The sequence below is a fragment of the Kryptolebias marmoratus genome, linkage group LG15, assembly GCF_001649575.2.
Source record: "Kryptolebias marmoratus isolate JLee-2015 linkage group LG15, ASM164957v2, whole genome shotgun sequence".
NCBI classification, from domain to species: domain Eukaryota; kingdom Metazoa; phylum Chordata; class Actinopteri; order Cyprinodontiformes; family Rivulidae; genus Kryptolebias; species Kryptolebias marmoratus.
In genome coordinates, this window is record NC_051444.1 from 6709099 (window position 1) to 6770046 (window position 60948).

Sequence of the window (60948 nt, forward strand, 5' to 3'; positions counted from 1 at the left end):
TTTAGTGTACAGCCACAGTCAGATAAGCAGGCAAATGTTAACTCAGACAGAGACAGAATGAATGGAGTAACCCTCAAAGTTTGAGGCTGTATGAGTTGCTGTAGTTTTCATATAACTTAGATAGACTTCTCTTCTTGCCGGGGGTCCCCGCTCCTACATCTGTGCGGTGATGGGTTTGTAGTTTGTGAAAATCTTGGGAGAGTTTGCCCAATACACACGTGCTTAAGCCAGTGCAGCGCTTAGACACAGGTCTATTCGAGCTGTTAGAGATGGAGAGAAACATGCAAAAAAGAAAAAAAAGCTTACATGCAGATATATACTAATAATTTCATGCATGTTTTTTGTTTGTTTCTTTCTTTCTTTCTGAATTGTCATGCATTTGTAGGAAAGCCGGGTTTGATATTTCAAAGGCATGCTTGTAAATCCAAGAGGAACATGAAGGTACCATGTTAACCAGTTCAGCTGCACTTCCATGCTGTTCTGTGCCTTCAGTCTGTCATGCATGTTCATTTTTGTCTGGCATGCTCTCGTTGTTACTCTAAACAGAAGCTTTACTGCAAGCAATCGTTTAGGTGATGAAATAGTGAATGAATTGATGGTTAAATCAATGCATGAATGAATAACTAGAAACCATGCATCCAGAGGTTCTAACAAAGGGAAAACAAATGTCACTGTGTACTTTTACATTTAATTAACACCAAACTGGAGCTGTTGGGCTTGTCCATGGACAAGTTTTATATTTTAATCGAGCAATAGAGAGGATTAAAATGACATAACTATTAGAGCCATACCTCTCCACTTCTGCTGCTTGTTGGGCTGCTTCATCAGAGGTTGTCTGCATGAACTCCTTGATAGCTCTGAATAACGTTTCAGCATCCTTGTTCAGTAGTGTGACCCCATCTGACATGGACTCCTTACTAAACATGAAAATAAACATTCATGTTGAATGTCAATCACGCTGCTTCATCCACAACATCGATAATAAAAAAAGCATACAGTTTATCAACATAACAACATAAAAAAGGCTCAAAAACCAACTTCCTTTGTTATAAAAACTGTAGCCAATATATTTAGCTATTTTAATAAATTAATAATTCCATCTGTTGGAAAGGTTTTGAGAGAGAACAAAATATATAAAAGTTCATAACTCAAATGTGACAAATATACTTTTTTACCACTTTTGTTCTTGTAGGATACATGCTCAATCTCTCACCTGGATAAGGCAGCTTCTGAGATTTTTATCTGACAAAAAATCAGAGCAAAAGCGAGAAGGAGTGTCCTGAGTTTCAGCAACATGGTCACGGTTCTCTGTGGAAAGCAGAAAATACCAAACAAATTAACGACAGACGGTTTTAAAACATGTTACATCAACTTTATACTGTAGGTCTGTGTCTTTCTTTCTTTCTTTCTTTTACTTTGTCATGTTGTTTAAGTCACTCTGGTTGTTCAGCCTTGGGGAAGAGTTAAAACAAGTGAACTGATGCTGGGTGTTTTACCAGCAGCTTGGATTAATAACAGCCATTTAAAGATAGAAAATGTGCTTTAAAAACAGCAAAACCACCTTTTTTCATACACTCTACAATGAAACTTGCTTCTTCTTCTTTGTATTTAAGATCTTATACCAAGACAACCTAAATTATGAAGAAGTAAAACAATAGAATAAAGCAGTTGTTAAAATTTACTGACCTTAGAATAAAAGAGCTGCTAACGAAGATGATGAGCTGACTCGTGAAGTTGCTGAGCTCTCTCACAGCACATGGTTTTATATATGTTCCCCAAGGATTTCTGAACTAGCTCAGTAAACACTTGATTACACTCTATTGGTCAGTCCAAAGCTTCAGCTCAAGCTGCAAACCAATCAAACCCCTTGTGTAATTTACAGGAAGCCAATGGCAAAGCTTAGATGCAGATTTCGTAGCTGCATGGCAATAAATGTACTTTATTCACAAGAAACTGTGTTGTATTTGAATCAAGTCGTGGTGTAAATTGTAGTCTGGTCAAATCTTTGGCAATGTAAATGTAAATTTAAAAAACATACACAGCAATAGAAATCACAACAGTAAGACTAAACTGAGGGAACTAAATTCCCCTGACCACTACTTTTCTCTACACTTGTAATTTCTAGCACAACATGGTGATTTTAACCACCGTATTGAAATCACAGCTTTGAGTTCACACGTGTGCCTCATTAGAGTCCACTGAACAATTAAGAGTTGATTAATCACTGAATCTGGAGGCAAATTCTGAGTTGCAATAATTTGTCAGTGTTTTTATGTGGGATTAGCATCACAGGGAGATGCTCATTTATTGGTGTCCATTCAGTTTCTCCAAGAAAATCACTGGACCGTTGGTTTGCCTTCTAACTCCCCTTATGTAACAATATTAGTTGATGTATTGCAAAAGTTTCTGACTCTCAATTAGTTGTTGCTTCACAAGGAAACTCATTAAAGTATATGAGTCTTTTAGTGCTATTGAGCAGACCAGCAGGTCGTATACAAGAGGCTTCAAATTAGCCTCCAATAGCTCCAGGGAGAAACCAATCATAAAAGACTTCAGAGAAAGAGATTTCTCAGGTAATGATTAATAATTGTTATGTTACTAACTGAGTACCCAGCAAAGACGTTAAACTTCCAATTGTCTTTGAGGTAATCACTCATTCCTATTTTCAAATGTAGTGAAGCTTTTCTTCCTTTCCAAAGACAGAAATAATTGACACAACTTATTAAGATAAATCTTGAGTTCAGCTCTCAAACAATCTTTAAAGTTTTATGAGGTGGTGATCACCATAAGACAATAGAAAAATCAGCATTTATATCAAATTAGCATCAATTTAGTTCCATTTACCGTTTACCATTTACATAAGCCAAACCCTAATTATATTGATTGTTGCTGGTCAACTGTTTAGGTTCTCCAGTTAGTGTTGGAAAAACTTTCAAAGCTTCTAGCCAGTTTTGAGCACAAATACAATCTGTTCATTTAAAGTTGCCAAAGGAAAAAAAATAATAAAAGATTACAAAAGTACACTTATTCATCAAATAAACTCTGAAATAATTAAACACATATCTCTAAAAAATCTAAAAAAAAAAAAATTTTTTGAAAGGAATATAATTTATAAAGTTAAAATATTTTTCATATACTGAACTTAGAAATATCTTTACCACATGAGCTTAATATAGACTTTAACTTGAATATTTTTTAGATATTTTACATAAAGTTACTTATCCTGCAGCTGCTTCATAAGTAAACAGATGTATGATACACACATCTAACGCCTCTCCAAAGTTCTGTTTCATTACTGCCTGCACTGATCCAGGACGCCGGATGACGCAGAGAAATTCAATTCTGAAGGGAAAAGTGTATTGACAAGACTGCAATTAGCTGTTCACATTTCTAAAAGCTGGGCATGAATTGGCCTGGAAAATTAATGACAACACAGGAGAGCAGTTTTGACACCATCGGGCTCACTGCTGCGCCCATCAGCAGCCGTCTCAGTTAAGTTGTTAACAAAGGGATAAAACAACACCAAACTTTTGAGACTGAGCAAAAAAAAAAAAAAACTCTCAAAATTTAATTTTAAAGATATCTTATTTAGACAAGTTTTCTATATTTGAATGGGAAGCTTCAAACTGACAGATGGGTGACCTGTTCAGGGTGGATCCTGCCTGTCGCCTGTCGACTGCTGTAGAAGGTCCCTAGTGATCCAAAACAGGATCAAGAAGGCACAGATAATAGATTAAAAGACTTCAAGAAAAAAAATATTTTTCTTTGTTTTAATCTAAAATGTGAACAGAGGAAAATAAAATTAACTGAAAGTTGAAAATGAAACCTCAAAAGAGAAATGCAATGAAAAACTTTCTGCTGTTAAACTATTAATTTGTGACAGAAGAAAAAAAAACATCACTTCAGTTTTGTTTTACGCTCAGTGTTAAAAGAGCAGGAATTAATGGCACATTCAATTTGTGCTTGAAAGCTTTTAAGCTCCAAGTTTGAAAACTCACACCCCTTGATGTCAGAATTTGGAAAGTCAGACCTTATCACCCTTTGAATTCAACACTGATGCCTTGCTCATTAAAAGTGGTGACAGCAGAAGTATTAAACTGTTTATTTGCACTTCTGTTGGTTTACATCTCATTAAATCAGTCACACACAAAGTTCTGCTCAACCTTCATTAGGAAACATGTTGCTACAGCGTTTCATAACAAAAAAATGCAGAAAAATACAATGTTATTGCCTCGAATTGCTAAAAGAAGCTTGGTCACTGAGCACAACAGTTTGATTTTCTACATTGAAACTGGAACATGGTTAGGTTGGTTGTGACATCTTTCCCAGTCCTAAAGTCTTCTGTCCAAGGTAAATGGAAAGTGTCGATATCAACCATTGTCACCTTGAAAGAATATTTACTTAGCGGTGAATGAAATGGAGTAGAAGGTGTCTCTAGGGTACTGACCTCTCTCTTTTGTCATTTTTGACCAGATTATCACATGTGAAACAAGTGTTTACCAAACTTTAAAACATGATAAAAATCAGACCTCTCACCCCCACACTTTGATAAATCAACAAATAGGAAAGTCTTTTAACAACCTTTTAACTGCGGCAGAATAATTATAACAGATCAACAATGGCAACCGCAGAAGGATGTTTGAGGAACAAAATGTGATATTTACACTGATCAACTTAAAGTGATGTATATACCACAGCTGCTCTCTGTGACACTTGCTTACTAAACTTAACATTTAAACACCTGCCCAGTGGTTGCAGAGGGATTAAAAGACCTCTTGCTGTTCCTGCCACAGGACATCATGTTCCTAGAAAAAGAGAGGCTCTGGCCTGCATTTGTATTTACAGAGCAGGTCTGTAATGACATTGTCTCCATTTTCATGACAGTGCCGGTCATCTGGATGGAAACAAATCCACTGTGGAAACACTGTAGTCAAGGGATCCACCCAATTAGACACACTTTCTAGATGGACTCATGATGCAGCAGTCGGAGCGATTTCAGGCTTTTGTGATGGAGGCACCAAGCTCACCACTGTTCAGATCACAACCACCACCAGATGAGTGAATTGTTGTTCTTTGTGGCAATACAAATGGCAATTTAAACCCTTGATATGTGAGTTGGTTTTGAAAGCAAAACATGCAGATCACAAATCTTCTCTGCTGCCCCAAACTGAAGGGGGCAGATTTATTTTATGTCTGCTTCCTGGACGGAATGTCCAATTCTGCAAATACAGTTTAAAACTGTGTTGATTTACACAACCAGATCATTTTAATGTAGAGTACATTTCAGTCCTTACATTGTGTTAAAGAATACACTGAACTGAACTAAAAATTGTTAAATAATTAAAGAATTATTAATTTAAAAACAAAATACACTATACATTTTTACAACTATGGTGATGTTTGAGTAATAAGGAGCTTGTATTTTACCAACAACACACACAGCTTCCTTCTTACACCTACAGGATAGGCAATAACTATGACTCTGATAATCCGTTTTTCAAAAGAAAGCCCAAATTCAAAAATACCTTTTTCAATATACTTTGATAAATTCCTGGTGAGCAATGTTTATAACTATTCTTGCCAATGTGGGCTATATGTCGATGCCAGATTTAGTATGAATTTAGTCTAGATGTCTATGGACAAATTAGATGTTGCTTAGACTTCTTTTCAACCCAGAAATGCACAAGTATTGATATTGTTCTGGCAGAAATTAAACAAAACATAGTTTCATAGCTTTATATGTCATGATCCCTTTTGAAAAAACATTTCTGTGAAACTGCCACAAAGACAAGTTATTTTTTAAGCAACAATTTAAACTTTCATCACATATACATCAAAATCTCTTCTTCTAAATTCCACAGCTGGCTGGTCTCATAGGACCATTTGTCATCGCTACACCACACCATCAAACCACAAATCTGGCCTACCCTTTAATAAATCAACCATTACAGCTCTGTCACTGTTCAGAGGCGTAACAGCAGCAAGTTGACTTTAATCGCTCAGTGATGCTTTGGTCCTTGGATGGTTAGCGTAGTGTATCTGTAACTAGTAGGAGACCTTTTTCTCATGGAGGTGTCATGATATTTTTTTATTGTTGCTAATTTTAGCTAGTTGTTGTTCTTTTTGTAGGATTTCTGATGTTGTTACAAATTCTAGACATCATTTTTGATCCAAGATCAAATGTACAAATTTAACAATCCTCTTTAAAATCTTCTGGCAGATGCATTTGTAATTCTATCAGCTATCTTTTAAGTCTGATCAGAAACAGATGTTTCTGTTGCAAATGATACAGTCACCTGAACCTTTCTGTTACAAGTATTTTGATTAAACTGACTTCTAAGATGTTGCAGGGAAAGCTTGTTTTTTTTTTAATAAAATTTGTTTTTAATACTTTCAGAATATCTTTTGAGTCAGGGCATGTGGCAAAGAAGCACAGAAGAAAATTACAAGAATATTCTCATTAAGAAACAAATCTGAGTGATTGGGAAAGGCTTGGAGGGGCCATTGAGGCATCTTAAAAAGAAGAGGAAGAAAAAAAGCTCAGCAGCTGCCTCAGCAGGAAGCAGCTGGAGAAACATTTTCATGTCTAATGAGAAACTAGTCATAATGAACAGATGTCAGGCAGGATTTTACAAACATATAAGTTGAAACGTTTTCAGTTTAAATCTAAATGAAAATTATTACTATATATGTATTTATGTATGTTAACTTCTGCAAGCTTTTTCCATAAAAAAACAACTTTGAAAGCAATACATAATTGCATAGAGCCAACTAAATATGAAAAAAACAAAAACTGTTACAAATATTTTGACTAGTTTGCAGGGCTTTTTATTTATCGTGTTTATTTATCTAAAAATTGAGCTTTGCAGCTTCATCCTGTCCTGGAGAGTCTCCCCACTGTTCTGCATAAATTCGGCCTTAAATCGCTCTAAACTGTGCAAGTCTGGAATGTGTCACATGCCTGTACCTTTAACCTCTACGTATAAGAAATGACCTAACCTGTAATGTGTTGAGGTGAAAGGACCTGCAGCAGATTACTTACTGGGTCAAAGTTTACAAGCTTTAAAACATGGCAGGCTGAGAATCGACACCAGCATAAAAACAACACAACGCCCAAAACAGTTTGATCTGGACTACTCTGAGGTCCCTGTCAAACATGGGTTTGTAGGAGAAGCTCTGTGTTTATTTTACTTTAGCGACTGTTTTTTAAAGAGTTGGGACTGCTCCTGAAAGGTTATGGTGTGTGGCGTGGTTGTGTATTTGCAGCAGATGTAGTAGTTTGTCTTTTACATTACATAATTTTTATTATTGCCTGCCAATAAAGGCAAAAGAGTAACAATGTTTTTGCCCATCTCAGTGTGTGTGGGTGTGTGTGTGGGCTGGGGGGGGGAGTTGTTTGTCTGTAACATTAGCAAAATATCTCATGAATATCTCATTTGGAGGTTATTTGACTCGATGTTAGCAAACAGAAATGGTTATAACTCAGTCAGTTTCACAGATACTGAGCTGAACTTTGGGGTGGGAATAGCTGAGAGTCATTTCCAACACAGACTCTGAGCGCTAACTGATAGCATGAAATCTGTTTTTAAAGCTTTGTCTTTAACTATTGAAGTCAGCTTTGTCTGTGTGTTAGCAAAATATCTCACAAACCATTGGATGTATTCTAATGAAACTCTCAGAAATTGATCATTCCTTGGACATCTACAGTTGATTGACTTTTGCAGTCAATCAAGTTTAAGATGGTCGCCACAGCTAATCGACCTTTGCCAACACAAAAATGGCTATAACTTACTCAAATTTACAGATAATGAGTGAAAGTTGTGTGGTGGGAGCTGAAACTCATCCTCAACTCATTGTCTCAGTGCAAACACATGGTGTGAGGTCTTGTAATATCATATGAGAATGTGCCAAATGTCTTTTAAAAAGGTTTGACCAAAACTGCTTTAACGACATTGTTTCTCATCAAAAGATGATCTTAGGTCAAACCCTGACATGAAGAGCTGCGAGCGATATGCATTCCTTCAAGAACTCCTAGGCTTTTAATTTACATGATGCTTTTATTTTTTAAAAAAAGGCAAATGAGGGAAAAAATTGAGGAGCATTTTAGGGTTCAGTTTTTCATCCAAGGACATTTTAGATAAGAGACATTCAGAATAAAGCAAAAATGTTTTTAATTAAAGGATTTCTAATCAAGTTCTTCAGCTTTAATTTATCCAAACACCAATGTTAGTTTTACATCTTCTCAATTGTTGATGTATTTTGAAAGAGGTTATGAGAAAATGTGTATTTTGAATCACTAAATATACATAATTAAACTTTTTTACAGACTGATTGATATTTATTCCTGACATTTTGTTAAGAGAACTGACATCCCCGTGTCTGCTTGTAAACAACTTACAACATGTGCAAAAAATAAATACTGAGGGGGAAAAAATCTGAACTGTTGTCCTGTTTGGTTTGTGTTTCTTGGTGCTATCAAAACCTTTGATTAGGAGCTGTACACTTTTCACGTACCCTACTTGTGAAACCAAATGATTTTTGATTCCTTGAACCCAAATTAGATATAAATTCTGAGGGGACGCTCGTTTATTCATGATTTTAGGTGTGCAATTGTGCTGTTCCAAAGAACTGTTGCTAAATCCTTTTCCTGCAAAGCTGTGCTGGCTTGTGTCAACAAAGATTCAATTTAGCCAGTAGCACTCTGCTTCCTAGAACTGCTGGTTTAACTCGAAATTTGGTTAAAGCAGTACTGTCATTTAGAGCCATGCTTCAGTTGTATTGGCATTAATGGAAAATATAAACTGTTTAATTTCACTGTAAAAGAGCAGAAACTTGCATTTCTTAAATATATTTTTTAGCAAACTGAATTTCTGGCCTCAGATTCAGTGTTTTGCTCAAGCACACAAAAATGCAAAGTTAATTGTCCAACTTGTTTCTTTTTAACAACCTTAACTTTTAGAGATTACTATTTTGCTCAAAATCAATTTATTAATGTAAAAAAAATGTCTAAATTGCTTACATCAGAGAGCAGTATTTCTGAAAGTTGCTTTGTAGCAACGTCACATGCAAGTCAGCAACATTATTACCTATCAGAGCTCAAAATCATTGTGTTATTGTTGATTTTTATTGTTAATCTTTAGGATGCAGAAAGGAAATATTTAGCTTTTATTGTCATATCTCATGTCATGCTCAACTAACCAAACAGAAAGCAGCATCCAGACTGATTGGAGATTCTTCTTTTATGTTAAAGGAGATGTGACTCACATGCACATCATGCTTTTTCTAATAGATTTTAAGTTAAAGTTATATAATTGTCTGATGTAAATAGCTCTTGTGCAAGTGGTCATCCTCAGGTCTGTGCCTGTCTTACTTATGTAATTGGTGCATTTTATGACTTTAAATGCATAACATTTCCACAATCAATAAAAGGCCACATGAAAAAGGACTTTTAATGTTTGCTAACCCTGTTGCCGGATAATTAAGTACCCAAAAAGCTAACTTAATTATTACTAAAATGAGCCGGATTATTGACCCAGAGCAGAACAAAGTTCACCAACAGTTGACTCTGACTTTCTGGCCAATCTTGGGCTTAGAGGCGGGGGGACAGAATATATGCAAGATGATACATATGTGCTTCAGTTCCTCAGAGGAGAACCCGAAGTCGGCCGGCACTTTGTCTGCAGGGAACAGAGGGTTTTGTAGAGATGGTTTCACTGAAATCCCGCTCTCTGATGCCGGTGTCCGGCGCAGAGGCTGTGCTCGCCGTGGCCTGCCTGGCTGCGGCTCTCCTCGCCTTCCTGCTGGTCCGCCAGCTCGTCAAGCAGAGAAGACCCCCAGGCTTCCCTCCTGGTCCCTCTCCCATCCCTGTCATAGGAAACATTTTCTCTCTCGCCACCGAGCCGCACGTCTTCCTCAAGAAGCAAAGCGAAGTTCACGGACGGGTAAGAGCGTGGGACAGCCTGGAGCGCAGTTTACCGCAGCTGAGCTGACATGTTCGTGCGACGGGGGGGCGGACGGAGCGCGCGCTGCTGCGCACTTACAACCAGAAAAGGGACAAAAGACGCTCGCTCTTTTGTTGGGGAGATGCAGGTTTTGATTGGAGGAGAAAAGCTGACAAATCAGGAACTCCCAGAAATAAAAACCTCCTCCCGAGAAGACATATTCTTCATCTGCGCAGATTTTTTTTTTTTTACAAAGTGTAGATATTTTTTTCAATCAGAAAAAAGATGCATAATGCAATGCGTATAGTACCGTTCACAAGTCTGAAAACAACCCTAAATTTTATTTATTCATTATTATTATTTGCAGTTTGCTTCCAAGAACTCAGCCGTTGTTATAGGTCCATCTTCTTTAGTCCTCTGCTCTTTTGAATGTCTTTTAATTTATTTATTTTTGTTTGTTACTCTTTTTCTGTCCAGTATTTATACCTGACTATGACAACATGTTGTGCAGTTTGTCCTAAAAGAAAAAAAAAAAGTTAAGTAAAGAGGTGGAGGACTTCAAAAAAACTCCAGCAGATAAACAATGAGGGAAAAATCAAAACCCTGTCACATAACCTGAGAGATGCAGATTACCAACTGCATCTGCGAGTTTTCAGCTAATAGTTCTTTGGGATTCACCTTGTTGATGCTAAAACAATATTTAATTTAGTTAAACTGATTATCTTTGGGGGGTTTCAGATTCAACTAAAAAAATTGAGATCAAATTGTGTCTTTGGACAAGTAACAAAGTATCTAAAGATGTGATTTAAATTTAAAATGTCTGTTGTGTCAACTCAACACTGGTTCATCTCCTCGGCTGTTTTATGACTGAATGAGTCACTGGTCAGAATTAAGTGCGTTAACAAATTCCTTCAGGTTTGTTTGTTTGTTCCTCTGACTCATCAGAAGCAAAATATGAAGACACAAGGGATGACTCAAGGCATGTGTAGATAAACTGATACTTTAGATGGTAAATTCTGACCTTCTTATTGTACATATCAGACAAGTTTAAATGTTTAGGTTAAAAACGGCAACAATTAAACTCCTGTATAACTGGCAAATTGAAATATGTCTCTATTCTTTAGCTAATTGGAAAAAAACATGTGTGTGGCTACCTAATAATGATGATTCAATGTTGTCCCTTTCAGATTTTCAGTCTTGACCTTGGAGGCATCATGACTGTGGTACTGAATGGATATGACTGCATCAAGGAATGCCTCTACCATCAGAGTGAGATGTTTGCTGATCGACCATCACTGCCTTTATTCAAGAAAATGACCAAAATGGGCGGTAAGATGCTGTTAAATGGTTAGTGTATAATAAAAAAGAGATACCTAAAATATGGGACAGTGATTGATTGAATTTGAAATAATTAGATTTTCTTTTCTCCTTTTTTTTTTCCTGAACAAAGGGCTTCTCAATTGTAAATATGGGAAAGGTTGGATTGAACACCGCAAACTGGCTTGCAACTCTTTCCGTTACTACGGCAGTAGTCAGAGACTGTTCGAGAGAAGGATCACTGAGGAGTGTATGTTCTTTGTTGACGCCATTGACAAATACAAGGGCAAACCATTCAACCCCAAACACCTCGTCACCAATGCAGTGTCCAACATCACCAATCTGATCATATTTGGGCAGCGTTTCACCTACGACGACCGCAATTTCCAGCACATGATTGAGCTATTCAGTGAGAATGTGGAGTTAGCGGTCAGTGGCTGGGCTCTCCTGTACAATGCCTTCCCTTGGATTGAATATCTGCCATTTGGGAAACACCAGAAGTTGTTCCGCAATGCTGCAGAGGTGTATAACTTTCTACAGGAGGTGATAAACACATATTCCCAGGGCAGGGTAAAACATGAACCACGCCATTATATTGATGCTTATTTGGATGAGTTGGAGCAAAGTACAGGAAATCCCAATTCCTCCTTTTCTTATGAGAACCTCATCTATTCAGTGGGTGAGCTTATTATTGCTGGCACAGAAACCACGACCAACACCCTGCGCTGGGCTGCGCTGTACATGGCCATGTACCCTAATATACAAGGTAACAAGAAGATGAAGCATCATCTTAACATGAGAACTTTTATTCGATGATAAAAACAAATATTGTGCATTATTGTTTTTAGAATCTGTTTGCTCAAAATGTGAATGTCTCTGTTTTTCTTTTCAAAGAGAGAGTACACAGAGAGATCGACAGTGTCCTGTCCAATGGAAGACCACCTTCAATGGAGGACAAGCACAGGATGCCCTATGTGGAAGCAGTTCTACATGAGGTTCTTCGCTTTTGCAACATTGTGCCTCTTGGTATTTTCCGTGCCACCTCCCAGGATGCAACAGTCAATGGGTACACGATTCCCAAAGGCACCATGGTGATCACAAACCTTTACTCGGTGCACTTTGATGAGAAGTACTGGAACGATCCGAGTGTCTTTTCACCAGAGAGATTTCTTGACAGCAGCGGCAACTTTGTGAGGCGCGAGGCCTTCCTTCCATTTTCCCTAGGTTAGTGTTTCTGTTTTCCTACAATTGTAAAACCCCAAATTTTACTCATGAGACAGTAACCTGTCAGTAGCTTCTTTATTTGCTCTAAAATAGCTGTTAGAAATCACATTTAAAGGTCTAAAAAGGTGGTTTTCAAAGTAAAAGGATCCCACTGTGGACACTTTGTTTAGTCTTTGCCATTTTCTTGATTATTTTTCTTAGGTTCTATCTACAACCTTATTTGAAGAAAAGATTAAAAAGAAATTTAATTGAAATTTAAAATTTAATATATCAATGTTCAGATAATTAAAACCTATATAAACTGAAAATAGTACAAGCAAATTTACCAGTGTGCCGTAACATGAACTTTTCATGCGAGTACCAATTTGTCTTGGGCTTTTGAGGTGACCAGTGGCTATCATTTTGAAGTGTTTGTAGTGTTCATTTTTGCCAATTTTTTTCTTATATTAGGTTAGCTAAGTGCTATGCCTGTGTGTAACCGAGAAAATAAAAGAAAACTTTTTTTTCTGCTTTCAGGGAGACGACACTGTGTGGGTGAACAGCTGGCCCGAATGGAGATGTTCCTCTTTTTCACCACCTTGTTGCAGAGATTTCACCTTCAATTCCCCCCAGGAACCGTGCCGACAGTCACTCCCAAACTAGGAATGACCTTACAGCCCAAACCTTACTCCATTTGTGCTGTCCGCAGACAGCAGAAACTGTCCTGTGCAGGAGACACTCCTTATCACAAGTAAGAACGCTGGCTGTTAGAATGGCTTGTGCAATAGTCTTTTCATAGAATCTTTAGTGACAGATGCCCCTCTACAAACAGTTTATTCAACCACTATTGATTTTTTTTTTTTTGGTGAGCAATATGCATGTTTGCACAGTACTTTTAAACAGAGGCAGCAAATGGTGAAAGGATATCCTGGGAACTCGAGTGGGCTATTGATTTAATTCCCTGAGCTCCTGCACCCAGAAAATGAAATATTTGTGAACCTTGGTGCAATGGTGATGGCTTAGGTCAATGATTTATACTGTGTACACTTATGATGGTTCACAGCCCTGCTGTAGTCAGACAGCTTTGGGGAGATAAATGACACCGGTTCTTCGTGCAGTATGTGTTGGGCCAACTGGGACTAACGGACTTTCCAAGAAAGTTCTGAACAATGTGTGTCGAAGCTGGAGATGGGCCAAGATTGACATCATCTGGACTGACTCTGACCCCTTCTCTAGGGATGCCGCTGTTTGGAAAATCTTTCTCTTAGAAAGCAAATCCAACCCAGATGGCTTTCTTGAAACAGACTGTGCAACACTGGTTACTGCTGAATGGTGCTTATCAGTACTAAGAATGTACATTTATGTGTAACAGTAATGTTTGTTTGTCCTTTTTTTTCCAACCCTGGTTCTGTAAAATGTTTATCTGTGTATTCATTAAGTGTTAAGACATTGGTAAAATGTCTACGTCTTAAATGTGTATAGAACTAGAATTTATTATCATATTGTTTGTAATTATTATTTGAACAATATGACTTCAGATGTTCTGATGCAGCACTAGCAGAAACATTTTACAGAAACTCTTCTGCTGATCTCTCAGGGTCAGTATATGTAAAAAGAAAAGTCATTACTTGTCCTAATTTTAACTTAAATTAAGTTCCATGAGGGTGAAAAGCAACTTTGTGTTTTTGCACCTTTTGTTTACAGTTGTTAAAGAAGTTGTGCAGATTTAAATGTGTTGACATGTAAAGTACATAATTTGACTGTTTTATGATGAAACACATGTTGGTGTAACTTGTAAGTATAAAAAAACACATTAAAAGAAATGCAAAAGAAAATGTCATGTCATAAATAAAGAAAAAAAGATCTTGCAATGCAAAGGTTTGCCTGGAGACACAACACTTCTATATGCTTCTTGTTACTGAAACCATTCCCTCTTAGACTGTCCCATCTGCTTTTGCTCTCGTGCTGCCTTGGCACCAAAAGCTCAGGGTCTGAGTGCTACGGGACAATTCAAGATATTCAAACTGATGAGTGCTGAAACCTCCATGGTTCTCCATCATATTAATGTGCCATTCAAGGAATTTAGAAAATCCTTCACCTTAAAAGTTCTTCATGCACCTCTTATCCCCAGCAGGCCTACCTTTCCTGATGACCACTTTTTGTTTATTTACTTTTTATTATTCAGAAGGTGAAGCTGGGCTGAACACTTCAAGAGTGAGAGTTTAAGTAAATCTAAAAAACAATCGCAGAAATAGTCCCTTAGCTATTTCTTTCCGATTTTGGTGTTTCTAAGGTCAGTTGATTGTGGTGGCTGACTTGAATTGGGTTGACCCAAAAGTTAATCAGTTGTAGATGATTACTTTCTGACAATTTCAATAAAATCTATCCAGCGCTGCTTGAATTGGATTAAGTCTACCCCAGCGCACATTTACAACTAATTACATTTTTTATGGCAAATTTTCTAATATTCGAGTTGTTCTCAATGTGTGAGTTAATATATATATATACATACATACACTTTTAGCAAAAACAAAGACACTAAACTTAGAGATTGGAACGCATCTTGTAACCATTTGTGGTGTTTTACTTTGATACATGTCTGTGTTTGCTTTATTTCACAGAGGTGACTACATTCACTTTTATATGCAGCTCATGTGAATGACTTACTTTTGGAGAAAGCTCCCCTAGTGGTCACACCAGAAACTGCAGCTTTACATTAATAATTGTTTTTTTTGCACTGGAGGCTTTTGATTGTCTGACATTCTGTATTATAGTGTTGTGAAGAATTCCAGAGCTGGTGAAGCTGGACATTGACAATATGAGTCCTTAAATGTGATTTGTTTGCTTTTCCCAAAGCAGAAAAAGTCTTTGTTTGTGGGAAGTTACGCTTTTAGCCCCTAACAAGTGCAACACAACTTAAGAGTGACAAAGATGTCAAAGTTTGCACATGCTCACAATCTCCTGAAGGGAGGGGAAAAAAAGTGAAAACATATGTATGGCTGTACAATGGGTGCTTTAGATTCTTTATGGTCATTTTTTTTGTTTGTTTATTGGTGGTGGCATGGACAAAACAAAAAACAAAACAAAACAAACAAAAAACAGTGTATAATGTGGATTCACACAGACACACAAACACCAATAAAGTAAAAGAAAATCAGTGAGAATTGCTGATTACTTTTAGGGATGGTGTTTTATGACATCTATAAATAACAACAAAAATCTGCTGTCCCCCAGTGTCCCACAGTGTAGATAAGGGTGAATGGTTACATTAGACAAACGTACGTATATTGATGCTACATAAGGGTAACAGCTGTTCATAGATGTATTTATGGCACAATCATCAGAGGACACTGTGGTTTGAAAGACTGCAGTGAGAAGCCAACAAACATTTACAACTTAATGAGCTGGAACATGTCAGGTCAGGGGTTACCAGGGCCTTATGATCCAGCTTGGGTCCATGTGAGAAAACAGATGACAGACTTGTCAGAATATGTACGATTATGGCTTTGACCCGATTACAACTCTGACTCTGGCCACCATCACTACCGCTTTGATCCTTTTAGAGAATATCTGACGCTGCATGTTGCTTTTATACAAACAGTACTTGAGCCAGGAGAAATGTTGCCAATCAGCGCAGGGAGGGTTTGGCACTGGTCGTGTCAAGTGACACAACAGTGATCCGAGTTGATGGAGGAGACGAGAGTGGTTATGATACAGAACAGGAAAGGGGCTGAAAAAAGTGGAAAAATAAATTCAAAACCCCTTTCCCTCCACAACAGCTTCACATCTGGAAAGAGATAAACACTCTGGAAACACAAAGGTGATTACAGGATGTACAATATGTCAGCTGTGAGTAGAAAACAGATGCATTCTTTTGATTATTTCAAAAAATATATATTTATATGCACATACTTTTTTGTACAGTGGCTAAACACTTGTTTGGTATTAAAAATGTGCACATCTGTATCTATTTTTTTGTCTTTAAATATAATATTACTCAATTTACACTGCTTGCTTAACATCTTCAGCAGAGGTTATTATAAGGTGATAAAAGAACAAGGTGACAATTCTGTCTTCCCTTTTATATAATGTCCTAATCTATTGGAATGCCAAGAGTTTGAACGGACAAAATTAGAGAACTATTACTTTGTAACTTGCTGCGTGATACTTCATAAAATATATATAAGTATATATGAACAAAACCAAAGTGACATGAAACCCTGCATCCCTTCTTTACACACTGGCCGGGTTGTGGGTTTGGAAAAAAAACTCTTTAAAAAAAAAAAGGAAAATATAAGTGAGGTGTGCATCTAGTTTGTCTAAAATTCATCTGCTAACAAACAGAAACACACTTAAACTCTGTACTTAAAAAAAAGCCTATTATGTTTTAAAGAACTGCAAATATGATGGTGTTGTGTTGCTGCAGAAAAAACATTTGCAGTTTGCTGACAACAATGAAAAGCTTCTCTCCAGTGAGGTTGTAATTTTCCAAACAGTGTAAGAGTTACCAAAAGATAGCAAAAACTGTGTGTTCCTCTAACAAAGACAATTGCTTCAATTTGTTTGTTGTCAAGTTGTTCATTAAGAGATTACAAACGACTTCAATCACCCCAATTTCGAATCTCCTTAGTTTTTAAAATGTATTTTATATTACTGATATAAATTCTTGCAAAATAATTATTCAACTTTGCTTGAATCCTGAGTAACCTTTAAAAAAAATACTTGTAATCAAAAAGCAACATGAAGAATCCGTTCACTGAATCAGCACTCCTGATCTGAATGCAACATGTTAAACGCCAGAGAACATTTTACTGATTTCAAACCAAACGTCACTAAAATGACACACAAGGACTCACAAATTACATACTAAAATGTTTTTAAAAATGTGCTCTCTTTCTCCCTGCTCATTCTCTCTCACTATCACATTCCTGACAAAAATATTCACGCACTCAAGCAAAACAAAACAAACACACAAAAAAAAAAAAAAACAGAGGAAAAAAATAAAAGAAATAGACAGGTGGTACACATGAATAAAAGCATCAAAAATGATGCGGATATAATGCTATAAATCAGTCAACATTTCATCAATGTCTGTGTGACTGAGTCTGATACAGTGTTTCGTGTCACCAGCAAGGAGAGAAAACTACACAAGCCAAGACTCTGGGCCGATATGAACTTAGTAAAGTTTCAGACAGGCACATCATTATTTCTTTTTTTATATATATCTATATCTATATATATAGATATAGATATATATATAGAATAATTCAAAAATATACTTGACACAGAGGCTGAAAGAGTTTCAGTCTCTTGTCTTTCCATAAATGAACTGTTCACTTTGGTAAAGGCTTCTCCTGCTTCAGTATTTTCCTCTACCTTTCTCTTTTTTAAATAAACAGGAACTATTTTGTACCTATTGGGAGGTGTTAAGTGCTTTGCATTCAAGGCAGCATCACAGCCAATTTACCATGGAGGGAAAGTTAAGGCTGAACCCCATCCACACTCTGCTTCTGCACCGTCGTCAGTTCTGGGTGCACTTGACTCTCCATGGGATGAAAGTGCATAGGGGTTGGGCCCCCACCGTTGCAGTAAGGATCCGCTCACAGTAATAAGGCCTTTTTGTTTCTCCAAAAACACTGTGACTGCTTAAGCATTTGAGTGTCTGCACAGTGACTCTTAATGTGTGTGTTGTTCATTAGATAGTGGGAATAAAGTACGTTTTATGTGCATTTATAAACTATGTCAGTTAAAGGCAGATGGTGGAGGGATTCGTGTCCTCACACAGCTACTCCGCTCTGCTCGTTCCTCTGTCCTCCTGCTACTGACGCTCCTCTCCCTCCTCTTCCTCCTGGATCACCTGGATGTCATCTGACGGGGAGGTGGGCAAGCTGTCTTGCTGCTGCTGTTTGCCAAGCTCTTTGCTCTTCTCCTCCTCTTCGATGATCTTCTTCCACACCTTGTGGTTCTCTGTCAGGTGCTGCATGATGCAGCTGAATAACCTGCGACGACTTTTCGTCTTTCCTACAATGAACAACAGGCAGGCATATGTTAAAGAATATTTGGACCGGAGCAACTTTTGACCCTTTTTTTTTTTTGCTGAAGTCAGAGGTTATCTGGCTTTTGTGACCTGATGTAGTGACTGAGAAGATAAATACAGTAAATGCACTAATACTGACATCTAACTGTCATTTACCAAAATGGTTTAGAAAATAGAAAATAATTGGGGAATAAAGCTCAAAGAAAAAAGAAATTTATAAAAGTGGCATATTAAATAATACGATCAAAAAAGAACTTACTGAAGGAAAGAGGTTAAATTAAGACCGTATTTTATGTGATAATGATTGATTTTGCAATTGTGCAAAGTAGCCAGCAGCCAGTGAGAATCACCATATAAAACCTTCATTCAGACGCATTTTTGCCGACTACTTTTTGCTGGATGACCAAAAATATTTTGTAAACATTTGCCTCGAAGAGCCCCTGTGTTATCCCCGATCTGCATAACGATGCAAAATGTAATTTTATTCACAATAAACGGTGATTTTCTTCCTCTCCAAGTTTGTTTTTGATCATTTTTGTCGAGTCGTGGGCACAGCCATCTTTGAGCAAGGAAGCAAGCAAGCGCCGTTGTTGTAACACCACACTGATTGGACAAGAGTTCTCATCTATCTGCCAAGGCTTCTGATTGGTCGTTTTTCCAGGCAGTGGATGACAGATGCCTGAATGTCCAAGAATTGGATTTTACCAACCAAAAGGAATTAAAATCTCCAGTCAGTATGTTTTTATACAAGATAACTGCTGATTTTGGACTCTTCAAACTCCTTCCCAGCCTTGTTCCAAATACCAGGAAAATGCATTTCTGGTGTTCCAAATTACCAATTTTTCTGGGGGAAGGGCCCTCACATTCCTACAAAGCTAACATCACAGTTGGTTGAGGAGTGTTGTGTAAGTACCAAGTTGTAACCAGGAGGAGCAACAGGGCAAAATCTGTGAACAGGTTAGTTTTTTACCGTCATTCATATGACTGAACAAAAGCCAAGAAAGTCCAATCACTGCAAATATTTCATAAACTTCAAAAATCCCCTATGTAAGATTAAACATTTTAGTGACATTTTGGTATGAAGAGCGTAATTGAGCGATTCCTGCTACATATCAGTTTGTTTTCAGTAGTGACATCTACTGTTAAAGATGAAAACTGCAGTGAGTTCTGCACATTTAAATCAGTATAAACTACATTTGTACAAAGCACGAGTATAGTTTCTTAAGTAAGTATAGTTTCTTCTTTAATAGCGTTAACTTGAAAAGAGAAGTGCAGCGTGATAAGAATCACTGATATCTCAAACTGGTATTAATGAAAAGCTGTGAATGCTAAATCTAACCTGGTGCCAGATCATCTTCTAGCTCATCTTCCTCGTCCTCTTCCTCATCCGTTTCCACCTGCCCCTCATCTTCATCGTCATCTGATTCTGCTCCATTAATCCACTGGCCAGGAAGAAGACCAGCAGCATCATAGGAGTTACACAGCGGTCCCACAATATGGGTGATGAAGGACTCCTGCAGCTTGGCCAGCTGTGGGGAGGAGCGGTCCATGAAGGGGCTGATGGGTAATCCCAGCCGAGCTTCCTCATCTCCCTGCAAATTAAAAACAAAGCTTTAATTATGATACTTAATGCTTCTTTCATATTGCATTCAGGCCTCCTACACAAACTTAAACTTCTGCACAAAGAATGATCATTTCAGCTGGGACAGCAGTGTAATGATCCAGTCACAAGTGGACAGCTCTAAATACTAGATAAAACTTTTAATGAACTTCAGCCTGTTCAGCAACATACGGAATGACGTGTTTTTATACATAACTCAGCAAATGTGGAAGAGGTGAATCAGAAACTTGTTACTGACTGAATAATGCTAAAGTGCAGATGGCTGAATGTATTTGTGAATTTACAGAAACATCAGGAGACACTGACACATGTTTATTTACATGTGGAGCAGGTAACTAAGTTTGGATGACTCAGGACAGATTCTAACTGCCAGGTGTGAACAGCTGTACTTAGAGATGTTTCCTTGTGATTAGATCAGTCAGGACACATGTTAGTGCCAGGTCTGAAAGAGGCCATAAAGTAATTAGCACGTGGCTAATTACCAATGCTAATTGGTGACCATAAGGCTCCAGGTTTGAAACTGTGTGTTGTAGTGAAAAGAGACTCGGTACCAGCAGATACCCAACAGAAAGATCCAGATTAGTGTTGTGAATAAAAATACTGAAAAATCTCCAGGTTCCCATCTTGACTTTTGAGAGAGTTTTGTTATTAAAGTTCATTTTCACAATATAAATGACAAGGGGATGTGCCCACTTCTGTGTGCACTTTAAACTTTCAACTATGACATTAAACAAACAGATGTGTTTTTTCCCCCTAATTATCCCCAGAGACTCCAGGTAAACGAAGGGTCTGTTACTTTTATAAAAGCCATTTTCCTAACTCTCCCAATAGAAACAATTTCCCTAAAACTGCAAAACCTACTCAACTAAAAACTACACTTTTTGTAGCATCGATAAAATTAAAGAACTATAATAAAATGCTTATTTTTTACATGCTATGACAAGAGACAAACATATCGTATGAAAAACAGAAAAATACATTTTATTGTGTCGTTGTAAGTGGACTTATCTGGATTCTACCCATATTTGTGGAAAACAAATTAAAAAATAAACAAGTAAAAATACCCCAGGTTGTTTGTTTTTAAGAAAGTTGGATCTACTTATATTATTAGGGTAATTTTTTTTTCTAAAATTGTATTCAAGGTATTGTTTTAAACATGATATGACCTGCAATAAGTAAACACTCCTGTTGTGATGGTGTGCAGTCTGTACCTGCTCATAAAACTCATTGACAATGCCTTCTGTCCACTTGATGTGCAAGTCCCGGACTTTGGCTGGTCCATTGATGTCTGCCAGCTTGATACACACTTGACACACAAGGAGTCTGTCATTCTCATTGGCCCAATCAATTCCTGGACTATTCACATCATTCACCTGTCAACGAATAAACATAAGCAGATGCCTTAATATAAGTTAACCAATTGATCTAGGATTTGTTATGCTACGTACTCAATGAAAATTAACCAAGCAACATATTGATGAGTCAAGATTTTGTCATAAAAGTGTGCTGTGTAAACCAATTTGTTTTAGATTCGTCATCACAGACCTTGGAATTGAACTCAGCCAGAAAGTCAAAGTGCTTCTTGAGGTCTGTGGCCAGTATCGCCTCGATGACAAGGAAGCGAAAACGCTTGAATTCCACGTGATCAAGATTGACCAGGAAATTGTACTCAGGCTGGGACAGATAGAGACTCCAGGCGGACGCAGCATGATGGTTCTCCAGTACCGAGCGGTCATTGTACAGCACCGCCTACAGTTGACAGGAAGGAAAATCAAAGCTGATGAAAGCAGTGGAAAAAATACCAACTACGAAGATTCCCACTATTTCCTCTAGAAGATTAGAAATACATTTTCTTACATAATGTGTCTGTGTATAGGTTATGCAACGTGTTATGGATTTAAAAATAGCAATCACTCAATATGGAGATAAAGGGACACAAGCATATCTGGTTATGAAAGAGGCACATGAGTAAAGGATGAGCAGGCTAAAATGCCATTGGCTACAAAGAAAAACGTAAGATCTTTTCAACACACATGGTGGTCAACCACATCATTGGGAATCAGTTGGTTCAAGGTCCTTCACCGTTCTTTTGACCCACTTTCCGAGGAGTGAGAGTGCTATCACTGGACAGATTGGTAAAACAACATTTAAACTGGGGCAAGTGCTTAACTATTTCATCTCTTTGTTGAATTACAAAGGACGTGAGATAGCACGCTGGGATTAACTGTAGTGAGGAGCTAATCTTGCTTGTGACCTACATTTGAAACAAAGTAAGTGAAGATAATGTTGTCTGGAGACAGTAAATGACTCTGACGTCAAAAACCACTTAAGTTGGTTTTGTGTTAGGAAGCACGTAAAGAAAAGGGGTGACTTAAGTTAAAGATTAACTGACAAATTGGGTGACAAACTACTTCAGGATTCGCACAACATGATGCAGTCAAAGTGCAGGGGTGTGTTAAAGACAAAAAAAGGAACATGCAGTATTCACCGCATTGGTAGGAAACAAACAAACAAACAAACAAAACAATAGTAAAATTTAGCATTTCGAGATTTTTAAACCCGAAGAATGAATAAAAATAGCTATGAATTCAAGAAAGCCTAGTTTTACTTAAAAAAGATTATTATTTATTGAATAAACACGGTGTTCTTTTAAAACAAAGCTAACCTATGCCCACAGTTTAGCAAAATATGGACAGATTATTGATTTGTTCCAGCAGTTCAAAGGGAGTTTCAGGTTGCATTCAGGAGCACATGGTATACTTACAGAAGTAAAAAATATGTTTTTTTATTTCAATCTTGCATGGGAGGTTAATTGGTAACTCTAAATTGTCACTAGGTGTGAGTGAACGCATGAATGGTTGTTTGTCTCGTTTGTCCCTCTGTGGCCTTATGATGGACTGGCAGCCTGTCTTTGGTGTGAGACGGATGGCCAAACCACATTTTAAAAGTTTAAAATTGGAAACACTTCACAAAATGAGGACACAAATCTAAAAGCACACCTTGTTAATTAAGAGAACTGATTAGCAAATGACTTAGTTTGCTCCCTCAGCTGGTCTCAGGTGGACTCTAACATCGTCCAGAGGATGTGTAGCCCACTGTACATCCACCTTTATAAATCATTTTTCATTTTAACAGCTGGTAACCTGATATATTACCCCAGACTGATAGTTGACACTGAAGTAAAAGCTAATCAGAACTACTTTTTGTCTACAAGAGTTGTAGATTTATGTTTAGTTTAGAGGTGATGCTCTCGATTTGAAAAAGGCAGATGAAAGACACTTATTATCACCTAGGTCGAGTCTGCGTTTGACTGTGAAGTTGTTCTTGCCTCTTCTTTGTCTGCACCACTTCAGTTTAGTCTGATTTCTTTAAAACCAGTTCACTGAGCTACACATGGCACAGCTAAACTTTGTACAAAGTCACCGGCCAAGCAGCAGAAAAAAAAGATGTGTCGGGATTATCTCCTTTGCTTTTTTGGTTGGAACAAAATAAAAAACATATATATTTTGAAAGCAACAAATTACATACTTGAATAAGCAAATATTAAAATGAATAAGTAAAGCTCCAGATTAGAAGTAATGCGAGTCTGTATTACATCACTACAGAGAGGCTGTCACGTGACTATGTGCAAACATACAGAGCTTGTCTCAGCTCCAGACACCAGTGTTGATATTTGATTTGGCACTGTTGATTTTCAAAGAAAAAAAAAAGAAAAATAGAGGTCAGGTTGAAAACTTTGCAAACAATGACCCTCTAAGCTCGGATAACTCAAATGACAGACAGTGATAAGCATGATGTTACATTTTTAGCTTCACATTGTTTATTTTAACCAAAAGCTTGAGCAACAACTTAACAAACAGATCCTTTACAAATATATAAAAATGTAAAAAACCCTGAGTATGAATCTGCCCTATTTGAAAGTTAAGGATGTTGTGCATTTATATTTGAGTGTATTTAAAATTTCCTTAACAGGACCTGAAAAACAAACAAATGCTGTAGGTTACCTGAGGTGCATTAGTGGCTATTAAAAAGGCATTTGTGCGGCCCGGATGGTCATAATCGTGCATTGCAGCTGCTACATAAAGGGCCATGAGCTCCAGGGCAGGTATGTTCCAGGCCAGGCAGCCGTAGCTGTCATCTGAAACTGTGGAGCTCCTGGAGGAGGCGTAGGATATCCTGCCTGGAGAGATCCCACTATCTGAATCTGCAACATAACAAATAAGAGCTGAAAAAATATCACCCTAAACATTTTAAGCCTTAGTTAACTTATGATTCTCATTTCTGTACATTTTACTTTCATGAATCCAAATTTTCTTGGTGACCTTTAACCACTTTGTTCCCAGAAGCTTGTCTCAAAAACACAATTTGTTCTCATGTCCTTAGCTGAATCCATGAAAACTCCCAAAGACAACACAGTTTGACACAAATAAGGTGATTCCCAAGAAGCTAATCTTGCCATACAGTTGATGATCAACTAATGGATGATGCACTTCTCAGGTCCTGTATCAGATCTTTATTGGATTTTGTTTTGCTTTTCTTATCTTAAAGACATGACTTTCAGACACTGCAGTATTTTTTAGGCCTCCTCTGGACAACATGCTGTCATGGTCAGGCACAAGGACTGCACAGAAAACAAGTGAACAAGAAAAACTTTAAAAGACCTTCAGAAAGCCTGAACAGATATTGCTCAAAACCACTTTAAAGAACAACACGAATGTTCTTGGATCAAGGTATAAAAAAATCCTGAAGGATCTAAAACACTTGCACAGCTTTGGAAATATTCAGATGAGGAGAAACTTCTTAAAGCCACTACCCAAGTGGTAAATGAACTGCTTTTATATCGCATTTTTTTAGTCTAATCGACTATAAAAGTGCTTTCACACTAAATTCACCTTCATCCATTCGCACATCAATTTGCTGATCAAGTGCTAAATGGTTTCAGTGCCTTGTCCAAAGGCACTTTGACATGTGGCGGGGGAAGCTTTGACTCTGCATCAGATATTAAATGTGTAAACCTGTTGTGGATTATTGTGCGGCCATGTGTTCGGTCTAAAACCTGCACTCGACAAACTCACTGGCGTTACCTGTGTCACTGCCCGTTACGTGCTCACTGTGGATCTGCTGGAACCCAGGGATTGGTCGAGTGGTCAGGTACCAAACAGCGTGGAGCACATCGGTGGCATGAACCCGGTTATGATCTATGCATGTTTTAAAACATAACACTAAGAATTCCATTTGTTTCACCATATATACCGATGTAATTTTTTTAATATATTGCTAAATAAAATGTGCTATGTAACACTGACGAATGAACATCAATAGAACACTCACAGGGAATGTCTCTGTAGCCACTTTCCAGAGCACAGAAGTATGACATGAACTCTCTCACAGGGATCTTGAAGATCTCAAACAGACACATATCCTGGAACAGAGTGTATGTCACCTGAGGAAACATAAGCCAGCATCACTGACACGCCGATGTGGAGAGAAGAAAACCAGCACTAGAATGAATCAGTTCAAATGACTACAGCATTACTATGAACAAAAGGAATGTCTCAACTGTGTCTGTTGAAAGCTCTAAAACCTCTTCTTTCAGTGTTGAGCATTCACATTTCCAGTGCTGAACAGCTTACCTGTCCAAGCCACGTCTGTGTCTGAAACGTTCAGCAGCAGCGTCACTGCTGCTGAACGTATTGACCATTTTTATAGTTAACTCCTCCTGTAGACTGTTTCTAATCTACTAAGAATAGATTTTTCCTTCTTGACCTTTTCTTCAGGCTGCCTGCAGCTTTAATACCACTACATTTGTTACTTTGGTTACCAAATGACACAACAAGAAAATGGACTTACAAATCCAGATAAGGACACATTTTTTTCCAAGACTTCAGATTTGCTTTGTTCTCAGTCATACAGAGGTACTGGCAGGTATTAAAGTGAAAAGAGATGTTTGATTTATTGGTTGTACTGACATAGCTGAGGATCCTTCCAGCCTTCCCTCCTGTTTTGTCCACTAGGTCAAAGATCTGGAAGTTCCAGGTGTTCATTCTCTCCATAAGAGCCTCGTGATCCTCCAGCATGGGATCTAACCTGAACTCCTGTTCACCCTGAGGACAGCCATAAAAATATAATTACAAACTATATAGATACATGCATCTTCTACTACAATGGTTTTCAGTTCTACCAGTTTAGCTTTGCAATGACATGATAGAGACAATAAAACTCCTTCTTTAATCAACAACTAGGCTGCTGACAGTACGGTCAAAGATTTCTGTTTTGTGCTTTTGTAGGAGCAGCTCATGTGGTCTTTTAACATTATACAAGCCTCTCATTTGGCTGCACCCACATTCATGTGTAGTATGAAGAAAAAAAATTCTTAAACTCGTCAACATTTTTTTTAACTATTAATCAAAAATGTCCTGAAGTGTCCTGCAAAACAGTCAGACGAGGAACCAGGAACATTGTGCTTAAAGGATGTGGGGAGCATCTTACGTTTTACAAAACCCTCAACTGATTTCACTTCATCACAACCGTGAAGAATAAACAAAAGCAAGCTGAACAAATTGCACCTTAGATTAACTGTAATCTTCATAGAAAAAACAAAAGATGCCAGGTTGGGTGTTTATTTCTCAGTATAATCATAGTGTCTAGGGGCCAAATTATTCTCTCTTGAGGATGTGTAAGCAACTATGGACACCACAGATATATAAATGTTCTTTTTAAACAATCCGACTTCTTGAAGGACTGTGATTCCACATAAACACTACTAATCAAGTCCACATACACGAACACCTGCAAGGAAGTGCACTTCATCACGCTGCCTTTACCAGACTCTCATACACTTGATAAGAAAGGAAACCTTTCATTATCACATAAATGCTCAGCTCCTGTATGCAATTCGTGATAAAAAATGAGTAAAACATAAAAAAGTAAGTGGGACACATCTCCAGAAAGCAACAAGTGCTCCGCCTGTAGTGCCTAACAGGACAGTCATACAACACACCTCTGGTTTCTGAGTTTGCTGGTCTGTGTCCGGGCTGTTCTCCTTCTCCTCCTCCGCCAGTCCCTCGTCTCCTCCAGTGTCTGACCTCCCGTCTCCTGACACCGCCACCTCTTCCCTGATAAGAGGCTCTCCCGCAAACTCCAGACCTTCAACGACTGTGCAAACACACGCAACACAACGTAAAGCCAAACAAGCTTTCATACCTACAAAAAAAAAAAGCCTGAACATATGTTCAACTAAAAAATGGCATCTTCTTTGGAAGGAATGCATATTGCCTGCTGCCTTAGATGACAAACATTTAAAGAAAAATTTTGCATGATTTGCTAACACTTGGCAATATGTGTTGGAAATGAGTCATAGTCAGACCACACAAAATTTTAGCTCAATATCTATAAAAATGATGGAGTTATGGCCAATTTTGTGTTTGTAAAGGTCAGTCAGGTGTGGTGGCTGTCTTGCATTGGAATTAGTCCAAAAGTGAATCAGTTATAGAGGTACATTCAGTGAGTACTTTCTGTAAGTTACATTAAAATTCATCCACTGGTTCATAACAGACAAAGCAATCAACAGTCAAATACAGGGTTACACAACTGACCTTCTGTCATGGCGGGTCATGATTACAGTGTATTATTATGTAGCTGGTCTTAAATGAAGATTCGCAATTAAAAAAGAACACTGTGAAATTTCATTTTTCCTCGTAGTTTTTGTCTGAGTATGTTAAACTTGCAGTATTCTTGGCACCCAGCAGAGAGCAGCGTTAACCTTTGAAAGTCCTTACAGGAGTGTTTCTTTCATGACTGCACACTGGATAACCGAACAAGACCATGTGACATGACGGCAATCCGCTGTATGTGTGACAGGTGTACGTGTTTATACCTGAGCGCCTGCGATGAGCGTCACTGATAAATGATTGGTGAGACTCCCCCGTGTCGCTGCTAGAAACTCCCTTGAGCATCTGACGACCACAGCTATGGCGGACAAACGCATACATGGTTCCAGCTGCAGCATTACTATACTCACTGAAATAAGAGCGAAAGAACATGAAGCTTCAGTGCTGCACATCTCACCTGGTGCAGAGAGGGAAAGAAGCGCTGCGGAAGGCCTGCTGGAACTCAGTGGAGCTGACTGGGTGGCCCAAAGGCTTGTGCAGGTTCAGGTTGACGCTCGGCTTTGTCAGGAAGTCTGCCGTGTCTGGAAACTCCACAGGCAGTCGAGTGGCAAGGGACGATGAGGAACCTGAGCTCAGAGCTGGAGGACTATGGCTTGGCGAGGTGACTGGGCTCAGGCTGGGTGAGGCACCTAGAGAGAAAAAAAATTGATCAGTTTCACTAATTTATTCATTTTAATCTGCAAACATCAACTATCCCTCAACAAATATGAAACACAAGATTATGAACAGCCTACAAGTGAAAAAGTACTCTCCCTTAACTGCAAAACAACAAAATACATATGCTCATTCATATTCGAATATTATACCGATCTACAAAATAAAAAGTTTTTGAAAGTGTGGGTTTGGGAAGATAAGTCTCACCTGCCCTCCTGGGCCCAGCGTGGTACGTTAGGGTAACAGAGGAAGACCTCTGCTTGGGAATGGTGAGCAGGTTTGCATTGGGACCGTTGGTCAGAGCTGAGCTGTAACACCAAACACAGATGTTTTAGCTGCAAAAACAAACTCATCCAAACCTTCTACATGATCACCACCAACTGTTTTGAGTCATCCGGAGAACGGAGTTACAGTAACAGCCTGTCGTTTCCTGCCACCTGGTGGAGAGAAACTGTCTGAACACTGGACTCCTGCGTGGTTCACATGAACTCATTATAATGGCATTAAATGCCTTCCTATTTGTGGAAAAAGCTAATCTGGTCTTTTTTTTTTTTTACTCTATCAAAACACAAACACCCTAAAACAGAAGTATGAAACACTGCCTCTCTGAGACCACAACACCCAGACTGCTAAAGAAACAAAAACAATATGCAATTTTTTAAAATCTTTTTTATGCGCACAGTAGAAATTGTCTTTGTCATTTTCAGAATGTAGGATCTGGTCTGACTTTGGCATAAGAATTATGGACTTCCTGGCTAACTTTACCTCTTTTTCTTTGGCTCCTCAGCTGCACACAACATCATTTTTCATGTCAATTGTTTTTTAAAGCCACAACAAAGCAGACCAAAACTGAGACTGGGTATTTATTTTTCAGAAAGTTAAAGTAACATTCTCACCAACCAACAGTGAAGAAAAAGTACAAATAACAGTACTGTCCATATTTTTTCCTTAATAAATGAGCGTCTCAAATCAGGCATGCTTTAATGTTTATAGTTCAAGCTTCCAATAAAAATAATACAGAAGTAGGACAAATGACTCTGGATGGAGAGAGAGAGTGTGAATAAATATTAACAAAAGTAAACTTAGACAGAAGAAACAATATAACATCATTACAGCGCTGACATTTGAATGTTTTTCTGTTCTTAGTTTTGTCGGCAGCAAGCAAAGTAAAAATCCACACAATATAAACCTTTATTCTACTGAATCCTTCTCTTCTTTTCTGTCATAAATTACAAAAAGAAAATGCAGTGCTTTTTAATGTTTGACAAATAATTGTGAACTTTCTCTGTCATCTTTACACTTTTCTTCTTCAGAACCACCGTAGACCTACTTGATTTTGAAATTAGCCTTAATTTGAGCAAACCCTAGTTTACATTTTCAGGTATAAAAACTTATGGATGCTCTCTGAATGTTTCACAGGTAGGAATAAATTCCATATTGTTCTTTAGAAAATATTTTCCTTTACAGTAGAGTGAATAAAAACATGTCTATGTCCTGTAGAGATTTTCCCACATGACTGGATCTCGTAAAAAAGCTTTTCTTTTATCATGTTAAAGCGTCCTATGATCACTCATCACTGTTATCTTCCTGGACCATCAGTTCTATTCCCTCTGACAAACATGTTACTGGGGAAAAAAAAGAAACCATGGAAGGCTGGGGTTCTGTGCTTCCACTAATGATTTTCACTGTACATGTGCTTTTATTATTCCATTTTCCCAGATAACACACCATCTGTCAATGATGGTAAGCTATAATTACTCACAAAAACAGATTAAACTAAGCAGGTAATTAGACTCTATGCATGCCTTAAAGATAAAGGGCCAAAATGTAATTTAAAAGATTTTTATCTTTCATCCGTACAATATTTCCAGAAACTGGAACACTCTGTCCCAGAGCAGTAGAGGGGGAAAAAGTCCATGCATTTGTTACTTTTTGGATGAATTATTGTGATTTTTTGATTATCAGGATGTTCCAGTTGATCCAAACTGCTGCAGCATAAGTTTTCATGAAAATTAGCAAAAACAAAGAAAAAAGGAAGCTCAGATTTCTTCAACTTTGGCTTCTCTCCACCAGCTCTTCATTAAGTTTGTAATCGTTTTCTTTAGACATATCGTATGTTCCTAATGACCAAGCTCAATCATATGTTGAAGCTCACAGTTTGATATTATTCCAACTGAGTGCATCAATCTCAGTATGCAGGCTAACTTGTGGTTCCTACAGTTTCCTGAGTCTTCAAACATGAGAACTGAACACACTCATCTGTGTATTTACTTCTAAGTCACTGGATTTAATTAATTTACATTTGTTTTATAATCGGATTAAATTTGTTTCTTCGCAACAGGATCTGAACTTGCTGAATTTCTCTGCATAGCACCTTGTCGCAACTTCTGCTGGGATGTGGCAATACATAAAACAACTAAATGAAACCTTTTTTAAACAATAGGGATGTCTCGTTTCACCTGCACTAAGAGCTCCTTTGTTTTCTGTTCTCTTTTAGATCTTTTAAAATCTTAACTGTGCAGGAAAGAAAAACAAATGAATAAGCCCACATATGCTTACAAATCAGCCTCTGATGCCACTTCAACTACTTTCAAGCCCATAAAATAGCTATCACTATATCAAAGAGGTTATAATTCATGGACACTTCCTACAATTTTGATGTGAGTGACTTCAAAATACAAAATAAAGCTGAGCGTCTAGACTTCAGTGTCCAACTGTTTGCAAATCCAAACAATACAAAATCAATCTGGTTGGATTTTTTTGTTTTTTATGCTGAATATGATCAATGTTTCCTATTTCAATTATCCTGTTCAGAACTTTTTACAAAACCTTCACAAACAGAACCTGTACTGCCTCCTGAAGAGGACCAAAACCAGAGTTCAGTCAGAATATTAGCGTTGCCATATAGTCTGATCCAGAAGCAGTGCTGTGTGTCTGTTGGTACCTGGTCAAGCTTAGGTCACAGTGGGGTCTCTTTCCATTGTTGCGCTCCCAGCGTGAAGAGGCCGAGTCGAGCACAGACAGAGCAGAAGGTGTGGAGGAGGTGGAGCTCCGCCTGGGCTGAGGGGTGGGGAGACTGTTCCTGCTGCTCAAACCCTAACAGACAGAAGACAAGTTTAATGTTACACATAAACTGATGAGGCTGTTATGAAAACATTAATTATGACACCTAAAAGCAACAAGCATTTTCAAACTTTGGCCAAGTTCAGACTGACCACACAGCACACCCGATAAGTGTCTACTAAAGCAAAAGAAAGTCTTGATTTGCAACAAAACATTTCATATAGCTAATTACCAACATTATTGGGAGTTGCTAATGCACTTTGTTCCACAGTCTTTAATATTGTTATACGTTGTAAAGCATTATGGCACTTAAATAGCCTAAATAAAGCAATAAATTATCAATATCAACACCTAAAGTAGATAGAGGACTAGTTTACAGCTCTAGTAAAACTTTTACCCACCTTTATGCCTTTCCTGTCACTTCTCTCTACAGAGTCCTCTGCCTCTACAGAGTAGAAACCCGGGAAGGGCGTGAAGGGGTTGACCCTGGGCCGGCACGAGCCTGAAAACGTCCCCAAGAGGCTGGAGATGCTGCGCAGAGCTGCAGTGGTGTTTGGCGGCAGTGACGACTCCATCAGTAGGTCTGACACCAGATTTCTCGCCTCATTGATGACTGAGAGATCCACACCGTTGCCGCTCACTGCGCCCTGCCACATGAAGACAGGCATCACGCAGGTTAGAGAGAAGGGAAGCACCGTCAGCGGGCGTCTCTGTCTCTTCTAACAGGGTGACAGTTTTACAAACACATCGTTGCGTCTTTGGGGAATCTATGCTTCACGTAGCTAACCTGGCTGGTATTTCTAACTTCTTCTCCCAGTTCATTCCTTTCCTCTTGTCTCCTAATCCCAGGGTCTTACACAAGAAGACAGTAATAACAACTTCAGTGTTTGAAAAAATAGTCAAAATTCCATTTGGAAAGCAGGAAACTATGCTTATATCAAAAGTTAAATCCCATAAATTGTAAATGCAATCCATCACAATATAATCCTCGCTTCTTCTTCTTTTTTTTTTTAGGATCGCTTTCATTAAAAAAATGTTCTGACTGGGTCAACTTTATGTCAGGAACATGAACAAATAATGACTTTTGGCCTCTGACAGTTAAATTCTTTTAGGGATTATACAAATAGTTCCAAAAGTACATAGAATGTCAAAGTAAGATAAAAATGTGGCAGGACAATGATTCCAAGGCCATTGTATGCAAGGCTTTTTACACAATGTTCAAGCAAAGAAATGTGGGGAAAAGAACTAAATGTCCTAAAGGTGATTTTGGTTCAACTGCAAGCATCCCTGGTTTTGAAAACAGGAAGATTTCCTGTAAATTTCAAGATGTAAGCCAAAACAATTGTACTGACCTGATACTGTGGTTTGTACCAGTGTTTCAGATCCCAGTCCCATAAGATCATCTGAAAAACAAAAGACAGCCGTTACTAAGATGTCGTCACGGTACGAATGTTTGTTTTTTACACATAATACGACACATGTAAGGAACTTGGCCTTTGACCGGTGCTCTACTTGGAGCCACCTGTGACAAAAAGGGCACCGGCATGCCAAGCAGGAGAGCAGCACAGCTTCAAGTTTTTATTTTATTTTTTCTTCTGCCCGGTATCTAAACACGCAGTGTAGTAACAGTTTACATTACGGATTTCCTGAACCCCTTAATGCACTTTCCTACTGCAGGTACTGTTTTTGCACCCGGGCTGAGCGACGGCAGACTGAGGCCTTTCACTGAAAGCAAAAGCAGAAAAACAAACCACTAAAACCACCATGGTGCGTCTACAATAGAGTTATGAGATCTTATCAAGCCTCAACTACGTCAAACGGCTGCATTTTCATGCTATCTGTTGGTACCCACACGGGAGCACTCACACTTCACAACAGTGTGGGGTCAAAGCTGGCACAGGTTGTGCAACACTACGTTGGTGAATGCGAAATAACCCGATCTCCAATGTCAAGTGTGACTGCAATACTAATCAAATAGATACTATTACTCAAGACAGAATTGAGGCAGGCTGAATATTACACAACTTTAACTTTGGTGGATTACTTTTTCTAACAAATGGACACACAAAAAAGTATTCTTTTAAATTTTTGGCCCCATGTACTGCAATTTGATTCTGCGCCACAAGAGGGAGAGGACTGAGCCGTATTTGAAAAGCAACAAATACCACAAGCATCTTTCTAACATGTAAACACAAGCAAACAACTTACTTTCAGGCATTATTAGGCCACACTATGTCCCATTAAAGTGTGAAAATAAATATAAAAGATGGGGTCAAATGTAGTGATTTTCAGAGTTCAGACAGAACAACATGAGATACTAAATTTAGAGAAATCACTTTATTTCTTAGAAAGACTTTAAATTTGTTTTTACAGATTAAAGACTAAAATGTTTTTTTTCTGTAAAATGTTTTAAATTACGGGATAAAAAAACTCATTACAATCAAAGGTTACAAGACTATTTTAAATTATTTAAGAAAACATAAGTGACAATACTTATATTCAAACATCAACTTAAATTTAAACTTGCTACACAGAGCAGATAAAATTCATCTTTCTTGTTGTTAAATGGATCGGTGGGTCCTCTTCTAATCAGCACCCGTTTCATTGGTCAAAGTAGGATGTTGGGTGTTTGTCATCAGCATCTGTACAATGCTGCCAAACATTTAATATGGCAAATAAGCCCTGCCATGGCAACCCGACATAGAGGCCAGCAAACAATGCTCCATACGCCATGGCAACGAGATGGCGGGAGACGGCCGGAGGACAGAGTTGTTGGCCTTCTGCTTGTTTACAGAGAGAATCAGAAGGACTGAAACGGAGAGACGCGAGCCGACTGAAGGAGGGATGAACTAGAAACAGAGGAAATAAAAGAAAGTGAGACACAGGTGGACAGCAGGTTCCACGTGCACTCCTGACACCGAGTGTCACGAGATAAAACAGACAGTACTACATGTACTGTCTGTCAACCGTTACAGCGTGCTTTTACTTAACTGCTGCAGTGGGTGCCAAGACCAAAAATATTTATGATAAGTTGTTTTTGCAAGCAGTGAGATAAAATCTTTCAATGAACAGAAGATCTTCTTTAGCTATCTGATGAAAACCTTTGCTTGAACAAAAAAATACACCAACCTGTAAACATAAATTTTCCTAAGTAAAGAGGGTACTGATACTTGGCCATCTTTCCAATAAACTCTAAACTCTAAATTCTAAAAAGTACTGTATGATTTATTTTTATGCAACTGAATAAATACAAATCAACTGATCATCCATATCTTTAACCTGGTAAGAAGAATGACTAAATATATTTACATTTTCTTTACCTTTTTTCTTTAAGTTCCTCTTTAACCCAATAAACATCCGAAGGCATGACTTATACCAACAGACTACTTTACAGTAAGTTATTGTCCTTTTTTTGGGGTATTTTTTCCTTAATTTCTCTATTTTTAAACTTTTACAGCTGCCCATATCTCATGCATGTGTGATTCTGGGTGACATTGCGTGCAAACCCACGAGAGCACAAGCATAAAGATAATTTATGGTTCAGGATTTTCCAGAAAGCGGAAAAAAAGAAGAAGAAGAAAAAAAGACAACACTATAAGTATGAACACTTTCACAAATGCACGGCAAAGCAAACAGAAAGAGATGTCTACTGAGAAATTACAACATAAAACCTAATTACAAACATCAGAAACTGGAAATATGAAAATAACTTCCAACACACATGCACACACACACACAAAATTTCACTCACACACAATACTTCAACATGAGACGGGTCGTAAATATTTCCTAACAGGAGTCAATAAACCTGTGCAAGCTATTAGACAGCCAGTTAGTTACACCCGTGTGTCATATTAGCCTGGCTCCTCAGTGTGAGAGGTGCTAGAAGTGATAAAAACATGCTAATAGGAGACTGAGGGGGTGGGGTTCAGACGGAGAGAAGGTATCAATGGCAGGCAGGCAGGAAGGACATTTGTATGTAGAGGAGCACAGCAATGCTGACGTCAGTCTGCAGCGACATACAGCGTCAGCATCCCACCACACGTGTGCATGCTGACACGAAGACTGGCCGTCGAGACGCAGCGAAAACCAAATGATCCAGAGAGACAATACACAGGTTTACACGCCTAATATTCAGGTGATTAGCTAAGCATCGGAGAGGTCTGGGGAGTGTTCAGTCGTGTGTCCTGCTTGCCTGGAAACAGCTTAACTGCCAGAAAAGAGCTGTGTGTTTGGATCACAATGCTGAGGCTTAGACGGAGGGAGCAGACTGGGATTAAAATAAAACAGTCTCTGAACTTTTGACCTCGCCAGACTCCTAAAAAGCTCCATTCTATATGCAACAACACACTAAACAATAAAACATGATGCTCTACTGTTTATATTTGTAAAAAAAAAAAAAATACACTTCAAATTACGTTTGCACATTAGGGAGAAAAACAGGGTGTAAAAAAATGTTGCTTTTGCTCAGAGGAATCAGCCAGACAATCACAGTTCCAAACCTGAGCTCAGCAGCACCCCACAGATCAACAGGGCCGATGCGATAACTCAGGGTGCTGGAGATGGTTACGCCCATGTGGCTATCACCAGTATCATCAGGGCAACATGGCAAGACGATGAAAAATTCTTTGACTAAGGAAAGAAACTTGTTCAAAATGTAGCCCTCTCTTTCACACTCATCTACCACTTCACTGGACCAGTGGGCTTGCACAACACAGCATCTGGAAGTTTCATTTCATCCAAGTTTTTTCTTCTTTTTCTTCAAGTTCCGATCTGTTTCGGTTTTTTTGGTCTTTGGTGTTTGTTCTTTAAGCACTCATTTTGTGAATAATACAAAATATAGATATTTGTACAATATTTAAATTACATTTTGAATTATTCTGTAAGAGATAAGATGCAACTGCTCCATGTTTTGTAAGCTGTTTGTCTGATAGGAAAAATTATTTTATGTAAAACTTGTTATAACTAGAAACAGTAGAAGCATGATAAAAGCTCAAACAACACCAAAAAATACTGGGAACTATAACTGTAAAAGGAGCTTCCTTAACCGTCCTTTTATTTTCCCTATCATTTTCATAACAATAACATACAATTTCACACAATTTTATATGTAATTACATTCCTACAAAAATGACAGATGTTTACAGAAGTCCATGTTTGTTCAGGATAAAGAGGATGAAGAAAGCATTGTAACTTTAGTTATAATGCATTAAGGGTATCTTAGGGGCTGATCTGCTTTCTGTTACCCAACGTAGAAAGAAAATTATAAAAAGGTTTGATTGGCTGAAAGAATTACATCACTAAAATTTCAATTTTAAAAAGTTGAGGGGAAAAAAGGCTGAATGGGACATGGTAGGCTGGGGTAAAGCAAACAAAAGGTATGGTGAAAATAACAGTTGATAATGAGAGCAAGGTCCACACCAAGAGAGCGATTACCTCTCAAAGAGAGCACTGCTTTCCTTCCTTTACTTCCCAACATCACCGGGAAACACTTATGACTAAGTCCGGTTCTAATTAGACAAAACAAGTAAGACACAACTGCATTAGGGCCAATTTCAGAAAAAAAACAACTGGGGTAAACTGAGCTATTAAAAAGACTGAATTTACCATAAGGTGATTTTATTGAACAATAAAGCGAGTATACTTATCACTGAACCCCAAAGAAATCATCAACCTGTACATGATCATAATACAGACTGTTTCTAAAGAACACTGAAGCAGGTGGTTACAAATTTTACCATAACAGCTCATTTTATTGAAAAAAGAACCTTAACTTATTAGTAAATACCACTAAGATTGCTTATGCAAACAAATACAAGTTTCTCTTATCTATTGTTAGTCAATAAACTTAGTGCAAAAAAAAGGTTCAGCCCAACACATGCACTAACATGCATCTGGGGCCTGAGCGCCTGTCATAACAAGAAGCATCAATTACAAGGTGCGTGGAATAAAAGTGACTGTGCAAACTGCCAAGAACATAAATACATGTTTGCTAGTGTAATACCGTTTACACATGGGTTACCTTTAATCTTGGTTAAGTCAGTAGTATCATACAGTACAATGCAGAACTCTTGTCAGTGTTACTAAATTTAACTCAAGAGTTTTTATCTCAAAACTTTGGAAATGTAGTGGAGGAACCTAAGCCACTGCAAAGTATGTTCGTGTTGCATACAACAGTGATAATGAGCCAAGACAGGTGGATACTTGAACAAAAGTAATCTGTAGTTGTTTTGTGTAACTGGTTCAACACAGAACCTCATCACTTATTTAAAAAAGTAGGACTCAAATGTAAACATTACAGGTATGAGGGGGAAAAAGAACGAGAGTGCAAACCCAACGGCTCGTTGACATTCGAGAAGCCCCTGACGAACAATTCAGACAAGATCAAAGCAAAACCAATGACGTGGAACCAGATTCTGCTCTCCATAACACAAGTTTAAACACATGCTGAAAGTAATAGAGCACTGTGTTACTAAGTTTACACTTGTCAACATTTTCGCCAGCACAAACTTAAATAAGATCTTTATGACAAACAAGCCGTTGTCCATGACTCATCCAAGGTTTCTGTGATTGTGCTCACAAATAATGGACAGACAACCAGGACCACTGCGAGTTACTTAACAGTAACTGAGCGTAACATCATTCCCGACTAGAAGACAGAAAGTTATGTTCTGCAAACTCGCTTGATTTATGAACACGCAAGCACACATCTGGTCGAGCAACTCGAAGAGACAGTATTTAGATGGAAATTAGAGAGGCCAGATGGCAAAATTCTAGTCTCAACGATAAAGTGCCAGAAGAAGTGGTAGTTCAAAAAGATTTCCCTCTTTTGTTCCGGGAACGCACCAAACCATAAGTTCAAAAGTAAGGTACGTACTGAATCTTGAGTTCAGTGTCTCATTATATCCCTGTTAGTTACACAAAAGTATTACCTGCTATAAAACATAATCACCTGCTTTAAGAATGGCATAAGATGAGCCAAAAGACTATCTTATCAGCCCTGCATAACTTCAAATTATCTTTTAGGTATGTTTTATGATTTGATGGCCGCTTCCTTGGCCAGGTCTCCCTCGTAAAACAGAGCTCTGATTTCAATGGGACTTCCTAGTTAAATAAAGGTTAAATAAGTCAAGTTTGACTACTTTATTATTCTACTATTCAACTATTGTTATATGTGACCTTAAATATGTGTTATGTTTACAAGAACCAAGAGGATAAACAAGTTGTTTTTGTCGTATAGATATATACTGTGATTTTATTTCTGCTCTATCCAGATGTTACATGTTTAAAATACTTCATAGAATTGGTTGCTGAGTGGTTGTTGTTTTTTTACAGGTTTGTAGTGACTCACTAATTCACAATATAAAAGCAAACAAATGAAGTTGGGGCCCCACTGTGGATTATGAAGCACCAGCTTTGAGGACTTGAGATGATTTCAAGAAATTACCTTTGTTTTAACCCTCCCGAAGCTAGAAGGGCCTCTCTACTTCTCTCTCTCGAGGGTTAAAAATGGCTGCAATATATTTTATATTTTTGCCATAAGAGATAAAAAGTATAAATATATATGGATAGAAATAATCTAATGGTGGTTGATACAGTTAATGTAACCATTATGTCTTTGTTTCTTTTGGGCAATTAGCAATGTTTGAACAATTCAACCAAAGTCTGGGTCAAAAAACTCTGCTGTTGGTATTTTGTAGATCATAAGTTGAAAGGTTTGGGAACCACTGGTCTAGACCAATCACTGTAGAGCAAATCATAGATGTTTTTCATGTGCAAGGAAAGTACCTTCTCTCAAGTAGCAGCCACACTAAGTTCCTACAATTGTTAGTTCTACAAAGTACAATTGTCTTTTACATTCTAAATTATGAATGACAGCAACAAAAAAAAAACAGGGCACGTGTTCAACAGGTTTAAAATAAAGCTCCATCTGCAAGCACTTTTAGAAAAAAAGATAAAAGAATAACCAAATAGCTTATTTTTAACCAATGGAAAACTAGTAAGGTTTTTGTTTGAACCAAGGTAACAAACCAAAGCATCTAACAGAAGAGGGGGAAGCTCTTGAATCTTAGCAGATGTTCCTATTAATAGGCATTTTTTCACCTCTGGTTTATTTTCTTGGACTTAATACACACCCACTCACAACACAGTAAGGACTCCATTTTGTTCTTGGTATGAACTATGAATGAAAACCTTTAGGGAACAAACAAACATTTGGTTGAAATTTACTTCAGTTGCAAACAAGAGCCAAACTGGTTTTCTTTCAGTCAAGTCTTTGTTTTGTACAGCATTCCCAATGTGATTTGACAAAATTACTATCTATCTAGAAACCATTGCAATCAAAATGACTCCATAAATTTAGAAAGTAGTTAAGCTCTGGAGCTCATTGTTCTCTGAGTTGTTCAAGAATGTTAGTTTTTATGAAGTCACTTGAATCTAACTGGAACTAAATCTAATTATAGCACCAAAAATAACAGGAAACCAAAAGAATTTGGACAAGACTAAATGACTGATCAGTTGAAATATAACATCCAAATGGGTCTGGTCTTACTTGAAAAAGCATTCCTTCCTCAAAAAAAAAAAAAGTAAACTCCTACTTGGTTGTAGTTGGAAACATTATATCTTTCTTTCTCATTTTCTATCTCAGGAACAGCGGACTGTTTTTTCTTTTTTTTACTCAAAGTTCTAAGCAGACTGTTAACACACAACAGGATTTTTGCTTTTTCTGAGAGGAGTAGAGCCGTACACAAAACATTTTAAAGATCAACGGGCAGATTAACAAATTTACATAACAAGTATGTTGAGTAAGACTGCTAATGCTTTGCTATAGTGAACGATGGTATTGTTAAAAGGTGAAAAAAAAGGAACACAACATGCCACAAATCAAGTCTAAGATGTCAAGAGCAGAAAGATGGTTATCAATGCAGTTGTTTGAAAAAATTCTTGAGCTCATCCTAAACTGATCTGACGTCAGTTGGCAATGCATTCCTATTGTCTGTGATGCCATGAGTCTACAGATGCACGTTCCCAGAACGACAGAGGAATCTGTCACATGAGCTTTCTGGAAGGACATTTTCAGCATAAAATCAGTTCCTGCGTGCCAGTCGTAGAGTTTGAGGAATCACCTTTCCACTGGTTAAAACAAGATTGTTTGAGTTATAAGTAATAAAGCATCTTGCCAATTCTTTCACTTAAGCTGTTCTTCAATTTCCTAGTCTCAGCACGACTTGGTTCGCCCTAATTCAACCCAACTTGGTTCTACATGGTCTTGGTAGTTTTCCATGAATGCCACTTTGATGTGGGCGGGTCATCATAGCGCGGCCATCTGAAACTTACCAACAAGAAAATAAGTGAAATAAAGTCAGAAAGCACTCTCCATTCTCTGCTAAGGGTTCCAAAAAATGCTGTGGCCGAGTCGAGGCCACCTCCCCTCCGGTGGTCGGAGACAGTAAACAGGGTCCTTTTGGTCCTGCTCCTTCTGGATTCTGTTGTCAGCCAAAAAAGAACAGAAACGTCTTCACCTCCTCATAGTTCCATGCTGTTGGTTTAAGATGCTGTTTTAATGGATATATTAAAAAAGTAAATAACAAAAACGAACGCTATGGTTGCGAGGTTTTAAAAGTGGCGAGTCTCTTGAGATGGAAATGCTCTTAACACGATCGACATCGCTCTCTGGCCAATAAAAGGCCTGCAGTCTGCTGATGTCAAATCTTCAGCTCGACTCGGCTCTCTTGGAACCTCGGCTAGGATTTGAGAAGCCAGCTGAAAGTGTGCGGGGTCTCCCAATAGAACGATTCTGAACCGGCACCAGGTTGACCCGAGTAGGGCCAGTGATCGTTTCTAATTAAGCACAGTTCTACATTGCTACTGGACACTTCTGAGTTGACCTGATGATGCTCTTCTTAGTCCAAAGCACCTTTCAGTTGATCACACAATCAACCTGGCAAAGTCATACAACATTAGATGGTTTTGCAATGCGCCGTGGTGTAACAGAATGGAAGGTGTGGTGTAGAACTGCAGTGTTGACATGCAGCATTGCTTTAAAATGTGTCAGAACAGGGTGATGTTTTTATGGCATTTTAGGTGGTTCTACAAATTAAATATGTGATCTTCCAGCAAAAGTTACCATGCAGATTTATATATAACAGGCAACAAACTGTAGTTCTTATTCTGAATTTATTTTTTCAATTGTTACTAAGCTAAATATGTTAAGTCACTGGAATATTGTTTGTTGAATTTACAGCCACATCTTCTCATGGACAACACCAAAGTGATTTGTTTGCTAAAAAAAAACCTTTGTGGAAAAAAACAAAAAAAATCAAATAAAGATGGACAACAATGTGTTTTGTGAGGATGAACAAACTGCAGCTTGCCAAGAAAAAATATCTGAATCTAACTTCGACTATTGGCTCACACAGATTTCACATCTTCAGCTGGCTGCTGGCCACACAGAGTGAGGCTTGCATAACGACAAACAGAACGTGCAGGAACAACAAAAATGCCACAATATGAATAAGGTCAGCCCTAGTGCGTCAGTGATGAACTTTTTCCCACAATGGCATGTTTCTGCTCAAACAGCCTGTAACTTTTTGACTGTACGACACACCAACACTGAGCAGGAAGCTACCAATGCTGGCAGTTTGCATGTCACTTACTGTGTTTTTAAAGAGCTACTAAACTATAAAAAGAAAAACAAATTAATCTGACTGACGTGTTTCTCTTTCCATCTAATTTCAGTCAGTGCTAAAAGTGTTTCCAAAAGCCCACTTGAATAAACAGCTGAAGATTTGTTTGAACAAAGATTTTGAAACCTTGTCCTAGCTAGTTGTCAAATACTGTAAAACACAGACGTTGTCAAGGTTGGCATTCTACATATGTTAAATATATGTCTTTAACTTGTATGAAGTAATTTAGAAAAACAACAACTTTTACTTCAGTTAACTCGGTGACTGACTTAATATTAAGGACTTTTAAAATGTCAAACTGAGAAAAGAAGTGAGCTGATATAACACAACATATTTCATGTAAAAGGACTTAATCCATGCATGACTTTTACCCTACAGTTACTGGAAACCACTCTGTAAATCATGCCCCTATAAATAGTTCCCGGCAGGCTGCAGTGCAGGCTGTGTACGCAGGTTACACTTTATCTGAGCTGAAATTTTCTGTTGACTTGAAATGCAGCAATTTATCGCTATCACGGGAGATTGGCAAGAATATAGACATGTCCGACCTTTGGAGAGCGATGGCACAGAGCCAAGTGTAAATACTCTGAAAAGTACCTTTCAAAGTTCTTTCGGCTGGCATTAATTTTGCTGATTTGCAAGTGCATAAAATACCCCGGATGCACCAACAGTAACATACAAAAAAATAATAAAGGGCACTGACCTTGGAAGTGACAGAATGTACGATTTGAATGTGGTTTATGTCACAACAATGTGTTATGAACTGTTATTTGTTGTTACAATGTTTTCCTCTTCTTAAAGCAGTATCTCCTGCTACCAATCAGTCTTTTCTCTCTTGCCCATCTACTGAAACACTAATGCTGTTAACTTAGACAACCAAGCTGCACAATGCCTTATGGTAAATTGTCAACTCAAATTTGTACAAGCTAATATTCCACGTAGAATATTGTAAAATGAGAACAGGGTCGTTTCGTGTGACTCACAATCATCAAAGTGAAGGACTGATTGACGCAGAATTGGGAACTTTTTACATTGTGGTTTGTAATGCTCTTGGGTTGAGCAGATCTGATATTAGTTACAGGTATATTAGGTTACAATTTATGAGATAAGCACAAAAGCTAATGTGTGTAAAATTTCATTGTAATATTTGCTCCAATCTTAGAATTAAAGCTGCTGCAGCACGTGTGTTTTAAATGTCTTAGTTGAAAAATACAGCCAGCTAGCTGCAACTCCCAGTATTTGGACTTGTAAATAACTTAAAGATTCTATGTATAAAATCATGTAATGCAAAACTGACAATGATGTAAAGATAGAAAAGAAATAGCATTTGCAGGAACTGCTGTGAACTTCAGATGGGATTGGTTTTAAGATGGCAGCAATTGAGTTTGATCTTGACCTCACTTGGAGAAGACATTTGCTCGTGAGTCCCGTCAGAAAAAAAACTCGGTTTCTCCAGACTGAGGCCAATCGAAGAGCCACCTACAGCCGCTAAGATTTTAATTGTTTATAACCTTTTCACATAATTCTATTTCAAAAGATTTGACTTTTGTTCAGCGAGCAACATTTCTGTTAAATTAATGACTATAAAAAAGAGAATAAACTACTTATTAGTGTGTTTTTTTGTTTGTTTGTTTAGATTTTAGGACCATCACAATATTTGTTTCACAGGTTTTTTTTTTTCAAATGTAATATTTATTTGTAGTTTTAGCAAACATATTGTCCTTATAATGTGGCATTTTATAGCCTAAGAAAAATGTCCCCATGGGGACAATTAGGTACGTTTACTTTATGTAAGTATCAGAGTAAATAATACATTTTATATGCTGACCACATGAAGTCTTTTTTTTTTTTTTTTTTTTACAGTTTTCTTCCTGTCAAAGTGCCAAGATGTCGACATGTCCTTTACACAAAGTGTTTTTTCGACCACGGTGGAGCACCAGAGTGGGCCACACTTTAGTGGCTGGTAGACCTGAGTACAACAGGAAGGTTCTACCTGATATGGACATAAGAGCTGCATGAGGAAGGCTCAAAGCCTTGTAAGGGAACATCTGGTTTTATCATGGAATCAGTGCAGGCTCCTCTCATAAACACAAGCTAACGCCTGAGCCCTGGAGCTCTGGCCAATAACAAGCATGTGAACACAAACGCCATCCATCAGGGCTGAGCGCTGGTGGGAGGAGTTCACAAGGAAGTAGAGAGAGTAAAACAGAGGGAACAGTGAGAGAAGACACCACAACAGTGGGTAAGTAAATCATTTACAAGCAAGTGACCAACACTGGCTGTGAACAACATCTCTCTCTGCCTTTACGTCTCACATTCACAAAACTGCTAACGGAGCCTGATGTTGTATTCTTCTAGAGTTAAAGGTCAAAATCAATCTAGAACAGGCCACTGTGAAGCATTTCTACATCAGTAAGTCTTGCTAATAAAACTTCTTTAAATTTTACCAAACTCAAAGTTCATTTTTTTGTGTAAATTTTAGTGAGAAGCTCCATCCATGTTTCAGCCGGTCCTTTCTTACTCTGTGTCATGTCTTTGTCATGTGAAGGTGTGGGTCAGCATCATGAATGTACCTCTTCACAATGTCTTAAAAAAAGCTCTTTTTTAGTCTAGAAAGTCCAGCTGAATATATAATATTATGGCTCTATGAAATTCCATTAGTTTGTTTCCAAATTCATTTTTTTTCCCCTTTCTGATTTCTCTAAATGCCAAGTTTTATAATGTAACAACCCTTTTCACCTATTAAATGTTTGATTATGTGGTGGTTCAATAAGATGTTAACAATTCAATAGTAAAATATCTCAAAGTTACGTTGACAAATTTAATTATATAAACAATCAAAAGTGTTTCAGGTAAACGGTACATTTGGTGCTTTGGTAAAGTGCTTAAAATTTATCATTAAAACAGAAATGTTGAGAAAGTGAAACAGAGGGAACAGTGAGAGATTTATTTTTGTAAAATAAAGCATAGTACATTAAATAAACAGTTTTTTTTGTTTTGTAAAATGGTAGCATTTCCTATATAAACTTATATACAGTTTTCACCCTATAATTCACATTTGTTACATATAAATATAATGTAGAACTATTGTATTGTTATTGTGTCCTATTTGACTCACCAACAGTGATGATCAAAACAAACATTTGTGGGTTTTTTTTTTGATGATTGATGTTTTTGTCCTTAAAATTTGGCAAACTTTAATTGCCACTATAACACGGTTAAGTTAACTAGCTTTGACCAAGACTTTACCTAAACCAACATAATGTTTTAAACTCTTTCTAGGGAAATATCTGATTCCTCACATACAGCTACAAAACTCAGACACATCTATGTCTCATTTCTGCTGGTCATGTTTGTATTTGGAAGAGTTTGCTGAAGTGATAAGGTAACACTCGTTTCCTTCCTCTCGATTTTGATACGACTCTTAATGCAGCCGCAGAAACAAATTGTGATTACCCGACTAATCTTCAAATGTCACCAAAACGTACAGAAATTGTTCTCCCAGTTTATAGAAAGTTTTTGGATTTCGTTCCGTTCCCTCCATCAGTTGTTGTTGAGGTGTGGAGGAGAACTGAGCCCTGACAGTAACATCACACAAACAGGCCGTGAACACCACTGTGAAGTGTGAAAAACCTTTGGGTTGTTCCAGGAAGCCTAGATTTGTTGAAACATATAATCGCAAATTCCACAAGGTTGCATATTTTATAGTGAATTTCATTATACTCAGTCAGTTTTGTCACCCTGTCTGTTTTCTGCATCGCACAACTCATGGAGCCCTATATATATATAATACAATATAATTCATTGCTTATTCACATCACCGCCTGCAGTGCACGCCTTTTGGGTAGTTTGGCACAAATCAAATAATAAGATAGCAGCAATCAAACATTCTACACCATTTTAAACTATCATCCAACCAATCAGAGGATGTTGGGCTCTTTGAAAAGGGAGGCTAAAAGTGATAAAGAGCTTATGAAAAGTTGAGAAAGGTTACTGCAGCAATGCACAACATGAAAAAATAAGGTACAACTTATGAAAGCTAAAAGTAAAAATATACTTTGCAAAATGATCAGCTTATAAATGACGGGAGTTCTTTAAACATTAAAGCTTTGCATTGAGTCAAGTATTAAAAGTTTGACAACAATGCTTGGTGTTTACACTTTTTTATGGTTTTACAAAAGCATTTGACCTGTTAGGCTCTTCTAGTCAAGTTTGTACCTCTAATTCAAAGTGCAACATTTTTTTAGCCAAACATCAAATCCAAATCTGATGAAAACCCCAATAAAATGCACGTCTGATTGTGCTGCCAAAAACAACTTGTTGTTGAAGACAAGCCAGCAATTAAAACAATAATAATAAAAGGACAATGAGTGATATGAGAATATGATGTTGCTTCATGTTTACTGAAGGATGCAACAATCTATTTTTTGACTGAACATTTTTACAGGAGCAAATCGCATATTTGCAACGCTCCAACAGGTTAGAGGCTTAATTCTACAGCAACGCAACGTTCCACAAAATGCCTTTTCCTCAAACATCCAAGAACATGAGAAGGATCCATCCTGGCCGTGTATATGGGTGGGGTATTTTGGTCTTTCGCATCATGGAGCCCGGGGTGCTTAGCGAACAAATAATGAAGTGAGACTGTCACTGTGCCATGAGGCCAGAGTGCTCCCAGTGCCAAACACAAAGGACCTGCTGTTGGATTAACATAAAAGAGAGAAACAGACAAAGACGGTGAGGTTGCAAGTATTGAGTCAAAGGAGAAAAGTTAAGAGGACCAGCTGAGGGCCAACATGACTGAAGAAGAACAAGTGTCTTAGACAATAAATGGTGTTTGTAAAATCATTCTGAACACGTCATTCTCTGAAATTTAAGCTTTAGTACAACAAGCACATTGTAACTAAATAGGTTGTAACTCCTAAGCAGTGCTGTACACAACAGCACAGTGAAGAAACACTTTCCTCCCTGGCTTTAAAAATGATTTCATTTACAATATTTGAATTTAAATACAATAGCCTTTTCTGCCATTTAGTCTCAAAAGCATTCCAGGGAGGATATTTGAAGTTGACCTTCATCACAGGATGCATCACTCACATGACTCCTCTTTCAACAACTGAGCACAGGATATTTAATTTATTTGTAGATACTAATCTTCTGCTATTGTTGCATTCAACAAACATAAATCCCCAGGCCAGCCCTGCCCATTACATTAAACAGACAAAGTGCATTTTAAACAACAGTTAAAAACTAATATATAAAAGCAAACAGAGAAGCTGCAGCTACAAGGTGATTGCAACAGACTACCGCAACTGTCTACTTTCTGATTAAAAATCCTGCAGATTACAAGTTTGAACAAAGTCACCTGTCAGTAACAGTGGCGGGGATCATTGATTACCAATCGATCAGAGTCTCATCTCAGAGACAAGCGGACTCAGCAACTTGTGCTGACAGTGAGCAGATCTGATTGCTGCACCCAGCTCAGAGTGACATTTTATACGTGTACGTATAAACGCAGAGCTCTGAGTGCTCCTAGATCACCTGAAATGCATAAATACTGGAACTGACTGCCCAACGACTCAAAGTCACACAAACAAACCTAAAGTCGGTTTACTAAACAGAGAAGAACAAAGGTTAGGCCTACATGTACACAGTTGGATTTGTGTATGCAATATCTTTTTCTTGTAGTACTTTCGAGGCATTTTAATGTTGCAGCACTGTTGACTTTAGAACGAGTCCCTACATCAATACCAGAACAACTCTGCTCGGGTCAAAAAATACATTTTATATATTGCTTGCTTGTAGAAAACACCTGTATATCCCCTTTGTAATGTTATTTTAAATGCATTTTTAAAGTTTATAATTGAACATTTTTTATGTAAACTGTGACATCATTTAAATTACTGGAAATTATTATCATAAAACACCAGACACACTGGATTCAGGACAAATCGATTGATCGTTTTAAATAACTATGAATTTAAATGGAGTAATAAGTCAAACAGTGATTAAGTGCATTTAATGTCTGAGATTAAACTATAAATTAAACAACTACAAAAAAATTGATGAATACTACAAGTAATAAAGTAATCATGTAACTAAAACTTGAATCAAATGCAATAAAATCCTTTATAACGTTTAAATCTAAATTTATACTTTTAATTTTCATAGTAAGAGTGTAATATAATAACATAATATAACATTAACATGTTACTATAATAATAATATTATGAATTATATATTTTTTTTAATTATCAGAGTCACTGATTTACTCTTTAGTGAATTTAAAAAAATTCTCAACATGTAAAAAAATAACCTATTATTTCCACACGAAAACAAGCAGAGCAGAAGGATGCAACAGCCAGAGCTAACATGCACTTCCTTTAAGCACTCAGATGGATTTTGTGCCACTTTTTAATTTTTAATTTGCTCTCAACCTGTGGGGTTTTTATACTTGTGCAAACAGATGACCTGACGTGTGCAATCACTTAGCAACAGTAACACAAAACTTTCTGTATGATCAGTGAGCCCGTTAGAGTTCACCTTCTGACGCACATGCTGCATCTTTAATCCCCCCCATGCTCACCCCCAGCCACCAACAGCCGACTAATGCCCCACGTCTGCCGCCCTGCCTGCTGTCAGTTTGTGGCCGCAAGACCACTGATCCTCCGCTGCGGCGCCGACAGGGGGGGAGGGCAAAGAGGGGCTGACTGTAGCTGGCAATACATTTCAAAGATATCAGTAATACTGTAAGGAAGAAAACTCTATACAATTATTAAAATGTTCATTGTCCCTAATATTGATCCAAATCATTGCAGATGAAGAGTATAACTCTCATGCTTGCAAATTCTAACAGCCCAGAAGCAAAAGTTATGCAATAAACACATTAAAAGTATTAAAATACAGCTCAGTATCTGTACAATGCAGCAAGAATGTTTGATCATGCTGCTCCTTCAACTGATTTATTTTTACCTTCTACGTGAGAGCCGCTTTTCTATTTTCAAAACCAACAAAATAATTATCACATAAAGATTTAATAAATAAAATTAATATAAGAAGCTTTTAACAAATCCTATTTTACATATTTTCCATCTCTTGAAAATGTTTTTAAAACCAATTAAAGAAAGTTTATTTTATCACATTAAGCCTAATATTACAGACATTAAAGGGAACATTAACATGAACAAAGTTAAACTTTTTAAAAAAGCATTTTGTTCTATAACACTGACTGGTAATTGCCTTATAACATAACGTGAGCATTAAATAGAAGTTTAAATGCAGCGTTTTTGGCATCTTATATTGAGATGCTAATTAGCTATGTGCTACATAAAACTGTTTCAGCTGATGTGAAACAGACATCAAGATTCGAGGGGCACTCGTTGATCTCAATCCCAATTAAACAACAAAATGCCTTAATTGGGACCCAATTCAATCTCAAGGATGGAAACAAGAGCATCTCTGGTATTATTTAATGTAATGTCTCTTCTGCATATTTAGCCACGTCTTTAACAAAAGGCTCTCAAGAAGTGCAGTTTGCTTTCATTATGATGGATTGATTGTTTTCTAAAATCCCTCCTAACCGTTCTTGCAGACCCTGTATGCGTATTTATCAGGGATAATAATATTTTCGCACAGGCCACAAAGCACAGACACTGTTCTGAGCAGCCACGGTGTGCGTGAGCTGAAAAATGGGGCTGGTGGGGTGATTAAAACTCTGCCTCATTCACTCTACAACCTGTGAGTTCAATGCAACGGCTGGTAAAACGTATCTTGGTTCATAGACTTGTAGTCCTTCCCGGTGTGTGTGTTTATTTTCTGCGGTGACCCTTATCAGCCATGATTACGTACCGTTAACTGATACAGACAGACGGGTCTTGTGTTTTACTGGGACAGGTAAATTACTGCGTCAGGGCTATGCAAAATTCCTGACAGGGATACATCTCCCGCACCGAGGCAAACAAAAACGCAGCATGCTGCAAGAAAAACCTGAATAACCACAATTTTTGCAGTTTAGGCGTTGCGAAAGTTAATTTTATTCTTACTGTTAATCATTTCTTTGTCTCGGATGCTCTAACAGGTCAAACTTCATGTGCTGTCACGAGAAAGAATGGGGCAGATGTGGAGAGCGCAGGGAGTGAGGGGCTCCTGGAAAGCGATTACCTCGAACAACCCTCATACCACAGCGAAGCTCCCAGTTAGATGCCTCTGTCAGGCAAAAACAAAACGCATCTACAATATCGGACTTTATGATGAGGAGTGGACTTTTAGTGTGTGTGTGTGTGTTGGGGGAGGGGTATAAAATGGAGGGGTTGAAGTGAGAAAGCAAAGGAGACAGCGACAGACCAAAGAAAAAGTGAAGAAAAAGGGGTGGGGACTGGCCAAGAGCAGTTTCTCAAAAAAAAAAAAAAAAAAAATTATCTAAACTTTGTCATTCTTCTTTGAAAGATTTACTTTTCAACACGTGTCCCTCGGAATAAATTGTGTACAGTTATTGGAAATGGTGATCCTGTTTGCTGGAGTTGCAGTGACTAATAGTGCTTCAGTTTTTTGCCCTTTTCAGTGGGATCTGCCCTCAGCTGCTAAACACACACACACACACACAAGCCCTCCTCTGTAGCTGCGGCTGACGTCAACCGTCACTTAGCAACAGCCTTTTGGTGTAAAAGCAGCAGTGCTGACACCGTTTTCAAAAGAGGCGCACAGAGAGAGACAGAAAGAAATTCAGAGAGAATGTGAGACAGATAGAGAGGACAAACAAAAAAGTGAAGAAAGTAACATTTTGGAGAGATTCTCTTTACAATGTTGTGGTGAGAACTGACGGAAAGGATTATGTCATTTCAATAAAGTTGCCTGGAAACTATTAACAGTTAGTAAAACCTATGGTATGTAGTCATTTAAATACCAGGTAAATTTACTACATCCTCGGCTTCTATCCGGCTGTGGTGATTTAACCGAGGGCTCCCTCCACGTATGTCAGCAGCAGTCAGATGGAACCGAGCCACCCCTCGACCACATCCACCGCCTAGTCACCGGACCGAACAAACAATCAACAAGCTCATTCTGGACTCAAACGCTACGCGACTACCTGAAATGTTTGGATGGTCGGGAACCTCTTGGTGTTATTAAAACCGTGCGAGACAAAAAAATAAAAAATCCCCCCCGTCAGGTGGAAAAAGCTTTACTCTGTTACAAACAGAAACCTGGCAGCTTTGGGACTACTTTCTTATTACCCATTTTACAGAGGAATTTTATTTTGTTTATCTGTTTTTTTGGTGTAATGGAAACAAGCAAAGCATAGGAGGCTAGCACGACAACTGCAGAAGGGGGGGAAAGAAAAAAAAAAGCTCTAATCAGCTCAAACTTGGCTGACGGTGAATGCTCAGCATCCCATTCACCAACCCGAATGTCTGGGGCTCAGCAACATACCAACAATTGGAACAGTAGCGAAAGAGTCGGGACATCGCTTCGAGCTATTTTAGAGCAAAAACAGACAGTGTGGCACAGCTTTCAACACTAAAACAGATACCTCTCTACCAGTGTCTTCAAATAACAGCAACTTCTCGCCTATTGTGCAAACAAAATGTTCGGTAAGGAGAGAAAATAAAATCCTGCACTTAGATTTCATGAGCCCTTGTTCGAAGGTGGTTCTTCAGACACCAGAGTCATTAGGCTAAGCTCTGGTAGACCTATCATGAAAACTAAAGAGCTGCAAGCTAATTGCTGGTGATCATGACGCAAACCGTTTCCAGGGCAACCCGAGTTTTGGAGTACCCGCTCCAGCATTTCCTCATCTGTTTGCACTCACACCAGCAGGCTGACAATGCAGTCGCTGCATCCTGTTTCACTCTGCAGTCAGCCAAACACAGTCTCGCTCAGATTAACCCTTTCTCCCGGCTCGGCTGCCGCAATGAAAAATTTAAAGCACCACCTATGCAAACTAGTTCTGACGTTCAGAGGCAGCCGGGCTAAATTCACAGAAGCTGCCACAACCGGGAGCCAGTCACTCAAAGCCGACTTTGAGCCAGCGAAGCAATGAAATATGGTCCGTTTTAGGATGTTAGAAGCTGAAGAAATGACTCTGCTTTTAACCTACAAGATGCTCATCTATACAATCAAATCAACATGTGACATCAGCGACTGCAACACAAGCTAAAAAAAAGCAGTGAAGTGAACTTCACACGACATTGTCCTTCAGAGAAACAGCTCAGCTCAGGGCACATTTCATCATTTCATCACCTCGAGTCCTGTTTATGAGACTCAGTAAAGACTTTCATTTTATTTCTAAAAATCGACATAATCCATATTGTGTAAAAAAAAAAAATAAAAAAAAAAGTCAAAATATTACTTTAGAGCTGTTTTATTTCCCTATAGGCTAAGAAGAAAAATCCCCAACACTGATAAATATCTAAGCAAAAGTAAAAAAGTAGAAAACAATTATCTTTTCCTACGAAAATGTTTACGTTAAAATGTATATTTTTACTTCTTTAAGTGGGGCGACTACCACAACAAAATCTATATTAAATGAAAATAAAATCCAAACAAAAAATTACCAGGCTAGAATTGTGCTTTTTTTTTGACAATTTTTTAAACACTTATATAAATAAAGATAAACAAACAATAAGAACATCAGTGTAAAATTAGACAGAGGTGATCAGAATGTTTAAAGAGAAGGTCAGATTAAAACAAGGTTTCATTTGAATCTCTTTCTTACATTTATTTTAAATATGCAATCAGGCTGTATTTATTTCAAGGCTTTAAAAGATGATGAGCATTGTGGGGGATTGTCTGCACACGAGAATAAAACACTGCTTATTTGACTATGTGCTGCAAACACACACACACACACACACACACAGGTCTCTTGAGTTGTGCACACACTGTTCAGACAGAGATTCAGTTTTGATAAAAGCAGAAGAGCTTGAAGACACATAAATGCAGCGAGGAGCTCATCTCCACAGAGAACACGTGTACGCAGTAAACATTTAATTACGTTATTTTATTCCTCCTAAAACCACCTAAACATTACATTTTTTGTTTAAACTAAAGCTCAGTAAGCAAGGATCCTGCAGGCATGCAAGCCATTTATCTAAACTACAACACAACAATAGATCTAACCCACTATAGACTAATGAGGGAGGATTTGCTAAACATTAATTTACTAATAAATATCTGGTTTAATTACACTACTGTGCTTATAAACAAACATCGAAATGCTGCAGAACCCAGCAAAAAGCCTAGCAGTTTACAAAACCCTCCAATAAATGACTGTGAACTAAAACATAATAAAGGCCTGTAGGTTCTTTTCTGATTTTCTAAATGAAAAAGCTGACCTGACGTCCAATTATCCGTTTCACTTATTCCACCTAAACCCTCTCCGCCTTTTCAGCCTCCACTGCTCCAGGCAGAGGCTATATCCTACTACGCAATTAATAAGACTTCTAATTCTTTTTCCCCCCCCCTCTTTGCAATCGCCCTGTAGTACGTCACTGGGTTGTGACGTCAATGTTATATCATTCCACATGGCTTAACAGCGAGCTAACGTGACAGTCGAGAGCTGCCCTGCGTTTTCAGCGCTCTCCTCTCCACAGCCTGACTCTCTCTTCTAGTCTGGATGAGAAAAGAAGGGGGGGGTGGGCTGGCTTTAGTTAAGTGTTTTATTTATCCCTGCCTGCCCTCGTACAGCTTAACCACAAAAAAAGGCCCCTGCTTTCTGGATCCTACATCGCACCGCCGGTTTGGCCTCTAAGGTCCGAGTCATGAAGTGGAGCTTTATGAGTTCAGACAGGAAAGCCCAAACACAAAAGGTCCCATTTAAACAAATGCTTGTTTTATTTGCTCCATCCTAAAATATTTCACTTGGTCTCCATAAGCTGGGCAGTAATTTTAACTTCAAGTGTGAAAAATTACTTTTGATAACAGTCATTATTCTAATGTAACAAATAATAATGTAAACAGTGTGTTAATATGTATATTTCACAACTGGAAATGTTCAAATTGCAAGAATAATCTAACAATTTTTTCTCAGATGATTTATTAGAATAAACCTAATTTACATTTTTAAAATAATTAAACAAGAAAACAAAATAAATAAATTCAAATAATAATAATAAAACTAATAATCCATTTATAGCGTGGCAGTGGCTTGAAGTCGGTTCTTCTTAAACAGTCAGCCTGAAACCGTCCCCGTGCGTTACAACAGCATAACGTGCGAGCAAAGAAAGCCGAGACACTGACCTTTAAAGGTAATTTATGACTAAATGTAAAATCCTGATTATGTATTCTCAGTCGTTCATTTCATTCTTGCTCTCTCGGAGCAGGTGATACGAGTATTTGTTCATGTAACAATCTGACTACGCAAATTCTTAGTTCTCATCAAAGCTGACATTAACACAAAATGTATCTGACACAAGGGGGGGGGGGGTTAAATGACTGACAGTGAAAACACAGAAAATAGGCCATGAGTCAGCAGTGGCTCATTACAATCTAAGACTATTGTTTTAAGCTTTTGGTGATTAAAAAACACAATATTTCACAGACATTAAATTTAGTATTTGCTTGTAAACTGTTCCAGTTAAGCTCCTGTAAAGCTCCTGCTTTGTAAAACAAAAATAACTGAAAAATATTAAAGGTTTCTTAAAGAAATATGCCCACAGAAGAGAAAATGAGATTTTCATGGTAAATCCAACAAAGTAGCACTCAGTGCCAGAGCCTTCTCAGCCTTTATTAAATTCTCCAGAATTAGCTTTAAAACAGAAGAGGATATAAAAAAGGCCTATAATACATATAATTTTCAGTCATTCATAAACATATATGCATAAGTTTTACAAACTTCTAAAATAAAAACAGAGGTGCTCTTCTTTACATTTGCTTTGTTTATATTCAGAGTTTTTTTTCTTCCTTAGAGGCACTGTTTATAAAATTCAGAACGTTTTTTTTTAATGCTGTGACATTTCTTCATGTCGTCCCATGTTTTCCATAAAACATGAAGCATGTTTGCTACAATATGTTTGCGTGAGAGGCCTCAGTTGTCAGAGGAGGACAAATCCATCCCTCTCATCAAACATTCAAACACTCTCAGTGCTCTTTCACAAAATAATTGTCGGCAATAAGTAGATACTGTTCCAATGTTTAACCATTATTACCCACCGTAAAAAGGTTAAAAGGTGGGCAATAGTGTTTTTGCCCATGTTAGCAAAATATCTCCCGAGCCACTGAACAGCTTTAAATGGATTTACATCTACAATAACTGATGCTTGAAGTCAACCTGATTCAAGATAGCCGCCAAAGCTAAGCAACTTTAACAAACACAAGAATAACTATAATTCAGTCAGTTTTACAGATGCTAAAATTTGGTGTGATAGTAGCTGAGAGTCGTTGTTATTTCTCGTGAAAGGCAGCGGGTGATATGCATTCCTTCAAAGGCTGTGCGGCCTTTCATTTTGTATGTTATGCAACATGCAGCGACACTCGATTACCTTCTGAAAAATCCTCTTCAGATGATGTAACAGCAGATTACACATTTAAGTGATAAAGATTCTGAGAGCTATAACTCCAGGCCCGGAAATGGATCAGGACGTGCCGTAATGGGGCTTCAAAAATGTGACGAATTATCTTATTCTCTGAAGAATCTGATAAAGACTTAAACATATAAGCAAAAGTATTGTCCAAACTTTTATCCCGTGTAATTTTTTCCTAAAATCAATCACCTAATGGTAGCATCGGACCCAGATTCTGTGTCTGAGCTGCAGCTTCTGCTCGCTGTATTCTGCAGTCCGTTTTAATTGCTTCCATCCACAGCTGTTATATTAAACAGAATATTAACACGTCGATCAGGCTGATGTGACTTTTTAACGGCGGAACGACATGTTATGGTAAAACTACAACTCTGAGTGATCTCGGTCCAACAAGGAGTGGATCCAGCGGGGATTAGAGCAGTGTGTTGGCCTCAAGAAGCTACGCCAGTAATACGCAGAGCAGTCCTCCAACAAATTTATGAAACGTGCAAGAAAACTACCACCACAGATAGAAACAAAACAAACTTGTTTCATCATCTGAAGAAAAACAAAACACTGCAGAGTAAGAGACAAGCGACTGCAAGTGAACGCTGAACTACCTAGAATAAAATATACAATATGCACACTCGGAAAAATGTTGAATGAAACACTTGATTGTGCTGTCCTGTTGCACAATCTTTACCAAGCAGTTTGCACTTAAAGGTACTCATTGGAAACTATTAAATCAAACATAAAACAATCATCCTGAAATATAGTTTGAAAGAGTTTACTCCAGGAGTTTCCCACATATACTGATATGGAATTCTGAAATGCAGGTACGCACTCAGTGTAAACAAAGCACTTCACTCAACAAATCTGAGTTTAAATACATTCCAATACATCAAAATTGTCAGACTTCTCCATCCCAAACAGCTCTTTAATGGACGTCGCCATTGTTGACCTGTTTTCAGTCACTTTGGCTGTTTCTGTAGGTAAACAAACACACGCGGTAGTTGGCAGCTTGTTTCAAATTTTACTTAGAAATATTTAATTTAAGGACACATTAACCACTGACATGAGCAAAAAAAAGTGCAGATTTAGTTTCTTACTTTATAAATGTATTTTTGACCTGTCTTTATGAGATTGTGGAGATTACCTTTAAGAAACTGACTTGAGGTATTAAAAATATTCAGAGATATTATTAAATACGCGACACTAGTTTCAAGCATTGGGTTTTAGTTGTTTGGAATGCAGCCTTTTATTGTCTCCTTTGGCATGCGTTCTGTATTAATGTTTATTCTGAAATAAAGTTTTTTTTATTATTTGTGTAAAAATTGTGGTAAAACTAGAGCGTCACTTCTTTCCTGCTGATGAACTTGCTGCTTGAACTTGTAGCTGCTCACAGAAAAACAATTCTCTTGTCTTTGCGGGTGAGAGACAGAAACCAGTGACCCTGTCACAACGGGGGAGGGGGGTTCTGTGTGGAAAACGTGTGCGAAGATGAAGAACATGTTCGACATTACCAGTGAACCCTGAGTGACTCCTTTTTAAATTGTTTCTTTGTAACTCCTTTCTGCCTCCCTCTGACGCAAAAGCTGTCCATTTTTATATGAAACCGCCACAAAGTGATGCAGTGTAACAAAGAGCTGCGGGCCCAGCCAGCACACTCTTCTCATGCTCAGTTTGCAATTATCCTTCACACACAAAAAACTCAAGAACGCGTTAAAGCACGAGTTATTACGGACTCGCTCAGGAGTTGGATTGTTTTGATTGCCGATTTAAAAAAAAAAAAAAGTTACACGACTTGAGTCAAACATAACGTCCGGATTTAACCGTCCGCTGAAAATGATCGAGTGAACGGCTGTAGGAGCAGCGCATGCTTGAAATACCAGGCACTGGTAAACTAACCCTGACACGTGAAGGGTTAAGTATTTTTTGTGGTGGTGGTGGGGGGGACTGAGGCCTTCAGTACAAAAGTTACTTTAAAAAAATAATAAAACTTCCATGAAATTAGTTTTTTTTGCTGCTTAAAACAAAACACTCTGGGATGTAAAACTTCTGTATCTTTTAAGGAAAATTTGAAGCGGTGTAGCAGGTTTGAGAATAAGACTTTAAAGATCCACCGTTTTAGTTCTGGTTTACTGAGGTTAAGAAGCAAAACTGCAGCCCAGCTGAGACAATCTCACACACACTTCAGTTCTCTTATCATTTCACAAACCTCGAAGGTCAGAGAAACAATGTGTGTGACCTGATGGCCTGGCATCCACTACAGAACAGCAAGCTTTGTTTTTAAAAGCCCACAGCCGACAGGAATGTCCACACACAAACTAAGGCAACAGCCCGTGTGCTGCGACTGCGAGCTTTCCGTCCTTAACGAGTTGCACGCAACATGATAGTATTGATATTCTGATATGTAGGTGAGTTGCTTTTCGAAGCCAATGGAAAGTGAAAAGGAGCATCAATTTTCAAAGTCATTCTGAGACAGTTTGGACAAGTTTTTAACAGAGGACACAACGCGCCCTCCGTATGTGGACTGTTGACACGGCTCACTGTCACTCTGAGTTGTCGACCACAACAGCTGTCCGACCGTAGGCCACATCGGTGGCTTCCGCTGCGGGTTGTTTTGCTGTTCTGCTTGCAGGACGTAGACGGGCCCTGGTTCTTCGTTACTCTACTGTTCAAAGTCTTCACCAGACATGAAGAAAATGTGACGCATATGAGAAGAAGTGTTGCACGCAGGTTAACCTCATTCAGCGCTGACAATTAATTAGAATTACTGACGGAATCAGATCTGGATTATTGTGAATTACAGGTATTTTATATTAAATTTACTCGGGCTGCACAAAATTAGGAAAGCTTGTGATTACAATATCAATGGATATTGTGATAAACCCAAATGCTCTGTCATTACAACGCTCACAGTACTCTGTCTGCTGGCATCCATCTGAATGACAAATTTGTTTTTGGCATGAAGTTTGCGTTTGGGATTTTTTTTTTTTTAGAAACTTTTGCATTACTGATATTGCACGCACTGACACTGCAATATCAGTAAATTGTAGGGATATCCATGCAAAGCTATATGTTGGCCACAGACTAACTTTTTCCTGTACATTTCTAAATACTGTTCTATTTCCAAGCGTGGCTGCTTCGGAAACGACACGTTTTATTGTGTTCTCGCTCCCTGCTTGGACATCCAGGTTCCCTTAGCAGTTTTTTTTTTTTCCATTTTCATATGACCTCAGATCTCATCGCTGTATGATTACAGCCGCTTCAGCCTGACTCGTCCTACATGTTTAGGTGGTGTTAACTGATGCAGTTTCTGGCGTGTTTTTTTGTTTTTTGTGTTTAGCAGCAGATTCACTTATAAAACTCTACTCTCGTCCGACTCCACCGTATTTATTTACCTGCAGATTACCTGCTGTAGGTCGGTCACATGACTCGAGCTTCTGCAGATTCAGCAGAGTGCTTACTTTGTTTACACTGAGCGCGTACCCACATTTCTGGATCGCATATTCATACACCTGGAAAAACTACAGGTGTTTCAAACGGCCCCATTTGATATAGTTCAGGAGAAACTTTTTGTGTTTACTTTGCAATCAGCAGCTTTAAACTTGGACATTTAGAAAGCAGGCTGCTTTAATAATAACACTGACATTAGGTTGTAGTTGCATTAGATTGAGCCACACATGGAGGTGTGCGTCTGGTTGCCTGCTTGGTTTTGAGAACCAACTTTTTTGTTCTGACGCTGGCCCAGTTTGTTTGTCAACAACAACAGACCTGGTCCTGCAGGGGGGTCGGGACCTACCTGCTCTCTAGATATGCAAGGCAACGAGGGTCTCCGAGGCATTTTACAACTGCCGTAATAGCTGGTGGACGTCTCCCCCAGAGAGACGCAGCTGGAGCGTCTCCGCGGTCTGATGACGGGCACCTTCTCCTCGGCGCCGGAGGTCCCGCTCGGTGCTTCCCTCGTCTGGTAGCAGCGGTCAAAGCAGATCCCGAACAGGGAGCCCGAAACCCCCGCAAAGCAGGCGAAGAGCGGTCTGAGCAGCGCGGGCAGACCGCTCAAACTTGTGAGGGACAGCAGCCACACGAGGCTGGCGAAAACCAGCACCAGGACGCTGTGTTTGAGTTTGAGCGTCGGGATGAGCGTGAGCAGCCCCACGCATCCCAACACGAACAACAACCTGCCCACCATTTGCATCTGGTGCTGGTCCTCTCCCCACTGCAAGAACCGCAAAACCAGAAAATCCCCGAGGTAACACGATGCTGGCAGTGACAGGAGCCACGACTTGCTGCTCTGCTTCTTCTTCCTCCTCAGGTAGAAGGTTAAAAAGAAGAAAGCGCATCCTATGCTGAACAGGGGGCTGACGGACTGGGTGAAGCCCGACAAAAAAGTCCGCAAATCCCATGGCGAGTCACTTTGCAAGCTCCTGGAAATGAGGAAAGAAACCGCGAAAATGACGAACGCGCCGACGTGGAGAGCCGAGACCTTCAACAGTTTTGAATTGTGAACGTCCTCGTTGCAAAACCTGCACAGGCTGAACAAAAACCCCCTCTGATGGTCCTGTTTAAGGGGGGTGACGCAGCTCTTCACATAGCCGTTCCTGAAGCCCTCTGAGCTGTTTACACTTCCAGCGCCGTCGTGGTGCCTTGTTTTGCCGTGCAAAGGCTCTCCTTCCTCCCGTGAAGCCATGGCTCGAGTCCGGCTCCCCGTATCCTCACGAAAGACGCCCCCCCCCTCCTCTCTTCAACTATTCACGGCGTATTAACGCCGAACTACATGACAGCGAACGTACTCCATGGTAACTCAAACGTGCTCCAGCACTTGGACTAAAGAAAGAAGGTGAGATGTTGTTTTTACAGAAACGGGGCTCTCCGTCGCCGCCTAGCGGCCACAACTCAGACTGCAGGGATATTTGTAGCCAAACAACCGATCCGACCATGAGCTGCAGCATTAAAAACAACATCTATGTACTCTGAGGGAGAAAAAAACACATAAACAAATAAATAAGCGATTGGATTTTGAAAAATTAGGTTTTATCTGGTCTGATGTAAGTTTACCTCACTGCCAAAAGTATTGCAACCCATATAAAAAAAAAAACAGTTTGAGTATTTTTTTAAAAACAAAATATTCATCTTAATGATCTCAGAGCACTGAAAGCACATTTAGCACAGACAGCATTTTAAAAGTACTCACTGCAAAGTATTAAAATGGTGTTCTGAGCTATATGGTACGGCTTGAAAGAGTTTACTTCTATAGTTTT

At 38.4% G+C, this 60948-nt stretch overlaps 3 protein-coding genes across 4 annotated transcripts in view; 1 reads left to right on the forward strand and 2 right to left on the reverse strand.

The window, feature by feature from the left end:
- Positions 1-1727, reverse strand: part of calca (calcitonin/calcitonin-related polypeptide, alpha) — a 2129-nt gene extending 402 nt beyond the window's left edge. The window contains exons 1-4 of the mRNA XM_017441463.3: positions 1687-1727; positions 1214-1308; positions 792-917; positions 1-260 (exon numbers count right to left, since the gene is read on the reverse strand). The exon at positions 1-260 is cut by the window's left edge and continues 402 nt beyond it. Coding sequence (XP_017296952.1) covers positions 74-260; positions 792-917; positions 1214-1296 — 396 coding nt within the window. The 5' untranslated portion in view covers positions 1297-1308; positions 1687-1727 and the 3' untranslated portion in view covers positions 1-73. The remainder of the gene's footprint in view (positions 261-791; positions 918-1213; positions 1309-1686) is intronic.
- Positions 1728-9497: 7770 nt separating this feature from the next.
- Positions 9498-14322, forward strand: LOC108250436 (vitamin D 25-hydroxylase). 2 transcript variants are annotated; one of them, XM_017440320.3, is made up of 5 exons: positions 9498-9941; positions 11129-11288; positions 11392-12024; positions 12153-12482; positions 12999-14322. In XM_017440320.3, exons 1-5 carry the CDS (start codon positions 9705-9707, stop codon positions 13214-13216), a joined length of 1578 nt encoding a protein of 525 aa, XP_017295809.1. In that variant the 5' UTR covers positions 9498-9704; the 3' UTR covers positions 13217-14322. The 2 variants fall into 2 exon arrangements, with proteins under 2 accessions (XP_017295809.1, XP_017295818.1); XM_017440329.3 differs by having other exon boundaries at positions 9508-9941; positions 11129-11270.
- Positions 14323-15600: 1278 nt separating this feature from the next.
- On the reverse strand, positions 15601-60523 carry pde3b (phosphodiesterase 3B). Its single transcript, XM_017442006.3, has 16 exons — positions 59490-60523; positions 32859-32909; positions 31908-32153; positions 31388-31539; positions 28651-28751; positions 28187-28418; positions 27996-28087; positions 27120-27274; positions 26089-26223; positions 25451-25562; positions 25204-25317; positions 24124-24323; positions 21665-21868; positions 21331-21492; positions 19838-20090; positions 15601-18482 (listed from the first exon to the last, which is right to left on the reverse strand). Exons 1-16 carry the CDS (start codon positions 60375-60377, stop codon positions 18280-18282), a joined length of 3300 nt encoding a protein of 1099 aa, XP_017297495.1. The 5' UTR covers positions 60378-60523; the 3' UTR covers positions 15601-18279.
- Between the last annotated feature and the right edge of the window lie 425 nt (positions 60524-60948).

Excerpts from the sequence above, each read along its gene's own strand:
- LOC108250436 (XM_017440320.3), top strand. The coding sequence starts at position 9,705 with ATGGTTTCACTGAAATCCCGCTCTCTGATGCCGGTGTCCGGCGCAGAG. Across the intron at positions 9,942-11,128 it reads AAAGCGAAGTTCACGGACGG|ATTTTCAGTCTTGACCTTGG; the intron begins GTAAGAGCGTGG and ends TGTCCCTTTCAG. Across the intron at positions 11,289-11,391 it reads CGGTAAGATGCTGTTAAATG|GGCTTCTCAATTGTAAATAT; the intron begins GTTAGTGTATAA and ends TCCTGAACAAAG.
- pde3b (XM_017442006.3), bottom strand. The coding sequence starts at position 60,377 with ATGGCTTCACGGGAGGAAGGAGAGCCTTTGCACGGCAAAACAAGGCAC. Across the intron at positions 28,419-28,650 it reads CGCTGGGCCCAGGAGGGCAG|GTGCCTCACCCAGCCTGAGC; the intron begins GTGAGACTTATC and ends TTTTCTCTCTAG. Across the intron at positions 26,224-27,119 it reads AGCAAACTCAGAAACCAGAG|GGTGAACAGGAGTTCAGGTT; the intron begins GTGTGTTGTATG and ends GGCTGTCCTCAG.